General features: G+C 37.6%; 1 protein-coding gene across 1 annotated transcript; it reads right to left on the reverse strand.

The window, feature by feature from the left end:
- Positions 1–8,882: 8,882 nt before the first annotated feature.
- CAPS2 (calcyphosine 2) lies at positions 8,883–49,173 on the reverse strand. Its single transcript, XM_052640775.1, is given in 18 exon segments — positions 8,883–9,058; positions 10,832–10,928; positions 14,421–14,540; positions 15,711–15,865; positions 17,410–17,483; positions 18,450–18,568; positions 20,827–20,920; positions 21,010–21,105; positions 21,945–22,019; positions 27,897–28,016; positions 33,035–33,102; positions 35,757–35,879; positions 42,264–42,434; positions 43,879–44,004; positions 44,096–44,141; positions 45,758–45,791; positions 45,794–45,806; positions 49,069–49,173. Coding segments are annotated over 18 exon segments (1,788 nt in total). The 5' UTR covers positions 49,150–49,173.
- Positions 49,174–52,136: the final 2,963 nt, after the last annotated feature.

Consider the following 52,136-nt stretch of genomic DNA (forward strand, 5'->3'; position numbering starts at 1 on the left):
TTTTTTTTTTCTGGCTTACTTCTCTCTGTATAATAGGCTCCAGTTTCATTCACCTCATTGGAACTGATTCAAATGTATTCTTTTTAATGGCTGAGTAATATTCCACTGTGTATATGTACCACAGCTCAGAGAGAATTTTTTTTTCTACTTTGTACCATGAAGATCTAGCATAGGAAAACCCTTCCTTCTTGGTCTCAGTAGAAACTCCGTATTTACTCTTCCACCCCAGGTTGGCCCATATCCATTATAATCTCCTTAGACTCCCCCTGAGCTTCCCTGGTGGTTCAGGCAGTAAAGAATCTGCCTGCAGTACAGGAGACTGGGGTTCAGTTCCTGGATAGGGAAGATCCTCTGGAGAAGGGAACGGCTACCCACTCCAGTATTCTGGCCTGGAGAATTCCATAGACAGAGGAGCATAGCAGGCTAAAGTCCATGGGGTTACAAAGAGTCAGACATCACAGAGCAACACACACACATACATCCCACTCCAGATGGAAGTTTAGATCCTGAATGGAGTTGTTGGCAGTTCTACTTCAGATCTTGGAACAATAAAAACAAAGCTTGCTTCTCTTCTTGGAGTAGGACTGGAGGGATCTCATCTATTCTTTTTTGTATCTTATAAGAATAAGAACCAAGCATAAATTATTATCTCCACAAATTATGTTATATTTATCTGAGTCATTGGTGAGATTGTTAGAGGAAATAAAATATTTTCAGCAAGAAAATTACATGATACTTAATCTAAGACCATAATAAATAAACTCACTAGTTGCCAGAACTAACATAATATAATGAGTAACTGCTACAGTGGTAAAATACATGTTCTGCAAGGTTTTACATTACTCTTCAATTTGGTGATCTTTCATAAAGTATAACATTTTAGAGTCTATGTATCACACATTCTATCAGGTAACTTTCTACTACACAACTGAAATCACAGACATATCATCTCTGTTTCCTCCTTTAGTGTCTCCAGAGAATTTTATAAACTGTTGCCATGTTAATTAAATCCCCTGAATACTTGACAAAATGGTTTTAATATCCTTGCTTTATTCAAAGTTTGACATGAAAGTGAAGGTGAAAGTCATTCAGTCCTGTCTGACTCTTTGTGACCCCAAGGCTATACAGTCCATGGAATTCTCCAGGCCAGAATACTGAAGTGGGTAGCCATTCCCTTCTCCAGGGGATCTTCCCAACCCAGGGATCAATCCCAGGTCTCTGGCATTGCAGGCAGATTTTTTACCAGCTGAGCCACCAGGGGAGCCCAAGAATATGGGAGTGAGTAGCCTATCCCTTCTCCAGGTATCTTTCTGACCCAGGAATGGAACTGGAGCCTCCTGCATTGCAGGCAGATTCTTTACCAGCTGAGCTATCAGGGAAGCCAAAAAATTAACCCCAAAACTTAGCAGCTTAAAGCAACCATTTTATTTTGTTCACAAAGTTATGGATCAATTATACCTCAAAAAATCTGAAATTTAGAAAAAAAAAATGGAAGCACTAAAGCTGGGTGGTTCTCATTTGGAGTTCATCATATAAATATAGTGAGATGGGCCTGAAATCAACCCAAAATGACTCCCTCACCTGGCAGATAATTGATACCTGCTCCTGGCTGGGAACGCAGACCTGGCTATTGATTACAGCATCTGCATTTTGCCTCTGCGATTCTTCAGTCTCACGTAGTCTGACTTTTTACCTTGTGGTTTAAAAGTATCAACAAACATGGCAGAAATTAGGTGACTGTTTCTTGCCTAATCTGAGAAGTAATACTGTATTAATGCAGCCAAAAACATTGTTACAAAGAAGTAACAAGTTATCCAGAACCAAGAAGAGGGGAAAAGGATCCCATTTCCTGATGTGAAATCAAATTCACTATGTAAGAACACTGTATGGGATGACATATTATTGCAGGCATCTTTGGAAAAAATCACTTATAGAATTACAAACAATTGTCTTAATGTAACACATCAAGCATATTAGGAATGTTGCCTAAAGTCTCTATGGATATAAAATTAGTCTTCCAAATGTGTGTTAGTCACTCAGTCATGTCCAGCTCTTTGTGACCCCATGGACTGTAGCCCTCCAGGCTCTTCTGTCCATGGTGTTCTCCAGGCAAGGATACTGGAATGGGTTGCCATTTCCTTTTCCAGGGGCTCCTCCCAACCCAGGGATTGAATCCCGGGTCTCCTGCATTGAAGGCAGATTTTTTTACCATTTGAACCACCAGGGTATTTTATTACTGATCACTAAATAATTGATAGCCTTAATACAAGATTTTTAATTTCATTCATTGACTGATCAAGGAAGGGAATTGATAATAATGAGAAGTTTATTAGATATAGGAGTAAATGGTGACATACAAATTATTTCTACCCATGATGTACATCTCTTTAAAAGAATAGCTCTTTTTAAAAAGGTGAAAAAAACAGCTTTTAAGATTGCCATTAGGGATTAATCAGAAAAAATTAAGGAAAACTTTGATTACTTAATTTCAAGCAAGAAAACAAAGGAATTATATGTTACATTTGTCTGCTAGATTGTGCTAAATACTGTATCTAGGTATGTATTTACATTTACATCTTTAATTATATCCAATTGTAAGAAGAAGTAGAGACTCAGTGATACTAAATTGCTTCCCAAAGTCCTATAGCTGATTTAGACCAGGGCTCAAGTTTGAAGGCAGTATTGAGACTTTAAAGCTTGTGCTCTTTCCACATCATTTGTATTACAATATTACTGTAAGCACATACTTTTCCTTAATTTAGTGGTCATCTGAATCCTTCTCCCATATTACTATTCTTCGACAACTTAAAAGTTCTACAAGAATCTCTTCAACTGCTGGATAAGTGTGCAACTTTGATAAGTGATTTCCTTGAATTGCAGTCATTTGTTTCACATTGGCTTTCTCATCATCTAAAACTCTCAAAAAACTCAACAGAGAGTTACAAAGGTGAGGAATCTTCATTTATATATAAATGCGTTCAGCCATGGTTCAGAAATCCCATTCTAACTTGATAAAAAGAATCCTTAAACACAAATCCTTAAATACATGATTGTTTTCTCCTTGCATAAAATTTTTCACAGAGAGGTAATTTTTTCATTTAAATGCTTCCAGATAATTTTGTATACCCAAAAACTATACAAATCAGCTTATATGAGTTATTAAAGAGAGAAATCTGACAATGTGTATCCACTAATACTTTCATAAAATCTCCATGACTAAATTTCCAAAACCTTTGCTGTTTCAGTTTTTATTGATATATAGAACCTTTTAACTGCCATCTCAATAATACCTTAATAAGCGAGTATTTTCAGAATGGTGTGTTATTATTAACATTATTCCCCTGGAATGACATAGACAGCTCTTCCATGCTCTACTGTGCCTCGTTTATGCTTGTGCTAGTAATCATGAATTAGAATTTTAACTCTACTGTTTCCAGCATTATGCCATGCCATGTTTGTGTCTGTGGTGCTTACTGCCATGTCTGACCAAGAACTGCAGCTGTCAACTGACAGCTAATTTAGGAGTAGCTAGTTTAGTTGCACACAAGTAATAGATTCTTTGTAGTAACTCTGACGTCCCCTCCCTCCCTCAAATCTTTGAGGTTGGTGAGAACTAGCTATTCCTTCTATCCTCACCATCCAATTACAATGAAATAAATTTCAGAGTAAATTCCGCCACATGTACAGATGTTTATTAATGAGCACATCTTAGCAAGGAGGCACAGATAGATTCCACAGCCTCTTCTGTAAACTCAGTGAAATTCCAGCAGCCTGCCCTTTCGGGAACTCCAGTCAACGTTACACCTGAAAGGCACACCAGAGGAAGCGGCAGCAACACTCCAGGGAAGGGATCTGGTTACCGGATCTTTAACAACCGGTCAGTCCAAAGTCGTTCTGATCCCCAGGTGGAGACAAGACCATTTCGGCTTCTCACAAGAAGGTGCTTTCATGAATAAAACGCATTGTATTTAGGAGGCTAATTATCTAGGGAATATAATAGCTTCTGAGCAGTGAGGCCTTGTTGATGAAGTGCAGTCTATGCATTCTTTATTAAGGAAACTTACTGCTCCAATAACTGAATTTTTCAGGAAACTGCACATTCATACTATTTACATGGTCTGTGCTAAAATGTTACTGCAAAAATTTTCAAAAATAAGAACCATTAAAAGTTTAGCTCAGTTCAGTCACTCAGTCATGTCCAACTCTTTGCATCCCCATAGAGTACAGGACGCTAGGCTTCCCTGTCCACCAACTCCCAGAGCTTGCTCAAACTCATGTCCGTCGAGTCGGTGATGCCATCCACCCATTTCATCCTCTTTTGTCCCCTTCTCCTCCTGCCTTCAGTCTCTCCCAGCATCAGGGTCTTTTCCAGTGAGTCAGTTCTTTGCATGAGGTTGCCAAAGTACTGGAGCTTCATCTTCAACATCATTCCTTCCAATGAACATCCAGGGCTAATCTTTAGGATGGACTGGTTTAATCTCCTTGCAGTCCAAGCGACTCTCAAGAGTCTTCTCCAACACCACAGCTCAAAAGCATCAGTTCTTCAGCACTCGGCTTTCTTTATACTCCAACTCTCACATCCATACATGACTACTGGAAAAACAATAACTTTGATTAAATGGATCTTTGTTGGCAAAGTGATGTCTGTGCTTTCTAATATGCTGTCTAGGTTGGTCATAGCTTTTCTTCCAAGCAGCAAGCGTCTTTTAATTTCATGACTGCAGTCACCATCTGCAGTGAATTTGGAGTCCAAGAAAATAAAGTCTTTCGAGGTTTCTATTGTTTCCCCATCTATTCCCCACTAACAGTTGCTACTTACTGAATCTCACATGTATCCTGTCAAGAGATTTTGATTTAACACCAACCACAGGTCAGACACTGTGCTAGACACCAGGGTCATAATGCTGATTAAGATATGGTTTTTATCCTCAAGGATCTTACAAACTAGTGGGAGAAATACAAGCAAAGTAATTGCTATAGTATAAAGTGGTAAATGCCAGATTAAAGGCATCCAGGGGGCCAACGGGATCCCGAAGAAGAGCAACCACATCAGACTCAAAAGTCTGTCTGATTGTAGCTTCTACAAGAGATGGTTCTTGAGGTAGTCTATGAGCTAATTGGGATGCATTGAGTGGAATAAATAATTTTGGACAAAAGTATTATAGCAGAGCAGTTCTGAAAGAAGAGAAGTTTGAAAGCTCACAGCTCACAGTTTTAAAACTGTACATGGTTCAGAATGGCTGGAGGGTCATGGAGAGTGAGCGGAGTGGAAAGAGAGGAGCTCAGGGGACAAGGTCAGTGAGGTTTACATGTTAAGGTAAGGAGTCGGAACTTTCCTGAAAGATACGGAGTACAGGGAAGGGTTTTAATCATCTACAGTTTAGAAAGATCATTCCAACAGTAATGCGTAGGATGGATGGAAGTAAGATTGGGAAGGGACAGTTGATGAGGGGGTATGTGGTAAAAGCTTCAGCAAAGGCATGAGCAATGGAGAATAATGAAAGGGGCAGATTCCAAAGAAGGAAACCAGAGGACTTGAGACTGAGTGGATATACAGTGTGAGAAAAACTTAGACTATCCCTGCCTCGGGCAACTGTATGGATGGTGTTACACAATAGGTGTAAATGACTGAATGAAGAAATGATCAAAGGAACAGTGACTCCAATGTGAAGCATTTACTCTCGACTTTAGGACGACATCCAGGGCTTCCCACGCAGCACCAGTGGTAAAGAACCCGCCTGCCAGTGCAGGAGACATAAGAGATGTGGGTTCAGTCCCGCAGTCAGGAAGATCCCTGGAGGAGGGCATGGCAACCCACTCCAGTATTCTTTCCTGGAGAGTTCCATGGACAGAGGAGCCTGGTGGGCTGCAGTCCATGGGGTCGCAAAGACTCGGACACAACTGAAGCGACTTAGCAAGGACGGATGAAGACATCCAATAAATAAGTTGTCCTTAGGAGTCATAGAAACATCAAAATGGGAAGCAGGGATGAGAGCTTTCTGTTTTATCAGTTACTAAAACAATCCACTGGGTTCTCCTTCTCTTGCATGGCTTCCGGTATTACAGGCTCAGGTCCTTGTACTTCTTTAAGCACTTTCACTGCTGATGCTTACTCTCGCTGGTCAACCTAATAGTGATTATAACTTGTCACAGTATATATTTTACTTTGCAAGCTCTATAATCTCATAAATACATGTTAAATAATCTGTAGTTAGCATAGCTCACTTTACACAATTTTCTCTTGAAGTATGGACAGGTTAGATTTAGAAATCGAAAGTCATTGATCAACTAAGATGTGTTTTACAGCAGCATCACATTATGAATGATTCTAAGTGACTCACCCTGTGCAGAATCACGGGTTCACTAAGCACATATACTCATATACTATATTTAAAACAGGAACATACACTTTTATCTATACTCCATCCCAGTTGCTCTATCATACAATGTATATTCTTTTCTATTTAAATATAGCTAAACATTCCTAAATAACATCTCTTTTCTAATAAAATGTAAATTTCCCTGAAAATTCTATAAAACTTTAAGTGTAAGAATAGAAACAGTAAAATCAAGATATAGAATTCAATAAACAGTATGGTTAACTGGAAAATCAATTCTATACCACCAACAAGTAACTAACCTTTTAAAGATCTTGAGAACAGTGAAATACATTTAACTATAAACTTCATGTAAAATCATTATAACATATAACAATATTTTAAAGTTTATCAAGAGATTTTTTAGAATATAAAGCCTATATTTTAAAATATAATGTCAGAAGTCAGTTATTATGCTATGGATGTTTGAAAATGTAATTTCTATTAAATGCTCTTCTATGATATTGAATACTGAATAGTAGATTTTACTATACCAAAGCCAAAGAAGAATGTAGACAATGGGACAAAAGCAGAATGATTTATTGTGCCACCAACTATAATTTAACAAAATATGTCAAATAACATATTGAATATGTATTTTTATAGCTTTATATGGAAATAACAGTGTAAAATAATAAGAAATTAACTATAAAAAGTTACATCCCTTAAATATAGGAATCACAAATATTCAGAGAATCACATGAATATTTATATTAAGAGGTTAGAGGTTTATTTAAGAATAGGCTGTCCTATTGGTATGTTAAACCCTAGAAGAATCCTAATTTATAGGGTTTTAAGTGACTACAGTTGGATAAATTTTTCCAAGATAAAGCATGTGACTCAAAAATAGTGTTACAGACTTATTTCTGTCAAAACATCTTCCACCATATTGTTTTAATTGAAATAACCTAACTGAAAAAAATTCCAAGGAATAAATAATTTAGCTAGTGAAAAAAGCACTGAAATACTTATGCATACTTTGTTTCTGATTATTCAGCAGAAAGTTTTAATACCTCCTTGAATCCTGAAAAAGTACTACTTTAAATTTATGGAGTTCACACACATCACATTTCTGATAATGTAGCCAAGGGTATAGATGAATGTAGTTATATGCCAAAATTTATTTTTTATAAAGTATGTATTTCATTTTGAACCACTTCGTATTTTGCTTGACAGTTTTTTTAAATCTGTTATCTTAATATATAAAATTTTAAATTATAAACTTGAAAACAACTCTATAAAGTTCTTCTTCTCTCTGTATATCCCAGAAGTGAGAAACATAGAAGAATTCAGAAAGAATGATTGCATCTAACTTTTAAATATTTATTTAGAAAAAAAAAATGTTTCAGTTGTTTAGTATACCAAAAGAGATACTACTTAGAATAGCATACATTCATTTTAGGACACAAATGAACTTTTTACAATTTGGTTAAGGGTTATTAAGTTATCCCTTAGTCCATATAAGTGATAATACACTTTTTAAAATCTTTATTTGATATTCAAAGAAAATATTTCTCAGTGATGTATTGCTTCTAGTTAAATAATACAGATAATAAGAATTACACAGATTAAAAACTGCACAGTTAAAAACAGAATAAAAGAACAGATAGAACTGGTCACTAGAATAATTACATTGTGCTCTATTGAACAAACAATAGTACATGATTTGGGAGACAAGAAATCATAAGACAGTGCTTAAATAAGCATTTTTGATGTAACCTCCATCATTCTAAATATTCATGTTACAGAAAATATCTATAATCACACTGCATGGAAAATTTCTTTTGCATATCCTTTAATTCATTTAACATTTTCAGAAGTTTGAAGCAAGCTGAATTAATCCAGTCTCATAGGCTTTGGGCCTAAGTCTAGTTCACCAAATTGAGAATGGTATCAATTACATTTTGGGGAATAGGTAGCAAAAAAATCAATGGGCAAGAAACTTGGTTTCACACCTGCTTTCCTATTGTTTGATACAGATGTTACTTTCCTATGAAGGCTAATAAAAATGACCTCTAAAATATATTCAAGATAAGTAATAAATCAAAAAGACAGATCAATGAAGTGAAGTCACGTCACTCAGTCGTGTCCGACTCTTTGCAACCCCATGGACAGTAGCCTACCAGGCTCCTCCATCCATGGGATTTTCTAGGCAAGAGTACTGGAGTGGGCTGCCATTTTCTTCCGCAGGGGATCTTCCCAACCCAGGGATCGAACCCCAGTCTCCTGCACTGCAGACAGACGCTTTACCGTCTGAGCCACCAGGAAAACCAGAAAGACAGCTCGTTGGAAACTTATAAACAGGTGAGCACAGGCCTGCGTGTGTGTGACTATACATATGCCCTTCCATCTGTCCTTCTGAACACTTCTCCTTCCAAGCCCAGCTTCTTTAAGAGCACAACAAACAAACAGAATAAAGAGAATCATAGAGATCTACATTCTGGTGTTTGATACTTCACATTCATCTCTCCTTGCTTAGTGCTGGTGACATATTCATTTAAAAAACTAAATCCCCCAAGGAGTACATAAGACACTGACAAAATCTTCATCATCTACTATCCCTATACTTAGACCTTCATAGTAATCTTCAAATTCACCATATGATACCTCATCAGACTTGCTGCAGGCATTTTTTAACGTCTCTAGAAAAGATGCTTTGATTTCTTCCTCTGTGGAGTGTCCTGTAAAATAGTACTGACTATGAAACCATGTCCTTAAAAGTCCAGTAAAATAGCTGATGATAATTACTTAAGTCACCTGATGAAATCTTTTCAGCAATTTGAAATCTTATGTCAAACTACCCATCAATTTATTTGAACATTTACTTGCATGGACTAGAATTTAATGATGGAGACTTAACTATATATTTGATGCATCTTTTAAAACAGTCTGATAGGGTGTATCCTATATATGTATGGGCAAAATAACAGTTACTACTGTAGATATTTTTGTATTTGTTTATGTTTTAGAGAACTCAGTTTCATTCCCATTAGAAGTGAGGAAAGAAGAAACCAATTTCTATGATATACAGGCTGTTAACACAGTAATGCAATGTGTGAAAGGCATTAGTTACTTTATGAAGCAGTTACTCATAACTGCAACTAGAAAATATTACTAGGATTCATGATTCAGAGGCCTATGAACATCTTTGCTGGAAGAACTTTCAGTTGATTAAATCATTCTAGTTTAATCTCTGACATTAAGTAGGCTATTTCTACTGGTGGGTTATATTGAACATGTTTAGTTTTAAATTATGCTGCTGCTAAGCTGCTTCAGTCATGTCCGACTCTGTGCGACCCCATAGATGGCAGCCCACCAGGCTCCCCCATCCCTGGGATTCTCCAGGCAAGAACACTGGAGTGGGTTGCCATTTCCTTCTCCAGTGCATGAAAGTGAAAAGTGAAAGTGAAGTCGTTCAGTCATGTCCAACTCTTAGCATGGACTGCAGCCTACCAGGCTCCTCCGTCCATGGGATTTTCCAGGCAAGAGTACTGGAGTGGGGTGCCATTGCCTTCTCCGAATTTTAAACTATAGGAAGATGCTATTGAGAATCACATATGTAAAAAAAACTGTAATTCTTTAGTTTGCTATTTTAAGTGAGAGGAAAGAACATCTACGTCATCCCTTCTTAAAATTCATTGTTTAACTTAGAACAATAAGCTATTTAAATAAGTATCTCTGATTGTCTTATGACTGGTTAAAGGGAAGGAGTGATTTCAGCTTAACTACCTTTTTCTTTAAGCAATTTTTGTATTTTCAAATTCTGGTAGACATATGTATGTTTATTCCCTTATTCTGCCTTAAATCTTCAACCATAAGCAGACAATAAAACTCAAAGGACTTGCTCATGTAATTATCTGTTCTCTCAACATATTGTGCTATAACTCAAGTTCGTCGCTATCTCAACAGGAAATAGTTAACTCAATTATAAACGTAAGTGAAAAAACAGGTACAAATAATAGACCTATGAATTTTTAAATGAAGAAGCTCTCACATTTCTGGTTTAAAAAATAAATATTTCCTCTGTTATTGGCCTCAAGTCCATGCTATAAATTAATATCGTTCATAGATACACTATTATTAACTCACATTTTTGAAATCTAATGCATTTTTTCTTTGTTTAAATTTATTTATTTTCATTGGAGGCTAATTACATTAAAATATTGTGGCGGTTTTTGCCATACATTGACATGAATCAGTCACAAGTGTACATGTGTCCCCCATCCCGAACCCTCTCCCCACTCCGTCCCCATCCCGTCCCTCCGGGTTGTCCCAGCACACCAGCTTTGACTGCTGTTTCATGCATCAAACTTAGACTGGTCATCTATTTCACGTATGACAATATATATGTTTCAACGCTATTCTCTCAAATCATCCCACCCTTGTCTTCTCCCGCAGAGTCCAAAAGTCTATTCTTGACATCTGTCTAATGCATTTTGACTTATAGTAGTTACCTGAAATTACTTGAGGATGCATCTTTGCACAATAACATTTTCTTATGTCTATAATAGACACACTGCCTGTTTTGTTAAAATCCAGTTTCATAAAGGCCTAAATAAAGAGAAAAGTGTTATTTTTTCCTATGAAATCATTAGAACCTAATTTTCCATTCTGCAGTAGGCTATTTTTGAGCTCTAAACAGAGCAGTTTAAAGTACTAAACTGGAATATGAAGGGAGCATCATGAATACAGGGAAAAAGATACTGGAGCAAGATATTAGGTGACCTGCACTTAAGCATTAGTTCTACGACTTTCTAGCACCCTGACCTTGCAAAAGTAACTTAACCTCTGTTACCCTGGCTTTCCTCTTTTCAACACTGAGGAGTTGGGTAAAAACCACACAGTAAAGAATCTGCTGCAATGCAGGAGATGAGGGTTTGATCCCTGGGTCTAGATTATCTCCTAGAGAAGGGAATGGCAACCCATTCCAGTATTTTTGCCTGGAGAATCCCACGGACAGAGGAGCATGGCAGGCCACAGGCCACGGAGACGCAGAGTCAGACATGGCTAGTGACTTAAGCATACCCGCACACTAGGAGTCACGTGAAGTTGATAAATGGCTGGGACTATTTTGATTCAAAAAGTAAACTCGAAATATCCTATCACTAAAATCAATGAGAAAATGAAACGATTTTTTAAATGGATTTTGTTGCTCTCTTTCCTGAAACTGAAGACTACCTTTTGAAACGCTGGTTGCTTTACTGCTCCTTTAATTCAACGCAATCCTGTGGATCATAAAATGCATTTCACTGAGAAAAGGAGTCGATCCATAGAAACACACAACAGACCCACAGCAACATCTCACATTTGCAGATGAGCCAAAACTAGAATGAAGTTTGTTTATTTACAATAATGTCACATATATATGGTACCTCTTATAGGCTAAATTGCATCCTCCCCAAAATGCATTTGTTGAAGCCCTAAATCCAAGGACTTCAGAGTGTGACTGCAGAAGACAGTGTCTTTAAATAGGGGACTAAGTTAAAATGAAATCATTAGAGTGGACCCTAATCCAGTGTTTCTGGTATCCTCATAAGAAGAGGAGATTAGGACACAGACAACACAGACTGAGGGACTGACCCAGAGAACACACAGTGAGAAGACAGCCAATTAATTACAAGCCAAGGAGAGCAGCTTCAGAAGAAACCAAACCTGCTGACACCTTGATCTTGGACTTCTAGTCTCCAGAATTGTGAGACAATAATTTTCTGCTACATAAGTCATCCAGTGTATGGTATTTGTTGTAGTAACCCTGGCAAACTAAGTTTACTTTTGCCTATTCCCTGGATTTAGAAAAGTCAGAGGAACCACTGATCAAATTGCCAGCATCCGCTGGATCAGTAACAAAGCAAGAGAGTTCCAGGAAAACATCTACTTCTGCTTTATTGACTATGCCAAAGCCTTTGACTGTGTGGATCACAACAAACTGTGGAAGATTCTTCAAGAGATGGGAATACCAGACCACCTGACCTGCCTCCTGAGAAATCTGTAAGCAGGCCAAGAAGCAACAGTTAGAACTGGACATGGAACAACAGACTGGTTCCAAATAGGAAAAGGAGTACATCAAGCCTGTATATTGTCACCCTGCTTATTTAACTTATATGCAGAGTACATTATGAAAAATGCTGGGCTGGAAGAAGCACAAGCTGGAATCAAGATTGCCGGGAGAAACATCAATAACCTCAGATATGCAGATAACACCACTTTTATGGCAGACAATGAGGAAGAACTAAAGAGCCTCTTGATGAAAGTGAAAGGGAGAGTAAAAAAGTTGGCTTAAAACTCAACATTCAGAAAACTAAGATCATGGCATCTGGTCCCATCACTTCATGACAAATAGATGGGGAAACAATGGAAACAGTGAGAGACTTCATTTGGGGGTGGCTCTAAAATCACTGCAGATGTGACTGCAGCCATGAAATTAAAAGATACTTGCTCCTTGGAAGAAAAGCTATGACAAACCTACACAGCACATTAAAAAGCAGAAACGTTACTTTGCCAACAAAGGTCCGTCTCGTCAAGGCTATGGTTTTTCCAGTGGTCATGTATGGACGTGAGAGTTGGACTATAAAGTTGAGCGCCGAAGAATTGATGCTTTTGAACTGTGGTGTTGGAGAGAATTTTGTGAGTCCTTGGACTGCATGGGGATCAAACCAGTCCATCCTAAAGGAAATCAGTCCTGAATATTCACTGGACGGGCTAATGCTGAAGCTGAAACTCCAATACTTTAGCCACCTAATGCAAAGAACTGACTCATAGAAAAAGACCCTGATGCTGGGAAAGATTGAAGGCAAGAGGAAAAGGGGACAACAGAGGATGAGATGGTTGCATGGCATCACCAACACAATTTGAGTAGGCTCCAGGAGTCGGTGATGGACAGGGAGGCCTGGCGTACTGCAGTCCATGGGGTCACAAAGAGTCGGACAGGACTGAGAGGCTGAGCTGAACTGATTCCCAGAAGCAAGGCTTATGAAGGAGACAGCCCCTCAGTTTCTGTTCTTGACACTCACATCCATCACCAGGACATGTAAGGTAAACATGAATGCAAATTTATAAGTATTATGTGGTTAATTTAACATAAGGTTTTTATCTTGCCTTTTAACCAGTAAAGATATAGATTTTTATATTTTCCATTTGTGCCCAATGTAATTGTTCAGACTACTCTGTACACAATATCTTTGTTTCAATATGGGATATGTATACATTTCATATTAGGTACATATACAAAAGAAAAACTTCATTTTCAAAAGTATGCTCTAAAATTGGCTACTAGGACCAAAGTAATATGTTCTCTCCTATAAGCTCAGGGCTCTCTTTTCAAATTATTGTTTAACATGGTCATTTTTGTCTTCATTTTAACGTTTAGCAAGCGTATTTTGAAAGTAGAGAAACATCTTTTAGTCATCAGGCAAGGGTCATACGCACTGAGCTCGGACCCTTGGGCTGCTCTGATGCTAGCGATCTTACATGTGTCCTCTTAGCCCGGTTCTGTGAGGTAAGAGGCTGAGGCTCGGGGGATATTTAATAATTGATATAGACATACAGCTTATATGGAGCCAGAAATTTATGGAATTAACAATTTGTAAACTGAAATTTAATTTCAGATTTTATTTTCTTTTTACAGTATTTTCCTTAAACATAGGTTGTCTTGCTGTATAATGGGTAGATTTGTACATGTATGTGTGTTTTTGTGCTTTACTAAACCCACAGTACACTGCAGGGAAAGGGATTAAAACTTTTTCAATGGTAATTCATTAAAGATTTAAGAATGAACCTAACAATCTATTAAAAGTAACTATTTGGCTTCCCTGGTGGTGCAGAGGTTAAAGCGTCTGCCTGCAATGTGGGATGCCTAGGTTCAATCCCTGGGTCGGGAAGATCTCCTGGAGAAGGAAATGGCAACCCACTCCAGTCTTCTTGCCTGGAAAATCCCATGGACGGAGGAGCTTGGTGGGCTACAGTCCACGGGTCGCAAAGAGTCAGACACGACTGAGCGACTTCACTGTCTTTACTTTCACTAGAAAGGTTACTTTACAAAGTTACCTTTCGAACAAATGATTTCCTATATTCATTCATTTCACCAATTATGGCACGTTTGAATTCTCCATAATCAGCCCTGCCATTGTCACTGCTATTTAGGATTAGCCACAAAGACTCAAAATCCTAGAAATAATCAGAGAGAGATTACTGTTACACCTTTAAGTTACATATGGCCACGACTATAATCATCATAGCATTTTGTTATATCTTTTGTTATATCTTATGTTTAGGGCTATACCTAGCCCTAAACAAGGTAGTAGACTTAATAAGGAAATTCCAAAAGTCGCATATAAATCCAATCAAAGGTGCTAAGAAAGCTTAGTTAGAGGAACTCTGTAATGGGGATAGTTCCATAAAGTTAAGAAACATTTAAGAATGGTAATAAACCAAGTGTATCATTTTAAATTTATTCTTTTCAATAAAAATGCTACCATTTACTTGAATTTGACCATTTAATTATTTGTAATGTATTGTATCTGTGACAATTAAGAAGTCACTTTACTAACTGGAATGCCTCCAATAGGATGAGGACCACTAATAATATGAGAATATATATGAAGTGGCATAAAGAAAACATTTACATTTTGGGTAAATGGTATAGAGAGGATCAGGATTCGGATGGGATGCTCCTTTAGGCGGAGGTGTCAGTGAAGTGCTCTGAGTAGAGAAAACCTGAATGGTGAGAAAATCCAGCCAGCAGACGCAGAGGTTGGCTGGACCTCCAGTCACAGTGGAGGGACCCAGGGGTGTAAAGGCTTTGGGGCAATTCCTGGAATGGTCAGAGCATGTCTCCTCTTAAAGCCTTCACACAGGCTTCTCCCTTTCCTCAAGCAGCCACTGTCTGATCCATGCTCCTCCTCCCTTCGTTTGCCTAATCCCTCCTCAACCTTCAAATCTCAGTTCTGATACATACCCACTCCAGAAATCCCACGAACTTCCTTCTCCATAACCTGGCTTGCAATTTATCTCACATGTTCTGAAGGCATTCTCTCTTTAACACTTACCATGCTTTTTCTGTAATCATTTCTATCTTTCTTTTGATTATAAAGACCTTAAGACTACAAATATGCCTCAGAGTTAGAACAATACCTGCTTATTAGGCTCTGAATAAGCATAGGCAGGAGGGATGAATGCTGACATTTAAAAAATCAACAGGATTTTCCTGTCGGCTTAATACTGATAACGAGGCATAAAGAAGGAGACAAATGAACTACAAAAACTTCAGTAGAAAAGTGAGCGAGGCCACTTAAGAATGATAGTCACTCACTGCAGGGAATTATCTGTGGTACCTACGTTTTCAGACACTTCTAAGCGAAATAATTTTAGAGCTTGCTTAAAATCTGCTTTATCTAAAAGTCCGTTTCCTTCTTTGTCCAGTTGTTGAAGGTATTTTCCCAATCCAGACAAAATCCGAACACCTCTTTTACGAAGTTGTCCTTTCAGCATGTCTGTTTAGGAAGAAGAGTGATGGAAGCTTATTATCCCTATGCATACATGAATCAAGTTGCAACTGTCTCTCTGGTAAAAAGAAAAAAAAAGTTGATACATCTGATATAAGGGATGTGAATATGCAACCTTTTGTACGGCTGACAAAAGGCTTTGAAAAACAGAATGCTTTTAGTAAAGTGGGTTATATACAAAAATCACATGTAAAGTATATCAGAGCTATAGCGCCACTGTGTGGTGAGAGTGTTATATTTTAAATATAGGAAAATAATGGTTCACTTTATCAGCATGAAAATAACCTCAGCGTTACAAATAAAATCTTCATGTTTAAAAAATCTTCTCGGCTTCCACTTCACCTGATGAGCCTATGTTTTTTAATCTTTTTCCTCTTTCTTTGTTGCTACCAACTGAATTACAAGTTTTTGAGTGATCTGCCTGACAGTTTATCAGTTCAAAATTTCTAAAATCGTTTGGAATCTTCAAATTACAGCACATATTTAATAACATCAAGGCTTTAGAATACTATCCTATACTTTTACACTTAAAGTAACACTTTTTGCTAGGAATTAATAACAAGTTTTATCCTTAGGCCCATTCTCTTTGTGGGACAGATGCAGTTTGTACCATCTTCACTTAAGAAAATATAGGTAACGTTACCAAAGCAGTTACTAAATATAATGCATTAGAGGGAAAAAAAATGTCACTAGATACAAGGGTGACAAATAATACTGATCATGATAGAATAAACTTTATTAACAATAGCATCAAGGATATTTCAGAGATAAACACCAATCCTAGACAACTTTCAAATCTGCTTTTAGCCTTGTTGCTCCCATATCATCTTTATATGATAAATAAGGACTTACCAAAATTTATAAATTATATCTTGACTTCTGTGATGACTGGTTTAATGCCTTCCTGCCTTCTTGACTATGAGAGTCAACAAAGGACTTGTCTATTTGAGCCTCATAAACTGTACTAATTACAAGAGTAGACTCTAGAAACAAATCTTTAAAATATGTTAGTGTACAAACCTACATATATTTCACATATTACCTACAACAACTCTGAAATTAGTAAGAGGTTATTATACCCATTTTAGACATAAAGAAAGAGGTGCAAGAGATACACACAAAGTCATATGTCTCCTGAATGGTGGGTCCAAACATGGCTTCCAGTCTAGTATTTTTTTCCTACACTAGGCCACCACAAATCTCTTCATGATACCATAATATATAAAATGAGTACTACATAGTAAAAATCACATATCCATTTCATAGATTAAAACCACACCATCTAGTGCTTTCTAATGTTTAAGTTCATAAATTATACAATACTAGTTATTCAGTTAGACTCATTGAAGTAGGAGGAATCCTAAAAACATTTTTAAATATGTATTTGTGTATAAAATAAAAAGATAGGCAGCAAATAGGCAATATAAATGAAGTGTCATAAAACTAAGTAATATCTGGAAAATACTGCTTTACTCCTTACAAAGAAAATGGTTGAAAATAAATCTATTTGAGAGTATAGTAATGATACACACCTTGAATGGCCTTGAAAATCATCCTATCATTAGCTTCTTCATCGGTTACATCATCATGTTCCACAGAATCAGTTCTGCAATTGACATGTCCATTGTAATACAAATATACTCTTTTGCAGTCTTAGTATAGGAACTCTAAGATTTCCCTGCTTTAGACTCAAAAACTTCTCAAAGAAAGATAGAAGAGTACTTAGGGGTTAATCAAGTCTCCCACCTTTGCTTGCTGCTTTAATCCTGAATATGCTAAATCAAAACTAAAATCCTTATATCTCCCAAGAACTACCTTTAAGCATTATATTCAGTTTTATAATTATTTCAAGCTTCTTTTTAAAAACTTAATTAAAACTATTATTTAAAAGCAGTTTTACCTTTAAATGTAAAGATGTTTAAAAAGCAAAAAAAAAAAAAAAAAATACAATCATATTGAACAATACAGTAAAAGACAGTAAAAGACAAGCACAGGCTTCCTTATAGCCAATTTATGGCAAATGGCCTCTAATGCACTGATAGTACACCAGTTACTGTATTTTGACCAAAAAAGCACTCCACAAGAATAGCATAAATATTTTCTGTGGTTTAAAAAAACCTCAAATTCATTTGAAAGCTTTTGATTCGTAGCATTATTTTTTCACTATGTATATTATCAATCAATGGTCCACAAGCATGTGGGACCAAGATTTTTTTAGTGCTTAGAAAAAGCACCACTCTAAAAACATGGGAAAAGTTATTATATTATACCATATCTCATCTTTATTTTGGTAGCATTTACTAAAATTAAAATGTTATAGTATAGGCAAATTAATTAAGTACTTTAACAAACTTAAAATGGGACATCTTAAATCTCCATTGGATTGTAACTGTTCCCACACATGGAGTGTATTTGAGTACACAATATAGTACATAAAATAGACATGTATAGCTATGCTTTATTTTTTTAATATAAATCTTAACTAAAATCAAAACACTTTGATATAGAATCTCACTTCAATATAATAAAAAATAATAATACTTCTAAAATGACAAATGCATGTGTGACTTACTTGAGAGAATCCAAAGCTCTCCAGTCAACATTTGTGATTCGAAGTGTAAGCACTGTATTTTCTTTTACACTTTCTGGAAGTCTGGGATGATCAGAGCTCAAAAATGTCAAGTTTGCACCCTCAGGAAGTAAACAAATGAATTATTTTAACTATGAAGTATATAAGAAGTAAAATACAACTAATGGTAATTTTAAATATTCAATTTTGATTACATCTAATACAGTATACTTTTATTCTAATACATAAGTATATTGAGAGAATGTTTAGAAATCACACAGACTTCAGCAAATAATATACGAAAATAGAACTAATTTCACAATCTCCCAGTTAGAACAATCTTAGATATAAAAATTGATGTGAAAAAAAAAAAAAAGAATAATTCCAGGTTTTTTTTTTAAGAATCAGAGGAAAAAAGAACAAATTATCTCCATGGAAATTATGACACTCCAAAACACAGAAATAGAGCTATTGATCTACAGAAAGATGTGCTGCAAACTGATGAACTATGACAGCTTCATTATCCTCTTTCACCTGGTATTTTTAATATGATTGCGTGCATTTATTTATGGCTGTGCAGGGCCTTCGTTGCTTTGTGTAGGCCTTCTCCAGCTGCAGAGAGCGGGGGCTGCTCTTTGCTGCAGGGTGCAGGCTGCTCATTGCAGGGGCTCCTCTGGCTGCGGGGAACGCAGACTCTGGTCACGTGGGCTCCGGTAGCTGTGGCCTGTGGGCTCTGCAGTGCAGGGCAGGAGCGGTGGTGCAGGGCTTGGCTGCTCCCTGGTATGTGGAATCTTCCCATACCGGGGATCCAACCCGTGGCCCCTACACTGGCAGGTGGATTCTTATCCACTGCTCCACCAGGGAATTCTTTCACCTGGTATTCTGATAACAAATATTACATAAATGTTAAACTAAGCTTAACCTGTTTAGAGCATCAAGGCTTTGGTGAAAAAATTCCCCTCGAAAATCCTTCATCCAAACTTAGAAAATTGTTGTTATTTTAATTTCTGAGTTTCTCAAATATAGTCAAATATAAATAAACACAAATTTAAAATAATATGCTTAATTATCTCTTTCAAAAATCAGGGAAGAGATTTCTTTCCTTTTTCCTAGAGCATTTACTTTAGAAAACTGTAAGTACTTTCTCCACTCTTGGACATGTATATAAGTTCTCTTGAAATTATTATTTAAACAACAGAGACTATTTGATATGTGTAATGTAATTCAATCCAATCTGGTCCTTTGTACTAGTCTTCAATCCGTTCCCCAGACCGCAACCAGAGAACTCTGTCTAAATCACAAACCTACTAACGCTACCTCCTTTCATTCCATCCACCTTCTTACCTTTCAGTGACTCCCCAAGACATTTTAGATAAGTCTTTAACAAAAGCCCACTCTTAGTAAGTTCTCATTTGTCTCTTGCCAGTCCCTACCTTGAAGTCGAGATCAGTAGGACTGAACTCCTTTCAGTTCTCAAAAACAGCCATGTCTTTGGAGCTTTTGTTCTCTGCATGACCTGTCTCCTCGCCTGAAAGCCTTGCCTCCCCTCTTCCATCTACACATCATCGCCTGCCTACATTCGGGTTGGGTGGCACTCCCTGAAGAAGCTTCCTTCGACTCTGCAAAACTGGGTCACTGCCCCGCCTATCTGGCCCTCTGATCTCTTTCCCACTGGAATATAATTACCACAAAAGCAAGGATTCTTTTCAAGTTATTTATAGTTCTATTTCCAATGCTTAGCCTATGAGTGTATGTTATATATGAATGATCATTGTGGGTAGTGAGATAACATGACTGTGATTATTTCAAATTTCAGAGCACTATACAGCTTCTAACATTACATATGATCATTTCACACTAAGGAATCCTTGTGATATGCCATACCCCAGGAGTTGTGCCAAGCAGGGAAATCACAAGAAAGATGAGCTAACCAGGAGATCTATGATAGCTCCAGAAACCAAGCACTGCTCTGCGTGGAGAAAAACGTATGTCCCCAGAAGATAAGCCTGCATTAGGTGGAGAATTACTCCTGGTTCTATTGAAGTAGCCACTCACCCAGTGGTACAGCCTCTAAAAGCACCAAAACACCAGCTCTCTGGGGCTTCCATTGCAGGACAGGTTGAGGAGGAGGGGCGGTGGAGCTGAGTAGGGTCACAAGGAATAAATGCTATGCTTAGATTCAGACCACTGGGATCTGGACCTGAGAGGCAACCCCTCTCCTAGAGAAACATCAACCATTAGCCAATATATAAATGCCCCTGCTCAGGAAACAGGGAAAAGAATAAACTGGAAACTAGAAACCCTGCTCCCCTAGCCCCACAGGATCCCTCAAAATCCAACACCAGGTAGTAAAACATGAGCACACACACACTCAACTTACAATATAAAGATCACCAAGTTGGTACTGCTTTCCTTTTCTTCGTCCACGCTGATGACAATAAACGTTTTTTTGAATAAAAGGAAGCACATTTGTTCTAGAAGTTAAATGACAAAAAATGTGAAATTATTCAGCTTCTCTGGGAAACAGTCATCTTGAGAGCTGTAACGGTCTTTAACAGCATACCTATTTTTCCCAAATTGCCGATACTCATAAATTGTAAGGGACTGGTCATGAGTGAAAAAGAATCCGACCAGCTCTCTGCAAGCATCACGTCCATTTCTAGAAAAAGAAAATGGTATCAAAGATTTTCAAATAGGATACTTTTCATATTTAATGATAGATGGATTCTATGCGTCAAATGGAGATACCAGGATTTGCTCAAATGTGTGGTTATGGGAAACCACAAGGAAACAATGACAGAGCTTGCTGAAGTGTCAACTTAATTCTGATTCGGATGGAGAAAAAAGCTTCACCTTATACTAATATGAATATGGATATATTACAATGTAGATTACTAATTTGGCTTAGACTTTTAAGATAGTGAAAGACATTAAAAAAATGTTGAGCTTGCAACAAGCCACTAGATATACATTTATTACCTTTTGTCATGGAAATTTTAAAATCACTGAACAAATATGCTAATTTTTAAAAAGCCACCTTACCTTTAATCTTCATGAAGAACATCAAGTAACATTATGTGTCACCGGCAGTTTGTAAGACTAGATAACAGATTTAAGAACCACCTTCCTTGTCATTTTATTACATCTACTGTTACTTTAAGCCATTAAAGTGAAATTAAATAAATTACATAAAGGTTAATTTTTAAGTAGTTTAGAATCTTCTAGCAGTAACATGTATCTTTAAAAATTCACTTTATTTCTTTTTGAAAGACATTTTAAAATCACATTGTAAATAATTTCTAATTAAAATGTTTTTCTTTCAGACTTATACTCCCCATAATTTTTATAAGAGATTAAATATATATTACCTGAAAATGTTTGTGGTACATTCACTTAAATGTAACAAATTTAACTGATTTAATTATTGCTACCTCTATTTGAAAAGAAGATACCTTTTAATAATCATAGGATTAAAAAATTTAATAAAGTCACAATTACCTTGATATGATCCTACCATCAAACTGCACTTTATGAGAAAGGATATTTTCAGTTAATGTAGACTGGGTTCTTATCCTGGTAAGAAATACAATTGTTAATAATTATTTTTAAAGTACCTACATTAGATAAGAAAGGTACCTAAAAGTTATGTCAATATTTTCAAATGTACATACTAGATAAAGATGAGGTTTAAGCCTCTTTTTATTCCAGACTGCTATTGCTATTGCAGACACAGAAGAAAGAACCCTGAGCTGTGGTATATAATGGGCTTCCCTGGTGGCTCAGTGGTAAAGAATCTACCTGCCAATGCAGGAGACATAGTTTTGATTCTTAGATTGGAAGATACCCTGGAGCAGGAAATGGCAACCCACTCCAGTATTCTTCAGTGGAAAATTTCATAAACAGAGGAGCCTGGTGGGCACAGTCCAAGAGGCTGCAAAAGAGTCAGACATGACTTAGCAACTAAACAAAAACAACAAATTGTACATACTACACGAATAACTTCTATGCTAGAACTTACCATATCAAAGTGCTACACAAGTCAGTATGAAACAGAGATAGCATGTTTGTGCCTGGCACTGTTGCAAGGCTAACCGATAGCCATTTCTAACCCTCTTCTTTGCCTCTCTCCCATCACTGAATTTGCATTCTTAATCTCTTACAACTAGAAGTGACTAAGGGACCCAGTTCTTCCAGTAAACTTCCAGGAAAGACTTTCTTTTGTCCTGATAAGAGAACGGCACGGAAAGAGTTCCTGCCTGTGAACACAGCGGGGATGTGATGCTAGTAGCCACAGCAGCCGTCAGGCAACCACAACGATCTCAGGGAAGCCAGCCCAGAGCTGTGCCTCACTAAGCCACTGAACCAAAGCCAACAACTGGCCACCTCCAAGCAGCCAGTTGTATAAGGAAAATAAATCCTGATTCGTTTAAGCCACTGGCAGTCAGGTTTTCAGTTGTGGGTAGCCGAAAACATTCCTTGCCAAAACAGAGTAGAGACAAAGAGTGCTGGATGAGGTTCCAGTCTTGGCCATAGTTCTAGCTGTGAGACCTCAGATCAGTTATTTAATCTTTATGGCTTTATGGCTATGATCTCACAAAGACTGCCAGTCCTAAAATTCTGTTTCATAATATGAAGCAAAACCCAACAACACACACTTTGACACCCTACTACCAATATTCTCCTCTGAAGAGTCAGTGATGTCTCTTTACGTCCCTTCCTAAGTAGTTTTATGATATTCCCATAAAACTGCAGCTATAATGAAATTGCAGTAATGTAGCTCACTGAGATCTTGAAACGTTATACCTCTATAAAAATCCAGGTCTCTATGAAAGGTAAGCAACATACAGCAAATAAGAACCTGTCAATCAAATGAGAGTTCTGAACACAGAGTGTAGCCATGAGAGATTGGTCATCTCAATTCAATTTAATCCATTAGTAATAATGTGATCATTGAATGCCCACTATGTGCCTGAAACAGTTCTGAATGCTGAGAAAATAAAAGCAATAAGAATAATAGCTACTATTTATTAAGAACCTCCTAGACACTAGTCTATATTAAAATCTTTTTAATGCGTATTAGTTCATTTAATGCTTGTAGTAACTCAATGAAGTAAGTGTTATTATCCCCGTTTTAAAAATATGGTTTATACAGTTAAACAGTTAGCACATGACATAGCCAAAAAAAAAAAAAAATGCTCATAATCATTATATTATTTTGCTTCTCAAAGGTAAACAGAACTCAGTTTGACAGTGATAGATTGAAATAACAGTTTCAAGGATTCTAGTTTTCTTGAAAAGACAAAAAAATAGGCATTTATATTATAAAATGGGAAGTTCCATGTTGGAGTTTTCAGTATCCGATACGTAGCACCAATACTTCTCTAAGTTCTTAACCAACAGAGGAATAAGAATCAGGCGGATGAAGACTCACATATAAATTTTCTTATTGCTAAAGCAGTTGGAAACCATGGTTTAGAAATGTAGCAACAAGCTAAGTCCTTAACACTAGAATTAAACAGACTAACCCACTCATTCCCACTGGGGAAGCACCCTGTAAAGCTCAGTGCACGGGACAGAATGTGTACTTCTGCAGACATCTGGGTCAAGGAACAAGAGGGGAGGAAGGCCTGTACTACACGTGCCAATGCCTGCTTCCCACTCTATGGAGCAGAATTTTTTCCTCCTCTTCCTCTGAGAATAATGACTAAGGGCAGTGAAGTCCATCAATTCAATAATTCTAATCAAACTCCCACAGGATTTTTTGTAGAACTAGACCAGCTAAATCTAAAACTTATATCGAAGAGGAAGGAGCCAAAGTGTGCTGAGACAATACTAAAGCTAAACAAGCTTTATATATTTAATATATAACAGTACTAATTAAGACAGGATAATTCTGGTGCAGGGATGTATAACAAGTAGATGTGACTGAAAAAAAAAAAAACCAACCTAGAAACCACCAATACATTTGTAACAAGTATTATCTGGCATTACAAGTCAGATAAAAACGAGTTGGTGGTAGGGAGAGATTTCGTAAAGAAGATACAAGAGACACTAACAATAAATGGAAAGATTGGTAAACTGGTCTACAATAAATTTAGTAACTTTTGTTCATCAAAAGACATGATCAAGAGAATGAAAAGGTGACCAGAGGATAGGAAAAGACCCGTCCAACAAATAGAGCTGAAAAAGGATTTATAACTAGAATATATAAGTTCCACAAATCAATATGGAAAAGATAACCCAATAGACTTGCAGGGACTATATAGAATATCCTATATGAGGATATCCAGATGACAAACATACACATGCAAAAGTGCTCAACATCATTAGTCTTTAGTGAAATGTAAGTGAAAATCACCAATATATACCCATAAAATCACCAATATATACCTATGTTCAAACTACTGCACAATTGCACTCATCTCACAAGCTAGCAAAGCAATGCTCAAAATTCTCCAAGCCAGGCTTCAACGGTACGTAAACCATGAACTTCCAGATGTTCAAGCTAGATTTAGAAAAGGCAGAAGAACCAGAGATCAAATTGCAAACATCTGTTCGAACATCAAGCAAGAGAGTTCCAGAAAAACACCTACTTCTGCTTTATTGACCATGCCAAAGCCTTTGACTATGTGGATCAGAACAGACTGTGGAAAATTCTTCAAGAGATCAGCATACTAGACCACCTGACCTGTCTTCTGAGAAATCTGTATGCAGGTCAAGAAGTAACAGTTAGAATTGGACATGGAACAACAGACTGGTTCCAAATCGGGAAAGGAGTATATCAAGGCTGTATATTGTCACCCTGCTTATTTCACTTATATGCAGGGTACATCATGAGAAACGGTGGGCTGGAAGAAGCACAAGCTAGAATCAAGATTGCTGGGAGAAATATCAATAACCTCAGATATGCAGATGACATCACCCTTATGGCAGAAAGTGAAGAGGAACTAAAGAGCCTTTTGATGAAAACGAAAGAGGAGAGTGAAAAAATTGGCTTAAAACTCAACATTCAGAAAACGAAGATCATGGCATCTGGTGCCATCTCTTTATAGCAAATAGATGGGGAAACAATGGAAACAGTGACAGAATTTATTTGGGGGGACTCCAAAATCACTGCAGATGCTGACTGCAGCCATGAAATTAAAAGATGCTTGCTCCTTAGAAGAAAAGCTATGACCCACCTAGACAGCATATTAAAAAGCAGAGACATTACTTTGCCAACAAAGGTCCATCTAGTCAAAGCTATGGTTTTTCCAGTAGTCATGTATAGATGTGAGAGTTGGACTATAAAGAAAGCTGAGCGCCAAAGAATTGATATTTTTGAACTGTGGTGTTGGAGAAGACTCTTGAGAGTCCCTTGGACTGCAAGGAGATCCAACCAGTCCAACCTAAAGGAAATCAGCCCTGAATAATCACTAAAGACTAATGCTGAAGCTGAAACTCCAATACTTTGGCCACCTGATGTGAAGAACTGACTGCTTAGAAAAGATCCTGATGCTGGGAAAGATCGAAGGCAGGAGGAGAAGGGGACCACAGAGGATGAGACTGTTGGATGGCATCACCAACCTGATGAGCATGGGTTTGAGAAAGCTCTGGGAGTTGGTGATGGAGAGGGAAGCCTGACATGCTGCAGTCCATGGGGTCACAAAGAGTCGGATAGGACTAAGCGACTGAACTGACGGATACCCATAAGAGAAACTAAAATGAAAAATATAGATAGTTACCAGTACTTGTAAAGATACGGTGCCACTAGCACCTTCTTACTGCTACCGGTGGGAGTTTTAATTGCAACAACCACTTTGGAAGACTATTTGTCAGTATTCTTTAAAGCTGAACAAATGCATAGTAGATGGGCCAGCAATTCCACTTGTAAGTGAGTACTGAGCAGAAATGAGTACATGTGCTCACCAAAAGGCATGCACTAAAGTTGATGGCAGCGCTATCCACAAACTGCCAAACGTCCACCAACAGCTGTGAGTAAACAATCTGTGGTATATCTATATAATAAAATGCCGTACAGTAAGGAGGATAAGGGACAACTACAAATAACACAGATTAAACTCGCAAACGTAACGTTAAACAAAAGAATTCAGACTCAGAGTCCAAGTTTTGTGAGTTCATGTAAATTCATAACCAGATAGTAGCAATCTACAATGTTAGGATGGCGAGGCTAACCTGGGGCGGCAGAGGAGGTGTGAAGTAACTGGGGTGCTGACCTGTTTCTTGGTGTAGGAATAATGCATAAGTTTTGTTCAGTTTGTGAAAATTCCTATGCTGTACATTTAAAGTGTACACTTTGTGAATGAATGTTTTATTTCTATAAAAGTTTACTTTAAGAAAGAGAAGTTTAGACATATGGTAGCTGAGATTAGCTATAAGATTAGCTCATATCCTAATCTTCAGGTCACATAATTAATTTACACATGATAACAGGGACTTTGCAAACGTGATTAAGTTAAAGATCTGGAGATGAGAAGATTAACCAGGATTACACAGGTAGGTTCAGTGCAATCACAAGAAGGATACGTGATACCTACAGAAGAGGAACAGCAGAGTAAGAACACTCCTCTTCTTTGAAGATGGTGGAGGGACCACAAGCCAAGGAACAAAGGCAGCCCCAAGACACTGAAAAAGGCAAAGAAGTGGTTCTTCCCCGAAGCCTCCAGAAGGAATGCAGTCCTGTCAGCACCTTGATTGTAGATTTCTGAACTCCAGAAGTGGAAGAGAATAAATGTGTGTCGTTTCAAAAGTACTATTTGTGGTAATCTGTTACAGCAGCAATTGGAAATTAATACATGATACCTTCAATATTTGAAGGTATGGAAACTTCTAGAAGATAAGAAAAGGCTTCTAGAAATAAAATAAGAATGAGACCAAAAGACCAAAGTTATAAGAAAGTACTGACAATTACAACAATCCGAAAATATTAAAAAACTGCTCTAAGAACTGGTGGGTTTTCTATTCTATTAAATCTGAGGCTAAATGTCAGTTATTGGCGAAGTTGGTGAGAACTTCCAGTGGACTGCACCAGCGAACTATAAAAGTTCATACCAAACCAAGTACTTTGTACTTCATAAAGTACAAAGTAAAAGACAAAAAGTAATATTTTTTTAAAAAATACTAATTTTGAATATATTATGTCATCGAAATTCAGCCAATATATATTGTGTATATACAAATGTCTCAGTTACTACATTGTGTCTTTTCACACCTATTGTTGCCTAAGTTTCTGGCTGTCATTCCTAAATTATAAATAGAAGATCTGGAGGGCAAAGTTTACCCCAATATCTTAAAGTGACAGAACTGGGATCTGAACTCCAAAAATTCCACTTTCCTTTATACAGAACAGATAAAAACACAAAGGAAAAAATTTCCATTAGATACAAAAGTACATTTGAAAAATATATTTATAACATACTACATCCTTATTTTATATAAAAACCCTCTTACTTTGTTTCATGCAGTGTTCTTTTCCTAAATCGAATAGGTGCCAGCTTTGAATCTGGAAGGATATGAGAAATTTCTTGCTTCTGAGAGGTTAAATTTTGCTCTGGATCACTGATTACAGCCCTATACAGGAAAACACAACAGTCTGACAATTAAATATTATAATGAAATGCTCTAGTATTCACATATTTATAAGCAGTTGGAAAAACCCATATACAAATGCCACTTTATACTACTGGCAGAATGAATGATCTGTCAGATATTAAATGAATAAATTTAATAATTAAAAACATCATACAAGTGAATATTCTTATCTATTTCTTTTTCCATAAGTATTATCTAAAAATAAATTGAAATTTTTGAGAGGATTTGGAGCTTCAGGTCTTCCTCTTACTATTCTTTAAACAAAAAGACACTGTACCAATGACTTCTGAATAAAAGACAGGAAGTAAACTATGTGAGCAACCATATGGATTTCTGGGGTAGGGAGGAAGCATTCTGAGCTGAAGGGAAAATAAATGCAAAGTGCCTGAGACATCAGTGAATCTGGTATGTTTTATAAGGGAGGAAGCCAGACGGCAAAGCAGAGTAAACAACAGAGAAGTAGGAAAAGGGGTCTGGGGTCTAATGGTGGGCAAAACATGCAGGGACTGGGGAGAATGTATTACTGACCCCAGATTTTTAGCACTCCTTATTCACGCCCTTGGCATGCCCTCATTATAATGGTAGTGTACTTTCTTTGGCTTTAAGTTTAGCCATTGCAAATGCTTTGGCAGCAGGATGGCTCTGCTGGTCTGACTTGAACTAATTCATGCAAGTGTGGGTTGTTTGGGAATCTGTTCATCTAGGATAATCTTGGCTAAGTGGTCCAGCTGCATTGTAGGGAAGGACTTTCCTTTTGAGAACAAGTGGGTTAACCAAGCTAACAAAGATGGCAGAAGCACAAAAAAGCAAATGGAAACATGAGGTTTTTTAAGGATTAAACTCAGAATTAAGCCCACTGATTTTGGTCATATATAATGGGCCAAAGTAAGCGAAAAGTAATAGCTACTCAGCCAAGTCTAACCTGGACAGCTGACCTGAAGACACATGAGCATTAATTAATGACTACTGTTTTAAGCTACTAGGTTTTATAGTGATATGTAACCAATACATGTGCATACTCAGTCACTTCAGTCATGTCTGACTCTGCAACCCCATGGACTGCAGCCCACAAAGCTCCTCTGTGCATAGGAGTCTCCTGGCCAGAATACTGGCATGGGTTGCATTTTCCTCTTCCAAAGGATCTTCCCAACCCAGGCACTGAACCCTTGTGTCCTCCGTCTCCTGCATGGATACAGATTCTTTATCCACTGGGCCACCCGGGAAGCAACCAATACATAGGTCTTACAGATTTTATTCTGATTGACATGGATGTTACTGGAAGGTTTGATGTGGCTTATGTTTTTAATGAACTCAATGGCTGCTAGGTTGAGAATACACCAATTAGGGGCAAATGCAGGTACAATGAGTCTAATTAGAAAGTGTCTGAAATAATCCAGGAGACAGGAAATGACAGGGTGAACAGGGAGGGTGGCAGCAGAGAGGGATAAATTTATTTTGATGGTTGACCTGAGTTTGCCAACGAACTGCATATAGGATTTGAGTGAAAGAGAAGGATTAAAGGCATTAACAAGATTTTAAGCCTAAATAACTCGAAGAATTATTACAAATAGCTGAGAAAAGAAAAGATCCAAAAGGCAAAGGAGAAAAGGAAAGACATACCCATCTGAATGCAGAGTTCCAACAACTAGCACGGAGAGATAAGAAAGCCTTCGTCAGTGATCAGTGCAAAAAAACCAGAGGGAAACACTAGAATAGGAAAGACTAGAAATCTCTTCAAGAAAATTAGAGATACCAAGGCAACTTCTCATGCAAAGATGGGCACAATAGAGGACAGAAATATATATGGACCTAACAGAAGGAGAAGACATTAAGAAGAGGTGGCAAGAATACACAGAAGAACTATACAAAAAAGATCTTCATGACCCAGATAACCAGGATGGTGTGATCACTCACCTAGAGCCAGACATCCTGGAATGTGAAGGCAAGTGGACCAGAGGAAGCATCACTATGAACAAAGCTAGTGGAGGTGATGGATTCCAGTTGAGCTATTTCAAATCCTAAAAGATGATGCTGTGAAAGTGCTGCACTCAATATGCCAGCAAATTTGGAAAACTCAGCAGTGGCCACAGGACTGGAAAAGGTCAGTTTTCACCAATCCCAAAGAAAGGAAATGCCAAAGAATGCTCAAACTACCATACAGTTGCACTCATCTCACACACTAGTGAAGTAATGCTCAAAATTCTCCAAGCCAGGCTTCAGTAATACATGAACCGTGAACTTCCAGATGTTCAAGCTGGTTAGAAAAGGCAGATGATCCAGAGATCAAATTGCCAACATTTGACAGATCATTGAAAAAGCAAGAGAATTCCAGAAAATAAATCTACTTCTGCTTTATTGACTATGACAAAGCCTTTGACTGTGTGGATCACCACAAACTGTGGAAAATTCTTCAAGAGATGGGAATACCAGAGCACCTGACCTATCTCCTGAGAAACCTGTATGCAGGTCAGGAAGCAACAGTTAGAACTGGACATGGAACAACAGACTGGCTCCAAATGGGAAAAGGAGTACGTCAAGCTGTATATTGTCACCCTGCTTATTTAACTTATATGCAAAATACATCATGAGAAATGCTGGGCTGGATGAAGCACAAGATGGAATCAAGATTGCCGGGAGAAATATCAATAACCTCAGATATGCAGATGACACCACCCTTACGGCAGAAAGCGAAGAAGAACTGAAGAGCCTCTTGATGATAGTGAAAGAGTAGCATGAAAAAGTTGGCTTAAAACTCAACACTCAGAAAACAAAGATCATGGCATCCAGTCCCAACACTTCATGGCAAATAGATGGGGAAACAATGGAAACAGTGAAAGACTTTATTTTGGGGGGCTCACAAATCACTGCAGATGGTGACCACAACCATGAAATTAAAAGACACTTGCTCCTTGGAAGAAAAGCTATGAGCAACCTAGACAGAAAATTAAAAAGCAGAGACATTATTTTGTCAACAAAGATCCATCTAGTCAAGGCTATGGTTTTCCCAGTGGTCATGTATGGATGTGAGAGTTGGACTATAAAGAAAGCTGAGCACCAAAGGATTGATGCTTTTGAACTGTGGGGCTGGAGAAGACTCTTGAGAGTCCCTAGGATGGCAAGGAAATCAAACTAGTTAATACTAAAGGAAATCAGTCCTGAATATTCACTGGAAGGACTGATGCTGAGGCTGAAACTCCAATACTTTGGCCCCCTGATGTGAAGAACTGACTGCTTTAAAAGCCCCTGATGCTGGTAAACATCTAAGGCAGGAGTAGAAGGGGACGACAGAGAATCAGAATGTTGGATGGCATCACTGACTCGATGGACATGAGTTTGAGTAAGCTCTGGGAGATGGTGATGGACAGGGAGGCCTGGCGTGCTGCAGTCCACGGGGTTGCAAAGAGTTGGACATGATTGAGCGACTGAACTGACGGACTGAACTTGAAGAACATTGTTGCCATGGAAGAAAACTAAAGAGGATTTCATAATGAGGGAGCGAAAGAGAACAACTTTCAGAAACCAAAGCAACATTTTCCAACGTTACTTTAGGATTTGGGTTAGGGCTGCATCAGCATATAGGTGGTTACTGAAGACCCGATACTGGATGAAATCACCTAGAAAGTAAAAGGAGAAGTCCAAGAAGTAGAAGTCCTTGTGTATTCCTGGGTGTAAAGATAGGAGAGGTGAAGAGGAGCTAAGACAGGAGACTAAGGACTTAAAGGAGGAGGATAAACCAACCACATGTGGCATGCCAAAAGCCAAGGGAGGAAAAAAAAATGCTTCACAGAGAAGAAAGTACTCAACCCAGTAGATGGCACTGATGGGTTGAGTAACTGAGAATTAGGTAATTGCCATTAACCCAACAATATGGATGCCACTAGAAGGAAATGGCAACCCACTCCAGTGTTCTTGCCTGGAGAGTCCCAGGGATGGGGGAGCCTGGTGGGTTGCCATCTATGGGGTCACACAGAGGCGGACACGACTGAAGCGAGTTAGCAGCAGCAGCAGCAGCTATCTTATGAAGAGACACTGCGGTGGCATTTTGGGAGTAAAAATGTAAAGTCAGTTCATGAGGTAATAAAAGGGGAAATACTGAAGACTGTAACAAAACTGCATCCAAAAATTAGCTAAGAAACAGATATATAGACTATCATTCTTTCCCCCTGCCAACCAACTAAGTAGTTATCGTTTTCAAAGCTAAACTTGAGTCTTACCTCTGCTGTGAAGACTTCCTAGACTATTCCAGCCTCTTCTGAAATCCTGCATTACTTACATATTCATGCAATTTAGCACAGCAGGTATTGAAACTTTATCCAGTTTTCTAAGGGTTGCAAAACTTTACATTAGGCTTTAGAACTCTTGACAATCCCACAGTTCCCAAACTGTGCAGAGTCACACTCGGGTGTCACAGGGAAGTCGAAGGAACACCACTGGATATGTTTTGTTTTTGAGGGAAATAGTGATACTCATAATTGTGGCATACCACAAAAACTACTAGCTCCAAGTAATTCACAGCTTCAGCAAAATACCACATTACACGCTGTCAATGAATGGTATCACATCTTTGAAAAACCGGCTTTTCTACAGTTGCTGTGATAAAAAGGGGGGGGCCAGGTGGGCTAGAAAGTGAGCGTGGCAGCATTTATACAATTCTAAGATTTGAGAGATTATTTGTCATCCAAGAAGCGCATATGTCCCATTAGTGAGTAACTGCATATTTATGAAGGAAATAAAAACTTTTTTTTTCAATTTGTATTATTTTTTCAGATGACCATTAAGTTATTAGGAAGAAAATATTTACTAAACTATTTAGACAAAAAATGCTTAGTAAATAGAACTTTTAAGTATTTCTGTTGGGCAAAGAGCCTGGTGGGAAAAAAAAGTGCGGTAAACAGAGAAAGTACGGAAACCTCTGAGCTGACCATTCCAATGCAGATGTCATGTATAAAAAGGAAATGTAACAAATGCTTTCTGAATGGATCTCTATCAACGCTTGCCTGGATAAGTGGTCTATCATCACTTGCTCTGCAACCGTCTGTTTCTTCTTCTCTGCAGCCACAACATCCTGAGAAGAGAAAATGAAGAAAACGCCATTGTCCATAAAGCAGAACAATACTATAGTTAACACAAGAGTCCTAAAACATAAATAAGCATTTCCAATTTCTTTCTTAAAGATTACCATACCATCTTTTCCCAGTGGCTTTCCCGGTGGCTCAGCAGGGAAAGAATCTGCCTGCAACGCAGGAGCCACAGGAGATGTGGATTTGATCCCCGGGTCAGGAAGACCCCCGGGTCAGGAAGATCCCGGGTCAGGAAGACCCCCGGGTCAGGGAGACCCCCGGGTCAGGGAGATCCCTGGGTCAGGAAGACCCCCGAGTCAGGAAGATCCCGGCTTTGATCCCCGGGTCAGGAAGATCCCCCGGGTCAGGAAGACCCCCAGGTCAGGAAGATCCCCCGGGTCAGGAAGACCCCCAGGTCAGGAAGATCCCGGCTTTGATCCCCGGGTCAGGAAGATCTCCCGGGTCAGGAAGACCCCCGGGTCAGGAAGATCCCGGCTTTGATCCCTGGGTCAGGAAGATCCCCCGGGTCAGGAAGACCCCCGGGTCAGGAAGATCCCCCGGGTCAGGAAGATCCCCCGGGTCAGGAAGACCCCGGGGTCAGGAAGATCCCCCGGGTCAGGAAGATCCCCTGGAGAAGGAAATTGCAACCTGCTCCGGTATTCTTGCCTGAGAAGTCTCATGACAGAGGAGCCTGCAGGCTACTGTCCATGGGCTTGCAAAGAGTTGGACATGACCGACAGACTAAGCACATTCATATCATCATTAATAAATTTGAATTCCAATTATTTAATCTAAAAATACATTTATTTGCTAAAATGTAACACCGTTAAATTTTGGCAGAAATCATCAGTGATTTCCATATCAGTCAGACAATGGCTGTAAAATCCAAAAGCAAGCGAGAGAGGTGACATTGCTGAGTCTAGAGTCCATGGAGAACATGCACCTTTGGTGTTGACATTTACGGTGACTTACACTTTGGAGGAAATGTTAGAACCACCCTCAGGCACATTGATTTAGAGAGCTGTGTAAACAGAAGGCAGATTAGAAGCAGAAATCACACAAATGCAACTGAAAAATCACAAAGTGGAAGAGACGGACATAAAAACCATAAGTTCACTGCCTCTGTTCATTTAGTTAAAAACTAAGTTGAAAAGTTTCCACCTACATTTAAAAAGTATATTGGTACTAATTTCACATGCATTCAAAATTTACTTATGTAAAACATCTCCTTTAAAAGATTGATACAGGGGTGCTACCACAATAGAGTAAAATGTGCTTAATGGTGAATTAAGATACGATGCTACTAAGAAAGTAACTGAATGGGAAAAGAAATCCACAAACACCTAGATAGCTCTGGATTATACTAAGAGCAGTAGCCAAAAGGCCTCATGTATTTTGTAACATCCAATCAAGTATAACTTTAGTGAAAAATGAAAGTTGTTCAGTCATGTCTGACTCTTTGTGACACCGTGAACTGTAGCCTGCCAGTCTCCTCCATCCATGCAATTCTCCAGGCAAGAATACTGGAGTGGATTGCCATTACCCTTTTAGGGGATCTTCCCAACCCTGGGATAAAACGAGGGACTCCTGCATTGCAGGCAGATTCTGTACTGTCTGAGCCACCAGGGAAGCCCCCAAAGAGTATACTTTAGAAATATACCAAAATAAGCCTTATCTGGGACACAACTTTGCCCTATAAGGAACATTTTTTAATTTTTCCATAACCCTGGTAATACTTGTTTTTCTATCAAGTATAAACATCTATATAATAATAGGCATATAAAACAATGTACATGTGATTTTTAACAAACAAACAAATTACCAGCTTGGGACATCTGCAGAAAATCAGTCCACCTGGCCTAGAGATTGATGACATCTTGCTGTCAGTTCAGAATGGATTGATTCAGGATGATTGCTATCCAAATAAAATCTATTTTGAATATCCACTCAATGATAATATATCTAGCTAAATCCACGTTGCTTTATTATTATTTAGGCCATCTAAAGCAGAATTTTCTCAATTTTAAGCCAACACACACTGATAGCCCATCAATCAATTACAGGTGTACCTGAGGTATTAATCACCTGGGGGAGTCTAGGGAGCCAATGGCCTCCAACTTCAAGCGGCTTGGTCTGCATAAGCCAGGACACTATAGAAATGCTATAATTATCTACTTGTACAATAACTAGTCTAAGTAATACTCATTAAGAAATCTCATTGATTTTGTAAAAGGTATAATTTAAAGTTACCATTGAGACTAGGGCTTTGCTTCCCTTTTCCTAAAGAAAAATTACATTATCCCTGCCCTTCAGTTTTATTAGCTTATGATTTTCAAAACAAAAAGATTATCCAGCTACTTCTTTGTGGGGAAAGCGGTGATACCAGATTAGCCCATTGTCTTCATGGTCAGTTAACATTCTGAACAGTGTAAACTAAATTTTTACAAACTTCCAAAGATGGAAGATGACTTTTCCACAGTAAACATACCAAACGTCAATCCATGGTAGAAGTGAGGACTGAACCTGGCGTATTAATGACTATTCACCTCAGTTCAACTTCAACTATCAGAAGCAATTATTCAAATTTAAGGATGCAAAATTTCGGAGGACAAATTATCTTAAACGGTTTATCAAATCAGTAAAAGTACCAATAACTTACAGCATCAGATTTTCCTGTTCTCTGCTGGAGACTGTGAGGGTTGTCTGCATAACCCTGCTGTAGCAAGGCTTTCCTGTCCAGAGTTGTCAGACCATCTGTGATGCCTTCTGCACCTTGTACACACTAGATGTGAAGCAATAAGTGAACCCTCATATGCATGCTTAGAACATTTGTTTTTAACAATATAAAGAATAAAATAATGACTGGATACATCAGATTAAGAGTATAGGCTCTGATAATCAGACCACCTATAGAATCCAGCTCTCCCACTTTCTAGCTAGAAAACATCTCTGTGCCTCAGTTTACTCATAAATAAAATGGCAATTAATTAGTAACTGTTTTGTACTCAAAAAAATGATTAAATGAGGTGATACATGGCCAACACATTTCATAAGTACTTGACATATAGTAAGCATTACATAAAAAACAGCAACTATTATAATTGTCCATTTGAGTCTTTGTAAATACAGTTAATAAATATGGGCATGTCATTCATTTATAAAGCTAAGTTCACAAGTAAAATGATACTAATATATGGGTGTATCCTTTAAGATTGTCAAAATCAAACACAAACAGAAACCAGCCTTAAAAATTCCCTGAGCAGACAATACCAGTTTAGTCATACAAGCAAAGCTTAATTTAGCTTATTTTACAAGACAAGTGAGACTAACTTCACCAGGGTTACTTCCTGCTTATGTCTCTAGAAATCATAAGTGAAACTTAAACTGTTCCCCCAAACTGATATGAAGTAACCACTAACCCATCCATTATCATTTAAGAAAATTCTGGTATCATAACCAATCACTGTGTAGCATAAACAGTCACTGCCTCCACACTATGTAAACTGCTTTATAACAATAGCTCCCTGGGTCTCTTTCCATGTTTAATTTGAGTACTTCCAGTTCACGACCTGACCGTTTGGTGTGTACACAAAACTTTTATTAATTACTGCTTTGGTGATTCATTGGTTTTACGTCTGCTATTTCTGAACTTTTAACAACATTCTAAAGAGGTAAATGCTAAATTTTTCTCTGAATACTAGATGTGTTTATATGACCTTAACAAAATATAATGCTCCAATAGGATGACAACTTATCAAAAATGTGATAGATTACAAGTATATCTCCCCAGGGCTTGTTCTTACTTTAGATTTTCCTTGAAAGGTCTCATTTCATCTTCATAGTCTTCGACGTCTCCATGACCTTCGATTGCTACATGAAACCTTATTATACATTTGTTTATGATTTGTTGCCTGCCTCTCCTGTTGTAAGTTCCATGAGGGCAGGAACCTTGTCTGTCTTTTTCATTGCAGGATTCCTGGTGCCAGAGCAGGACCACATGAAGTTGGCACTGTATATGTATCCAATGAATGAACAATAAATCTTAAGTGTGTACTATTGGGAAATAAATTTATGAGGATACTTTATAATTTTATTTATTTACCCACTAATAGCTGTTTTTCCTAAGTAGTGATTTGACAGTCACCAAAAAGATGTTTAACATTATATAAGGTAAATTTAAGAAAGATTAAATTAACAGACATGTTTCAGTATAAGCCAGGTTCTATATTAAGTATAGGTTGGAGGAAACTTTGAAAGTCATCTTACTTTGTTTCAACTTGTTTTCAGCCTTTTACCCAAGGGAAACAGTGGCATTTCCACTTGGCATCTCAGATTTAACCTCTTCAAATCAGACTTCACTGTGATATCCCCCACTCCAGTTAATGAAAAATACACCCTTTGAACTGCTCAGCTCAAAAAGCCTTAGAGTCATCTTTCATCTTTCCTTTCTCTCAAGCCTAAAACCAATCCTTCACCAAAGATTCTGAGCCTTACCTTCAGAAACTGTCTAGAATCGAACTTCTCGTTGTGACCACTTCTTATCCAAATCTGCTGCAACCACCTGCAAGCAGGCATCCTTATCTCTTGCCTGGATTATTGGGATAGCCTCCACAGTAAAACCCATTATCAACAAAACAGAATAGAAGATAAAGACCTCTCTGATCTGCCTCGCAGCCTCTGCTTCCATTTAACACACTGAAAAAATCTCCTCCCACCTCTCTCTTGCTCTTCTCCCTCATCACACTGCTCTTAATATTTCTTAAATACTCCATGCCCACTCCTATTTCATGACACTGAGAGTTTCTTCTAACTGGTTTGCCTCTTACCCCTTTTGAATGTGCCCTAAAATGTTACCTTATAGAAAAGATCTCTGATGATCCTGTACAAACTACAACCCCAACCTTGGCTTTCCAAGTTTCCTTTACTCATAGCATTTATCATCATCTATCATATTAGAGGACTCAGAAGATAAAGAATCTGCCTGCAATGCAAGATATCCGGGTTCCATCTCTGAGTCAGGAAGATCCTCTGCAGAAGGGAATGGCTACCCAACTGGTTCATTCATTCATTTATTCTGTTTTATTTTCCTGCAAGAGCAGGGATATTTGTCTGTTTTAGTCACTGACTTATAACCAGTGCTTGGAAAGATATCTTGCATATCATGAAACATTAGAGAACTATTTTTGAAAGAATAAACAATGAATGAATTAGTAGGTATTTTGTCTTTTTATAGAGTTGGTGAAAAAAGGTATACTTGCAATGATCGCAAGCTAGTAAAGTAATGCTCAAAATTCTCCAAGCCAGGCTTCAGCAATACGTGAACCGTGAACTTCCTGATGTTCACATTGGTTTTAGAAAAGGCAGAGGAACCAGAGATCAAATTGCCAACATCAGCTGGATCATCGAAAAAGCAAGAGAGTTTCAGAGAAACATCTATTTCTGCTTTATTGACTATGCCAAAGCCTTTGACTGTGTGGATCACAATAAGCTGTGGAAAATTCTTCCAAAGATGGAAATACCAGAACACCTGACCTGGCTCTTGAGAAACCCGTATGCAGGTCAGGAAGCAACAGTTAGAACTGGACATGGAACAACAGACAGGTTCCAAATAGGAAAAGGAGTATGTCAAGGCTGTATATTGTCACCCTGCTTATTTAACTTAGATGCAGAGTTTATCATGAGAAATGCTGGGCTGGAAGAAGCATAAGCTGGAATCAAGATTGCCGGGAGAAATATCAATAACCTCAGACATGCAGATGACACCACCCTTATGACAGAAAGTGACGAAGAACTGAAGAGCATCTTGATGAAAGTGAAAGTGGAGAGTGAAAAAGTTGGCTTAAAGCTCAACATTCAGAAAACGATCATGGCATCTAGTCCCATCACTTCATGGGAAATAGATGGGGAAACAGTGGAAACAGTGTCAGACTTTATTTTGGGGGCTCCAAAATCACTGCAGATGGTGCTACAGCCATGAAATTAAAAGATGCTTACTCCTTGGAAGAAAAGTTATGATCAACCTAGTGAAGTGAAGTGAAGTCGCTCAGTCGTGTCTCACTCTTTGCGACCCCAAGGACTGTAGTCTACCAGGCTCCTCTTGTCCATGGGATTTTCCAGGCAATAGTCCTGGAGTGGATTGCCATTTCCTTCTCCAGGGGATCTTCCCAACCCAGGGATTGAACCTGGGTCTCCCGCATTGTAAACAGACGCTTTACCGTCTGAGCCACCAGGGAAGTCCCATGATCAACCTAGACAGCATATTAAAAAGCAGAGACATTACTTTGTCAACAAAGGTCCATCTCGTCAAGGCTACGGTTTTTCCAGTAGTCATGTATGGATGTGAGAGTTGGACTATAAAGAAAGCTGAGCGCCAAAGAATTGATATTTTTGAACTGTGGTGTTGGAGAAGACTCTTGAGAGTCCCTTGGACTGCAAGGACATTCAACTAGTCCATCCTAAAGGAGATCAGTCCTGGGTGTTCACTGGAAGGACTGATGTTGAAGCTGAAACTCCAATCCTTTTACCACCTGATGTGAAGAGCTGACTCATTTGAGAAGACCCTGATGCTGGGAAAGATTGAGGGCAGGAGAAGAAGGGGACGACAGAAGATGAGATGGTTGGATGGCATCACCGACTCAATGGACATGGGTTTGGGTGGACTCTGGGAGATGGTGATAGACAGAGATGCGTGGTATGCTGCAGTTCATGAGGTTGCAAAGAGTTGGACACAACTGAGTGACTGAACTGAACAGAACTGAATACAAGTACTATTAATTAATACTAATTTGGAAATTAATATTATTTCCTGTAAAACTGAATTTTGATTTTCAGTGTTTTATTTAAAGGTATTTCATTACTTTAAAAATATATATTTATGTACCCACACAGATATATATAAATTTACATTTTAGGAGGTAAAATAATTTGATAGTGAGATTCATCACCTTTTATACTAAATGGAAGGAAAACTGAACACAGGAGTTTTGCCTTTAGAATAAAGCAGATTGGAACTATTTTACTGTTTGATATTATCAGTTGATTGATGTATCAACCTATTTAATTAGTAGCTATATCCTTTAATTATTGTCTTGGATTCTAAATTCATCTAACTTTAGCTTTTCTTTATCAGCTGCTGTTGCTGCTGCTAAGTCACTTCAGTCGTGTCTGACTCTGTGCGACCCCATAGACAGCAGCCCACCAGGCTCTGCCGTCCCTGGGATTCTCTAGGCAAGAACACTGGAGTGGGTTGCCATTTCCTTCTCCAGTGCATAAAAGTGAAAAGTGAAAGTGAAGTCACTGAGTCGTGTCCAATCTTTATCAGCAAAGAGAATCAATTTGCATGTGAATTCCTGCTTTAAAGAGGGGCTATGTTTCAGATATCAGGGACCTCTTTTATTTCTAGAGATTTACTATCCCAGTGGTAATTCATGTAATTATAATAGGATTTATTAACAGCAAATTTATACAGCAGTTTTGGTTCTAATAAGAGTATAATTTAAAATGACATCAGATAAGTTGCTCAAACTCCATAAGTACAAGATTATTATATATAGAATATATAGAAACCAGGGATTTTTTGTAAGACTACCAAAGACATATTAACTTCTAATATGTAGGTTAAAAAAAATCAAAAAAGTAAAACAAGATCTTCTCCAAAAGAACATATGCAAATATTGGCTTTTATTTATAAAACCCTTACTCATTCATATGGGAAGATTTGCAAACAATATTTCTCTTCTCTTAAACCAAAAGTAAATAAGCATCCTCGTTTGAACTTCTGTTCAAGGGTATCAAGGTTTTACTTTAAAACTGTTTGAATTGTTTTGCCATGAAAAGGAAAGCATGCACTTACAGGAACTTTCATTCTGTTTTCCCAACATTATTACAGTAATCTAACTATCACATGGTAGATCCTACAGCTACTACACACCCAGATGCTAAACAGTTATGAAATTGTCCCACCTGCTATTACAGACACTAGAATACTATATTTATGTACATCTGTTTGAATCTGGAAAATTAGTTTTAAAATAAATGGGGAACCCGTGTATACCTGTGGCGGATTCATGTTGATGTATGTCAAAACCAGTACAATATTGTAAAGTAATTAACCTCCAACTAAAATAAATAAATTTATATTAAAAAAAATTAAAAAGACCAAATAATCCCATAACTTTTGTTACGCTTTTAGCTAAATACCATGGGTTTTAGTGAGTTCTAGATAGTCCCTACATGGACTAGAAAAAAAAAAAAAGCTGATATGCCACAGCTACTTACAACTTATTTAGGTATAAACTGACCATTCATGAATATGGGAGCAAAGTAAATATAATAAATTTAAAGGCTTTTCACAAACATACCAGAAAGGTCAAAGTTGAATTTTAGAAAGGTTTTACAACTTATTCTTTTTACTCAACAGTAAATGCTAAGTAAATACAACTATCAAACTTCCCTGAAAATACATTATTCTTATTAAAAGTTAACTGAATGAAGAATCATATCTAAGTGCTCTTTCTTTATGACCAGTAGTATCATAAATTATGCTTTCAAACCTTTCTAAAATTCAAGGTTCACCTTATCAATATGCTTGTGAAACACTATTAAATTTATCATGTTTACTTTGCTCTTATATTCATGAATGGTGAGTTTATATCTAATTAAGATTAAATTATAATATAACAGATTCAGCAATTCATAATATTAAAAATATCTCCCTAACTCAACTAGAAAACAATCATGGAGTGATGACAGTTTTAAAATAAAACAGGGTCACTTGAAAGTCTGAAACCACTTTTGACTTTAAAGTTTAGTCTTTAAAGTGAGACAAATAGAGTTCAAGACAGCTACATGGGAAACAGATATGTAATACTGCCTTATTTCCAACCCAAGGCAAGTGAAAAACTACAGAGAAAAGATGATTAGGTCATATGACTAAATTTTTCATATCTGAAAATGGTGATAATAACCCACTGAAGTTGTTGTGAAGAATAAACTAGTTAATTTAAGTAAAGTCCTTAAAAAGAGTCCCTGGCACATAGAAATAAGTGTTACCTATTATATTTTATTATGATTAACAGCAAGATAAATCAGGCAAAGAGATGTTTCTATAATACAAACACTGTTTTCTTTAAATTCCATTACAATTTTGTAAAGCCTCATACATTACCTTATCATCTGTCTTGTTTCTTGGAGTCTGTTGATATGTGACACTTGACTTTGCCTTTTTGGCATTTCTCTGACTGTATTGTTTATATCCCCCTTTCATTTCAGTTTTATATTGCTGATGTTTTAGTTTATATTTGTCTGTTGGTGCTGGCAAATTTTCAGGTATTCTGTCCTGCTCCAAGAAGTAAAAAGAAAAAGGATGCTATCGTGATAAAAAATTCAAAATTACTATTAATTTTCCTTATTAACATTAAACAAGTTTACTATTTACCTTAGCATTTATGCTTAAGAAATAGATAACTATGATCTATTTTCTATGGAGAGGTAATATTTAAAACATTTAGCTGGTGCAGCATGCCTGAGTGGGCACTGGCCTCAAATACCCTAAGCCTGTATCTTGTTTCACAGCTGGACATCAGTCCTAGCTCTAAAACAGAGAGAAGAAAGAACGACTTTTCTCTCTACTTAGGAGTTACAGATAGATTATTTTACTCCTGCCTCAGAAAACCTCCATTGCAAAACATTTCTTCCAGAATAGTCATTGAACTTGGAGGTCACTAATATTGAGACGCTCCGGTTGCCAGTTCTAGAATATTGAAATATTCTATCTTACGGTGTTATCTGGCTCCCTTCCACATGACCATGGAATGAAAGGTAGCACAGCCAGGAGATAATAGAAACCTCCAAAGAATAGTAAGAAAATATATACTGTCCCAGAGAGGGACAGTAACTCCAACAGGAGGATGAAGCCAGTACATTTTCTATTTGAAACATTTTGTATCCAAGTCTATACCCCAGGAGAAGAATGAGAGGAGGCTTTGGGTGGAAACTGTAACATGATGCCGATTAAGGTACTTTCATGTAATTTAACCAAGACAAGATGGCGGAGATCATGAATGGAAAAAGATTAACAAAGACAGAAAAGCGAGCCCACCTGGTCATAGACTGCTAGTCAGAACTTGTGCTTGTGACATGAAATAAAACCCTTAATGTTGTTTCAAGGATAAATATGTTCCAAGGAGACAGCTTGGAATAAGTAGTTATTATTTACTTTATAGTATTCTTATAGCCTAAAGTATGTCAAGAGACATAAAAGTTTCAAGAGACCAGTTTTATATTGTTCAGCTAGCAACATCTGATCTAATTTTCTGCAATTAGTATAAACCTGTAGTTTACCAATTTTGTAAGGCATTTTAAAAATGCCATTCTTATGTGAGGCAAAAATGTAAAACAAAGTAAAATTCATCAACAGTATTGTCTGAGATACTAATATACACTATGTGTGTGTGTTAGTCACTCAGTTGTGTCCGACTCTTTGGACCCCATGGACTATAGACTGCCAGGCTTCTCTGTCCATGGAATTCTACAGGCCAGAACACTGGAGTGGGTAGCCATTCCCTTCTCCAGGGGATCTTCCCCACCCAGGGATCAAACACAGGTCTCCTGTATTGCAGGCATGTTCTTTAACGTCTGGGCCACCAGGGAAATCCTAATAGACACTAACTATATTTAAACTAAACAAAACATAGATTGACCATAATGAAATTTATGGATTAAATAGAGTAACAAGTGCATGCTGTACTTCTGAAAGTTGGTAATGAGAAGTAAATACTAACCAGGTCATATAGATGATGCTGATTATACAGTTTGTGACATGGTGTTACCCAACCAAAAGCAAAAGACGAATTTGTTGGGTTAAAATGAATATGGGCTGTACTAAGTGGCATATATGGTAAACCATCCTAAAAAAATAAAATTAAATGACACTAGTGATATGCTACCTATAGCACTGTGTTCAAATGTTCATAATATGAAATACCAAGTAAAAATTACCTCATCATCAGAGTCAACAAGGCTTCCCAGATCAAGTTGTGGGACCCTGAAAGAAATAGTTATGTATCCCATAATTTTTTTTTAAATGAGTCTTTAATAGTTGCAAGTCATATATGCTATATCTTACTATATAAACAGGTAAACTTAGCCAGTGGTGTGCTGGCTCTTACCAGCTGTGAGAGGCTTTTGTTAAATGTTCAGTAATATTTTGCACAGGTTGTTAACACAGAATTATTAAGACTAAAATTATGTAAACTTATAATTATATCAATTATATGAAAAACAAAGGTAATAAATATTCAAAACCCTCACTTCTTAATAGCTTTACTATACTTCACTATTTCTTGCTTTATAGAGGTTATTTATAGCTATCATATCTGAATGTCAATACATGGCTGGCATATCTTTCCAACTCTATGTTCAGTGATAGACTGAAATCAGCCACAGTGGGATTATTTACACAAATATGGGCAGATGTTATGAATCAGGCCTTGATATATTATTTTGTTGACTTCCAAGGCTGATAAACATGCTGGAGAAAATGTCAGTAGTGCATATTAAACTTAAAGTATTACTTAAAGTATTACCTGTAACTGTCACATGGTGAATAACAAAAAACTGAAGAAATATTATTCTAGTATGCAAAACTATTACTTGATTCAGCAAAGAAATCGCTCATGTCACTCTACAATTAATGAAAGTATCAACCAATATTCACCCTGATTGATATTTTCACAGAAAATGTATAAGCAACTTAAAATATACTTAACTTTATTTATCATTCGCAAGCAAAATATATGATAAGCTTATAATACATGTCTAGAAAACCAGTTGTTAGACATTTCCCAGCAAACAACTGTCTGTCATCACATGCTCAAGATTGTATCTCGCACATACACCTAGCTCTGTTCTTTGTCTGGATGAGCAAACAGGTATCTATTTTGTGGAACACGTGAAATTGCTGATATTTGCCCACTGTTAATCTATAAAAATGTCATTTTTATATAGTTCATGTTAATATATTACTTTTTAATTTCTATTTTCCAAGAAGCCCTGTAATTTAAGATATTGGATTGATTATAGATTATATATTATGATTCCATAAGATGTTACAGAAAAACCCAGATGAACATTTTGGCCAACCCAATATTTGAAAGAATATAAAAATCATATCCTTCCAAATTTTAAAAAGCAAAAATTTAAAATATATAACAATTAATGTATTCCAGTCCAAAATTAAATCACTTTAATAAGACTGATAAAATTGTCATATTCCTCAAGGTTAGATTAAAGAACAGATAACCTCCCATTAAATCCATTTTGACTATCCCAATAAAAGTACAGTATTTTACATAAATTTTTTAAAAAATGCTCTTAGTTGAATTTTCTAAATAAAACAATATTTTAACTTTTTCAGGAAAATAGAAAAATAATACTAGAAAATTAAACAACAAGAGAAGTATTAGTCTTAGTCCTACCATCCTATCCCAGGAAATACTTCAGTTTGGACAGAATAATTTTCAGGGCATCAACATGTATATAAACTTTTCTGTAGTTCTTAATCATAGCTATATATATAATTTTTCTTTCTCTTTTTGCTTCTCAATGTATATTTACATATTTACCCATTAAATAGCTCAAATGTGAAGAAATGTAACTTACACAGGTAGGCAAGGATCCTCCATAGCACATGATTTGAGGTCCATCTTTGCTTTAATTTAAAAAAATTAGAATCAGTAGGCATGTGTCATTTATTTATACTTTAAAAGATAACCAATGTGCCAAAGCAATAAGACCAATTATAATTTTTCTCAGTAAGCTTACATAAGAAATATTTAGGAAGCCCCAGCCCTACTGTGCTTGATATGCAGAGATAGGATAATAATCGGCATAGGACTCTGCTTGGGAAGACATTCACTCACAATGTGGAAAATACATGCTGAGACAGAGCACCTGCACAGAGCGTGTGTACCCAACCTAGTCTAGGGAACTGAGGTAGCTTTTTTCCAAAATTAAAAAGGAAACTTTAAATGGAGCTCTGAAGGATAGGTAGGAGTTAGTTAGCCAGACCAAGAGAGAAGGGAGAAAACTGCTCCAGCCAGGAGGAATAACCTGTACTTGTACAGGCCCACAGGCAAGAGCTGACAGAAAAGACTGAAATCCAGAGTGTGAGGAGGTAGTGGACAGAGCTGTTAAATTATAATGCAAAGTAAGGAGCCTGGGCTTTATCCCAAAGGAAATGGGAAGACAGTATAGGATTTAAGCAGAAAATGACAAATATATACAGGTATATGTTTGTAAATATTTGATTTTATTGCTAAAAAAATGGGTTCAAAGGGAGGGGATATATGGATACCTATGGCTGATTCATGTTGAGGTTTGACAGAAACAACAAAATTCTGTATAGTAATTATCCTTCAATTAAAAATAAATAAATTTAAAAAACTAATATGTCTCAATACATTGACAATAAAATGTCATCTTTATGTACCTGTGGGGGGAAAAAATAGGCAAAGACCTGAATATTACAGTGAACTTAGCCACCATGGAATAAGAACTATGTAGGAATCTTAGGGAAAGCTAAAGTTAAAAGCAGGAAATAATTTATTTATAAGCACTTACAGCTTATGAAATATTATCTAATGGGTCATTTTTATATTGATAGCAAGTACAGAAATTACATTCAAGACTGGGCTTCATCACTTAGACTACGAGAAAAACTCAGAGAAAAATTCAGCTCAGTATCAACTTTAACATGGCATTGTATTAAGTACTGTCCCAATAAATAGTTAAATTGCAGGAACGTAAAGTCATAAGAGGATCATCTAAATGGATGTATATATATTTAATATATAATAATAAAATAAAAACAAATATATATATTTGTTCTATTTAATTAATAATAAATTTACAATATAATTTCATATATATGAAAGAGTGAAAAGTGAGTGTTAGTTGTTCAGTTGTCTCTGCCTCTTTGCGACACCAGACTGTAGGCTGCCAGACTCCTCTCTCCATGGGGTTCTCTGTGGACAGAGGATCTAAATAGAATATAGCTGTTGTTTTCATCGTCATCATGATCATTATTATTCCCAAGAAAATGTTTTAACAGACATATTAAAATCTGTTAAATAGGTCTATCTAATAATGAGGCCATAGGGATAAATATTTCAGAATGGCAGTTATCTTTCCTGTCTAGTTACAATAAAATTGTGCTAGCTAATCCAGAATAAAGATGAATTATAGTTTGCAAATCCCTAGGCCAGAGATCAGCAATCTAGACACAGCTTTGTTTTTATGCTAAAGGTTTTGTTGGCACACAGCCATGTTCATTTATTTACAAATTGCCTATGTGTTCTCAAAGAAACTGCAAAGTGGAGACATTGTGCAGCCCATAAAGCCAAAAATATTTTTATTTTAAAAGTTGGATATTTTTGTATCCAATACTTCTTTTTATCCAATTCATTTTTAATGAATTTTATTTTTTAGAAGACTTTTAGGTTCACAGCAAACCTTCATAAAATGTACAGAGATTTGCATATTCTCTGAACTTACACCTGTATAGCCTCTCCCAAGAAGGGCTGCTTTGATTAAAATTATCAAATAGTTCAGATTTAACCCATAATATTTTGAACCACAAAAACCCCAAAGCTGTCACTCATGTATATAAGGAAGATGGCTGAACACAGAGGAAACAGCACAGATACTGAGGTCAGAACTGAAGCTCAAAATCCTGACGAGTCACTTAATCTCTAGGAGCCTCAGTTCTACCATATCTAAAAGCAGGTGAGGCCTGTCCCCTTGGGAGATGGTCCATACTCTGTGGAATGTGCTTCTCCCCGGGCCACCCTTCCCTTTGGGGATGGATCATATTCTGTCTATGCAATGCGTACGTCTAAATAAATCCACTTCTTACCTATCACTCTGTCTCTCCCTAAACGCTTTCTGCAACCAGAAATAAAGAACCTGAGCTTTAGTGAGTCCTGACACCAGCCTCCAATTAACTCTGGATGCTTGGAAGGAACCCTGAAACATCTCAGAGAGGAATGTTGAACTAATTAGGTTTATTTGGAACTAAGGCCCCCACCGAGGTGGAGGACGGAATGATGCTGTTGACACTTCTGACTTCAGTCAAGTAAAACCTGGACTCTGTCAGCCTTTGCCCCGATTCTATGCTCAATTCTCCTCTGCTCAAGCCCCATCATGAACATGCATGGACCCTTAGCTTAAAACTTCCCCAGTTTTGCAGTTCAGAGAGACTGCTTTGGGAAAAGGTCCCTACTGTTCTCCTTACTTGCTGCAAGTAATAAATCCTTCCTTCTCCCAAGTAAATAGATAGATAAAAATAAATAAGGGAAGTTAAAAATAATACCTAACTCAAAGGTTTGTTGTAAGAATAAAGTAAACTGTTGAAACATTTATTGCATTTGCTGATAAACAGTAGGCATTCAATATTTGAAACAGTAAGAATAGCAAGGAAATATATATCAATGTTATGTATTTCTAAACTAAATTTTATGTTTTCTCAATTCTGTGGTGATTACAAGGACAAAGTAGCTTTACACTTACACCTAATCAATAATATACAGTAGTGATATTAGGAAGGTGGAAAAGAGTGAAAGTCCTAACAACAGAAGCCCAGATTCTTTTCCTACCTAGATAACACAAAATATATATTGATTATTTTCTTCTTCTTTCTCCTTTTTTATTTTTTATATTTTATATGTATGCAGACATACATAGATAATTCTTAAATAATAAGAAAACATTGATAATCAGCTTAATTAAAAATAAAACATTCAAGTAATGATCACTTTTAAAGTAAGGATTATCTTCAATATTTTCTGTTATTCACATCTAAGTATTAATTCTAAATATTTGGGAGGATGAATTGTCATAAAAACATGAAGAAAGGAGTCAGAAAATTATTTAACGAATCATCCTACAAGAGGAAAATTATATAGCATACATACTTGTACTGGCTTCTTTCTTCCAGAGAATGGCTGAGTTTGAGTTGTAGGAGAAGCAGCAACTCCTTTAACGTCCAAATCCATTCAAGTTCATGTATTTACCAAGCAGTATACTTTGAAAAAGGTAAAACAATATAAAATGATAATTCTTATTCTAATTTTAAATAAGTCATACAAACTACATAATAATATTACATGGAAAGCAGTCAGGTGGTTAATCACTTTTCCATCTTTCACAAAATCAGCTTTCTGTGAGGCGACTACATTATGTGGGGCAACATTTATGGGGTAAATATTAGTCTGAGCAATGGCCCCCCTGAAGACGTTCATGTCCTAATCATCAGACTCTGTGAGTATGTTACCTTAAATGGCAAAAAGCTTTCCAGATATGATTAAGTTAGGATTTCAAAATATGGAGATTATCCTGAATTATGCAGGTGACCCAATTAATCACCTTATAAAAGGAAGGCAGGATGATCAGATTGAGAAGGATCTGAAGATGGACGCACAGGTCAGACAGGAGCTAGGATTTTAAGCAGCATTGAATCATAACTTCAGCGATTAAGCTCTCGTTCCAGGTGATACTGACTCACTGTGTAGACATCTTTTTGAAACCTTGAAGGAATGTAAATGTACTCCTGTTATGATGTTCTTTGTTTTGACAAGATATAAAACTGTGTTGAAAACCAGTCTGCTCCAGAGCATTTCCTCAGAGCTATCTGAGAGTATGTTTTCCAGGCCACAGTCCTCCTGCGGGCATGCTAGTCACTCCAGTTGTGTTTGACTGTGTGTGACCCTACGGACTGTAGCTGGCCAGGCTGCTCTGTCCATGGGATTCTCCAGACAAGAAATTGGAGTGGGTTGCCATGTTCTCCTCCAGGGAATCTTCCTGGCCCAGGGGTTGAACCCATGCCTCTTAGGTCTCCTGCATTGGCAGGTAGGTTCTTTACCACTAGGGCCACCCAGGAAGCCCCGCCCACTATAGTCCTCAGTTTTGACTCAAATAAAACTCTCTTCTATTCATGTTGCTGCTGTTGTTGTTGTTTAGTTGCTGAGTCATGTCCGACCCTTGGCTATTGATCTTCCCCATTGACACCCATTACCATAGCCCTCTCTCGAAAAAATCCCTTGCCCTAAGCCTGGGGTTCTACTGCATGAGCAAAGTCAGGAAGATTTACCAATTAACAGCAGACTTATTCTGAAAGCATCCCAGATCATTAGATTTGAGAACACCCTGACAGCACTAGCAAATGGCTTTCCTTTCAGAGATAGCTTTCAGAAGGAAGAAACTTGGGCTCCTCTGGTGACTCAGTGGTGAAGAGTCTGCCTGCCAATGCGGGAGACTCAGGGTCGATTCCTGATCCAGGACGATCCCAAATGCCATGCAGCAATGAAGCCCACGCACCACAAATATGGAGCCTGTGCTCTAGGGCACAGGAGCCATAGCTACGGAGCCCATATGCCACAGCAGAAGCCAGATGCCCTAGAGCCTGTATTCCACAAAAGAGAAGCCCGTGCACCTCAGCTAGACAGCAGCCCCCACTCACCAGAACCAAAGGAAAGCCTGAGCAGCAGAGACCCAGCACTTTCAGTCACTTCACAAGCACTATTGGATTTGCCAGGATGATTAGTGGCCATCAAACCCAAGTTGAAACAGAGGTGCTAAACAATCAGCTACCTGACTGACTCCATACATCAGCCTCACATTATTTATACCTTAATAACACTATCGTCCGGCTTCCCACGTGGCATTAGTGGTAAACCACTCCTGCCAATGAAGGAGACACAAGAGACACAGGTTCTGTTCCTAGGTGGGGAAGATCCCCTGGCAACCTACTCCAGTATGCTTGTCTGGAGAAATGCATGGACAGAGGAGCCTGGCAGGCTACAGTCCCTAGGGTTGCAAAGAGTTGGACACGACGGAAGCACAGCACAACATTATAGCCATTTCAAATCACTATAGGCCACTTTAAGTCACCGTACCATACGTGAAAATAATAAAAACAACAAAATTTATACCCTAAATGTCCATGGTCTCCTCTTTCCTTTCCCCAGGCATGACAGTCATCATTCTTCACTGTAATTAGCTCCCAAATAAACAATCAAGACCACAAAGGTTAATATCTGATGCCTTTAATATGGCAGATGCTTGCTAAAGTCAATAAATAAACTAGTGCATAATCAAAGACCTGAATGCATCTGAAACATATCCTTCGTTTCACACCTCTGCACTTAATTATGACATGATCATAATGCCCCTCTACAAATTCAGGCTTCAAAAAATTAGATAAGGTGTTCAGAGTGTATTCAGCACAAAGAAGAGTAGCTATTATTCTTCATCACTCTAACTATAACCCTCAAAAAAGGCGAAGATCACTACTGGTTTTCCTCACCCTATAGCTCAGCACTTAACAGGAAAACAGTAGGAGATTAAATATGTGTTAAAGTGAATTCCGTCAATTCAGATATGTGTTATTTCAGAATAACAATTACTAGCTGTAAAATCCCATGGATGGAGGAGCCTGGTAGGTTGTTTGCGGTCCATAGGGTCGCTAAGAGTCAGACACGACTGAGCGACTTCACTTTCACTTTTCACTTTCATGCATTGGAGAAGGAAATGGCAACCCACTCCAGTGTTCTTGCCTGGAGAATCCCAAGGACGGCGGGGGGAGGCGGGGGGGCGTTGCGGGGGGCCGGGCTGGTGGGCTGCCATCTATGGGGTCACAGAGTCGGACATGACTGAAGCGACTGACAGCAGCAGCAGCAGCAGCATTGATAAAACAGCTCAACCTTCTGAATTTCAAACCCGGAAAACTAAATTTTACTTTGCCAAATTATTTGCTAGTTATTGCGGAGTTTGAAGTCATACAGGTTTCAGACCTCTTTTCAGTGCTACACCATTTCCAGTACAAGCAATAGGGAAGAGGAGGGGAATTAGCTGCAGAGACTAAGGAACACCAGAAACCTAAAGTGAAGTGAAGTGAAGTGGCTCAGTCGTGTCCGACTCTTTGTGACCCCAGGAACTGTAGCCTACCAGGCTCCTCAGTCCATGGAATTTTTCAGGCTTCAGG

This window comes from Budorcas taxicolor, chromosome 5, assembly GCF_023091745.1.
Source record: "Budorcas taxicolor isolate Tak-1 chromosome 5, Takin1.1, whole genome shotgun sequence".
In the NCBI taxonomy this organism is placed as follows: Eukaryota; Metazoa; Chordata; class Mammalia; order Artiodactyla; family Bovidae; genus Budorcas; species Budorcas taxicolor.